This window comes from Lithobates pipiens, unplaced genomic scaffold, assembly GCF_037356315.1.
Source record: "Lithobates pipiens isolate NorthernLeopardFrog02 unplaced genomic scaffold, aLitPip1_a1.2 Scaffold_27, whole genome shotgun sequence".
Classification (NCBI taxonomy): Eukaryota; Metazoa; Chordata; class Amphibia; order Anura; family Ranidae; genus Lithobates; species Lithobates pipiens.
Window position 1 is genome coordinate 42,823,714 of NW_027507788.1, and position 63,909 is coordinate 42,887,622.

At 43.1% G+C, this 63,909-nt stretch overlaps 1 protein-coding gene, 1 long non-coding RNA gene and 1 other non-coding gene across 3 annotated transcripts; 2 read left to right on the forward strand and 1 right to left on the reverse strand.

The window, feature by feature from the left end:
* Positions 1–8,104: 8,104 nt before the first annotated feature.
* LOC143933829 (myelin protein zero-like protein 3) lies at positions 8,105–41,912 on the forward strand. Its single transcript, XM_077456892.1, has 6 exons — positions 8,105–8,355; positions 20,692–20,855; positions 36,319–36,529; positions 37,694–37,856; positions 38,796–38,904; positions 41,655–41,912. Exons 1-6 carry the CDS (start codon positions 8,301–8,303, stop codon positions 41,670–41,672), a joined length of 720 nt encoding a protein of 239 aa, XP_077313018.1. The 5' UTR covers positions 8,105–8,300; the 3' UTR covers positions 41,673–41,912.
* LOC143933830 (uncharacterized) lies at positions 26,023–26,985 on the reverse strand. The gene is made up of 2 exons (XR_013263153.1): positions 26,657–26,985; positions 26,023–26,325 (listed from the first exon to the last, which is right to left on the reverse strand). It is a non-coding gene; the product is annotated as an uncharacterized LOC143933830 (long non-coding RNA).
* Positions 39,521–39,627, forward strand: LOC143934703 (U6 spliceosomal RNA). Its single transcript, XR_013263344.1, has one exon. It is a non-coding gene; the product is annotated as a U6 spliceosomal RNA (small nuclear RNA).
* Positions 41,913–63,909: the final 21,997 nt, after the last annotated feature.

Consider the following 63,909-nt stretch of genomic DNA (forward strand, 5'->3'; position numbering starts at 1 on the left):
TTTATTAAAAATTCAAGGGAGAACAGGGTCCTGATCAATCTAACCTGGCGGTGTCCTAAGTTACAGACTAAGGCTGGATTCACACCTAGGTATTTTTTGTGCTTTTTTGCATTTTGCAGATTCGCACTACAGAACGTGTTCCATAGGAAACCATGTTAAATGGACTGTAGTGCAAATCTGCAAAATGCTAAAAGCACTAAAAATGCATAGGTGTTTATCCAGCCTTATTGGGTGGGAGTAATGCATATTTTGAATGCGGTATTTCAATTGCTATACCTTTTGACTCTAAACCTTGTATTTTGGGGAATTTAGATGATTTCAAGCTCACTGTCCAGATCAGAAAAGCTGTGGCTAGAGCTCTCTTTCTGGCCTAGAAAGTAGTACTTAGATACTAGAAGTCTACTCACTCTCCACCCCACAAGGAGTGGGTACATTGTATGGGTGAAACTCTTATGCTGCGTACACACGATCGCACATTCCAACAACAAAATCCATGGGATTTTTTCAGACGGATGTTGGCTCAAACTTGTCTTGCATACACACGGTCACACAATGTTGTCAGAAATTCTGAACATCAAGAACGCGTTGACATACGATGAGCCAAAAAAATTCAAGTTCAATAGCCAGTGCGGCTCTTCTGCTTGATTCCGAGCATGCGTGGAAATTTGCGCGTCGGAATTGTGTACACACGTTCGGAATTTCCAACAACAAGCTCCCATCGAACATTTTCCTTTGGAAAATCTGACGGTGTGTACAGGGCATTAGACTGGAAAAGTACATTTATCAGCCAGGGACGTGCAGTCAGGGGAGGCAGGAACATAACCATGAACATAAAAAAAATAAGAAATCGAGCTTCGAGGGTCACAGAGATCCCAAATTTAGAGTGTAGGTAGCCTAAGTCTTACCCCACCACTGGTATAAATGAGATAAGGGGCTCCTTGCGCAGCCTGTCAGAAGCTACATACAGAGCGGCCAGTTTAAATACAGCTTGGCACACTCTGTTTGCAGCAGACTGAGAGGATGAGCTCATAGTGCCTCTCCTCACTTCTTGTCAGAGGCACTGAGCTCAATGGATAGCTTGGAGTCTTGGACCAATTGTAAATTACCATTAGTCCCAGCTGCCCAATAAAAATGCCGCAGTGGAGGCACACCTCTCACTGCAGTGTCATAGAAGGGGCATGTGTCTAAAAGACAAAAGCTCCCTTCCAGCCCAACCATCTTAAAGCGGGAGTCCGCCGGGACTCCGCGTTTTTTTTTTTTTTTTTTAAAGCCAGCAGCTACAAATACTGCAGCTGCTGACTTTTAAAATAGTGACACTTACCTGTCCAGCGCGCCCGCGATGTCGGCACCCGAAGCCGATCTCTAGATCGTCTGTCGGGGGCTGCCACCGCCATCTTGGGTATGGGAATCAGGAAATGGAGCCTTTCGGCTTCATTTCCCGGTTCCCTACTGCGCATGCGCGAATCGCGCTGCGCAATAAGGACGGTCCCCGCTGCCTCTGGGATCTGTGTGTTTCCCAGCAGGCAGCGGGGCACTTGCGGAAAGGGGCGGGCACTTGCGGAAAGGGGCGTAATCTACGCCCCTTTCTGCAGAGAGCTATCCCGGAAGTGGGTGCAGAATACCTGTACTGTACAGGTATCTGCACCCCCCTCCCCCCTGAAAGGTGCCAATTGTGGCGCCGGAGGGGTGGAGGGTTCCGATGAGCGGAGGTCCACTTTAGGGTGGACCTCCGCTTTAACTAGAAGGAAAAAACATGTGTTTATGGGTATAAGATTTACCCACAAGCCCATGTTTTTCTCACACAGTTACTAAGGAGAATGAGAATCTGCTGCTGTTGAAAAGGTACTGTTATAATTCAGCTAATCATATATTATTATGTTATATGTTATAAGATAATAATTTATCTATTTAATGTGAAATTACTGGTTTGAAGTTATAACTTTAAACTTTATTAATTTGTCCGTTAAGCCACCTGTTTGAGTACAGTTTTTGAAAATATCGTAAATTACCTTGAAAACAATATATAATAATTATTTATATATTACTTATGGTAATTAACCCCTTGCCACCCAGGCAAATTCTGACACTTCTCTCCTACATGCAATAATCATAATTTTTTTGCTAAAAAAATACTCAGAACCCCCAAACATTTTATATATATTATTTTAGCAGACACCCTAGGGAATAAAATGGTGGCCATTGCAACTTTTTATGTTACACAGTATTTGCGCAGCAATTTTTCAAACGCATTTAAAATAAAAAAATGTTTCATGAATGTAAATTTTTTTTAAAAAACATTAACGATAACCCGATTTTTTTTTTTGTATAATGTGAAAGATGATGTTATGTCAAGTAAATAGATACATAACATGTCACACTTTAAAATTGCGCACACTAGTGGAATGGCGCCAAACTTCAGTACTTACAAATCTCCTAGGCAACGCTTTAATTTCTTTTTACAGATTACATGTTTAGAGTTATGCCCGCGTACACACGATCAGAAATTCAGCCAGCAAAAGACCGATGAGAGCTTTTGCTCAGCAAAAGATTGAGAGCAGTTTCTCTACTTTTCGGTCGGAAAAAGTTCCGATCAGAAATTCTTATTGTCTGTACAAATTCCAATGTGCAAAATTCCTACGCATGCTCAGAAACAATTAGACACATGTTCGGGAAGCATTGAACTTATTTTCGCAGCTCGTCGTAGTGTGGTACGTCGCTGCGTTCTTGACGGTCGAATGTTCAGAGAACTTTTGTGTGACCGTGTCTATGCAAGCCAAGCTTGAGCAGAATTCCGTCGGAAAAAACCATACAACATTTTTCGGATGGAAATTCCACTCGTGTGTACGGGGCATTACAGAGGAGGTCTAGTGCTAGAATTATTGCTCTCGCTCTAACGATCGCAACTTATGTAACCTGTGTGTATCTGCCAGTGCCTCACCAATCACTGACCTCCCCACACGTCCCTGTTATAAGCCCAGGGGATGCCCCCGCAAATTGGAAAACCTCTGGGGCCCTTGGCTGGATACCCCGGGCCTGAGTCCATTAGAATTGGTGATGGATAGGCTACTCCTGGGTTGAGTCATACCCCCTTGATAGGATCATTTCAATGTGCCTGTATTAGTAATGATGGAGTGGAATGTGGTCATTAACTCTGTCGTTGCTCATTCAGGACAAAACTGTATTGTCTTAAAGCGAAAGCGGTAAGCTAAGATTGTACTTCTGTTTATATTAAACAATGTATTTGCTGCTGTACTAGGAAGTTCAAGAAACTTGAAAGGCTGTCTTGGAAGTGCTGTGAACTTTTGTTCATTAACTTGTGTGCATATATTTTTTTTTTCAATAAAACTTTATCTGATTAAAAAAAAAAAAAATCAGGAAAGCACTAATGTACAGTATATGAATGGCCCAGATTTCTCTGTAAAGCACTGTACAGTATGCCACAGCTATAAAAATGAATATAATCTACTATAAGTTTTTTCTTCATAAAACAGAATATATAAATATATATATATATATATATATATATATATATATATATATATATATATAAAGGCCCCTGTTGTAAAAAGACATAATAGGAATGTTCCCATACAGAAGGTATTTTTGTGAAGTAATGAAACTATGCAAAAGGTAGCTACTAGATTAGGCTGCTACACACCTACTTTAAGCAAATAGAACTTGCAGATTCTTCCACAATCAGCAGAAGTCAGACTGCTCTCTGTAAATGAAGTCATATTATTATTTCGATGAGTGATAAAGGGGTATAAATGAGAGTTTTGGCTAGTTATATCACATCATCTGTATACATTGTACTGGTAGACAACGCATGAACACAAGTTTTCCTGTTACCTTGTTCATGTTTTCTCTTCATACATACCGTGAACTCTTTGTATGAATCTGTATTCATGGTAAGTCTAGCAATGGCTGAAAATTTATATTTTAGGCCTAATTTACATTTGCAGTCAGGCATGTACTGACCATCGGGACTACCGGGAGTTTCCCGGTGGGCCGATGGCTCAGTGGGCCACTCTGAAGTAAGGGGGCTGGTGATGGGCCACTCTGATGTAAGGGGGTGCTGATGGGACACTCTGATGTAAGGGGGTGCTGATAGGACACTGTGATGTAAGGGGGCTGCTCATGGGACACTCTGACGTAAGAGGGTGCTGATGGGATGCTCTGATGTAAGATTGCTGGTAATGGGACACTCTGATGTAAGCGGTGCTGGTGGGACACTCTGTTGTAAGGGGGCTGGTGATGGGAAACTTTGATGTATGGGAGTGCTGATGGGACACTCAAAATGTAAGTGGGCCGGTCTGGATGAAGTCCAGGGCCAAATTTCTGTCCCAGTCCAGCCCTGTTTGCAGTTGGGATTTGACTGAGGCCATGCCGCAATTGCCATGCAACATTGTGTAATGAATATAATGTGTATCTATCACAGGGTGGTCCTGTGGATACACTATGAAAGAAAAACCAAATGCCACGTCCTTTATATATCTTGAAAAAAGAGGAGGGAAAAAGGGAGGGAAAGAAACAAACCTCAACAAAAAATGTTGGTTGTGTTGGACTTTTTAGGCATAATTATATACTATATTTAAATACAACAAAGGGGGAAAAGAAAAAAAGTTTTTTAAATAAAAAGATTTTTATTTATAAAAAGGAAAAAAAGGGATGTGTATAAAACATACCAGGTCATATTGTTCCATATCCTATCTAGTCTAGTACATTTTAACAATATCTATATGTGTTCTCGTTGGACATATGAGCCCAAAAGAAAAAGAAACACATTAACACTTAATATAAAAATTGATTAAAATAGACAAGATATTAATTAAAGAATCGATTGGACGTATTCTGATGCTCTACATGTTTCGCGTTTTGACTACAACGCTTCCTCAGGAGCTTTAACAATTTTATTTCTTTGGGTAACCCAAAGCAAGAGAAGGAAATACAGGAGAAAAAAAGGAAATATTTTTCTACGCAGGTGGAGTAATTTATAATCTCGGCATCAGACTGTTGCACGTATAGAAGCCTGCGAGTAGGAGAAGGACTCCAAATATTTAAAGTATGAAACGGCAGAGGGAGATGGTATAGACCATAATCTCTTCTTGCTGCAATCAACAGATTCCCACATACGCCTCTTCAGCGGGATATAGGTAAATTTGTTCCAGCACTTTTGAAGCAAGAGGGGGACAGTTCAACCCCTCAGGTGCCTTTTTCCATCAAGGATTCGGACCGCTGTGCCAGCACAGTGGTCCGAATCCTTGATGGAAAAAGGCACCTGAGGGGTTGAACTGTCCCCCTCTTGCTTCAAAAGTACTGGAACAAATTTACCTATATGTAAAAATGTAGTTAAAACACAGAGACAGTTTTGACAATTCCTTTATAAAAAAAAAAACAATGTTCCCATGGTAGATCCATCTTTAGTCATGGTGCCTGATGCCTGCCTTCTCTGCCATCTGACAGTTCTTAAATAGCTCATGGGGGTGCCACCCGGCGATGTCACTTAGCAGCACTGAGCCTTGTGACATCACTGACCCAATATGCACTGATCGATGATTTCACAAGGGGCGCTGCCACCAGGTGACTGCGCCAGGTGGCCCCCACCCTTAGATATTTAAGAACTGTTAGACGGCAGAGCAGGCAGGCGGCGGGAGCCTTCAGAGCAAGCTTTCTTTTTTCTTTTATCAGGTCAGCGGGGCTGGCAGTCCTAGTGATTGACGATGGATCTACACCGCGGAAACTTTTATTCTTGTTTTTTTAAATAAAGGAATTGTCAAAAACTGTCTCTGTGTTGTTGTTTTTTTGACAATGTTTTTGGTGAATGAGTAGGGGTACAATGTACCCCATACTCATTCACATGGGAAGGGGGGAGTGGAATCTAAGGCTCCCCTTGTTAAAGAGGTTGTTAAAGAGGTAAACCTCCAAAAAAATATATAAGCCTGCAAGTTAAAGGCATAATGAGCTAGTATGCATCGCATACTAGCTCATTATGAAATACTTACCTTAGAACGATGCCCAGAATCGGCACTGGCACACCGCGTACATGGCCGACATTTTTCACTTGAGTTACTTCCAGGTTCGCAGGCTCCGGTGCTGTAATTGGCTGGAGCCACAATGACGGACCTGAAGAAACTGCACCAGCGGACCGTTTCTTCCGTGCGCATATGCCGATGACGTCGGAAAAAGGGTTTATAGTGAATATTTCCTAAATTGTGCAAGTTTAATAGATATTTACAGTACCTAGAGGTAAGCCTTGTTACAGGCTTACCTGTAGGTACAAGTGATGTAACAGACTTCACAACCACTTTAAAGGGAGCTTCCAGATTCCGATAAGCCCCCTGCCTGGCCTGCAGACCCCCACAACCTATCACTGGTCAGGGTTGTGGGGAAGAATTTTATACCTATTCCTTTTCTGACCTTGTTACATTGCTGCTAAAAAAACCTTGGGGGACTCTTCCCATATTATGAGTTGTGGGAAAGAGACCCTTTTCCCCATCAATATGGGGACAAGGTGCTTTGGGGTGGGGGGGGGGAGAGGAATGCCTCCTACCTCAGAGCACCTTCCCCATGTTGAGGGCATGAAGCCTGATATGGATCAGGGGGTCACTCTGGGATAATAGTCTGGTATAGATTTTGGAGTCCCCTACACCATTTTTTTAAGGGTTGGCATGGGGAGGTTCCCGAAAGGGCCTGGTATGGCTTGGGGGGGGGGGGGGGCTGTTTTTTTTCTGATTGAATTTGTGTTCAAAACTGATCAGATGTCCGATTCAGATGCGTTTCCATAGAAGGCAATGAGCCTGGAATTTGCATTTGAATCGCACTGCAGTGCTCAGAAAATGTACTTAAATTTGAATTGAATGTCATGCAAATCGGATGCAGTTCAAAACACATCCAATTCGCATATATGAACGGATTCGAAAGGTGATAAAGTGATCAAGTTTTTTTTTGACATTCTGAAGAGGACAAGCTTGTGCTTTGTCAAAACATTGAAATAAAACTTCATCACTTCCTTCATCACTATATGCAGCTTTATATTTCACATACTTGCCAACTTTTTGAGATGGGAATGAGGGACACCTATCAGCAAAAGTATGCAGGCATAGGGCACACCCCTTCCCACGCCCCTTTAACCAGTTCCCGACCAGCGCACACCGATGCACGTTGACAGAATGGCACGGGCAGGCATATTGGCGTACAGGTACGTCCATTTTAATATGCCGCACTGCCATCACGTGCACGCCGCCAGTGGTGCGCTCGCGTGCCGGTCCGGACCCCAGTGAGTCTGGTCACGGGTCCCGTAGACTCGATCGCCACGGGGATACCCGCGATCGTCTCACGGGGCGGCTGAATGGGGAGATGCCATTGTAAACAGCATCTCCCTGTTCTGCCTGGGAACAAGTGATGCTGATCTCTGCTTCATGTGATTGGAGCAGAGATCAGTGTTCACTAACACAAAGCCCAGCCCCCCACAGTTAGTAACAAGCCCCTAGGAACACTTAACCCCTACACTGCCACCCCCTGGTTAACCCCTTCACTGCCATTTACACAGGAATCTCTGCATTTGTATAGCACTGATCACTGTATAAATGATAATGGTCCCAAAAATGTGTCAAAAATGTCCGATGTGTCCGCCATAATGTCGCAGTCACAATAAAAATCGATGATCGCCGCCATTACTCGTAAAAAAAATAATTATTAATAAAAATGCCATAAAACTATCCCCTATTTTGTAAACGCTATAACTTTTGCACAAACCAATCAATAATCGCTTATTGCGATTTTTTTACCAAAAATATGTAGAATATTATATTATATTTAATACCTTATTATAATACTGTACTGCTTATTTTATCTTATGATAACCTACAAAAAATGTTCCGTTCACAAGTATTGCTTAGCGGGGGGAATCATTTTAGTTTTATTTTATGAAATTAGCTCTTAGGTTTCCTCCCTCCCTGTTGGTGTAATCTCGCAGGACACGTTTTTGATAAGATTAGGCTGCTGACATAGTGGGGAGGAGATCATTGTGTCATTATGTAACCTCACTGTGATGAATACAATACAAAGTCCTGTTGAGCAGGAGAAATGAGCAGTGCTCCCAGCTGGAGGTGGGAGATGAGTGTTCTATACTCTGGTTTCACATCATACGTCGTCACTCGTCAGTAGTAGTATTGGAGGCTGGACGTAGAAGACCGCCCCGCCTGTGAATCACCTGTACACCGAGAGATCCTACCTGTAATTCCAGCCATCACTTCCTGTTTACTCACCTGCTAGTCAGACTGGAGAGGCATAAACAAGGAATGGCTCCGTTGTGGGGGAATGTACTATGGAGGTCTCTTCTTGTCCTAATGATGGGTGAGTATTCATCACTTTACACTGCTCATCTTACTTCTCATATGTTACATGTTATACATGTGAAGGAGCTGCTGAAAGTTCCATTCTATCGTATTAAGCCGGCCATAAATGGATTGAAATTTGTCCGGTTCAGCAGGGATTGGCCGAGTTTTGATCCATCTATGAGCAGGCTGGTTGTACAGAAGTCGATCCATTAACCAACTTCTGAACAACCAGCCTGTTGGAAAATTTTTACTTGATCAGTGACCCCGACTATAGCTGGGGGTGCTGATGAGTATTCTAATGGCGGGGAAGCTTTCCTGCCGTCAGAATACAGAAGCTCTGCGGAAGGGATTCCCCCTTCACCTGGAATGTGTGGATGGGGGAATCAAGTCATTGTTCTTTCGTTCAACCTGCTGTTGGAATGAAAGAAAACAAATCATGTATGGCCTGCTGGTTTGTCTTTACACAAATTTTATTTTATAGGACGGTATATGGACCATTCACTTAAAGAATGTACAGTAAAACCTTGGTCTGCAAGCGTTTTGCAAGACGAGCAACATTTTTAAAATAACTGTTGATTTGATATACAAGCGATGTCTTGATATACAAGTAGCGTCATGTCACAACTGAGTATAAAAGAGAAGAGAGGCGCCTCTAAGTGTAGCAATATGATTACATTTATTGACGGTACAACATTTAGCAGGTCACATGGCTAATGATTAAGGCACATCTAATTATGCAGGCATCTGGGGTAAGGCTGTTCACATAGACCGTCCTCCCACACTGCCATCGATGCCATCCCTTCCATGAGGGCTTCAAGCCTTGCTTTCAAAGCTCTCTACTGCAGGGTAGTCTTCCTGGTCACGATTGCAGACTGACAGCGGTGAGAGTCAGTGGTATGGAGGACGTTCTATGTGGACAGCTCTACCACGGATGCCTTCATACTTCGACCTTTTTTAATATTCAACTATGTGAGTTGCTAAATGTTGTACCTTCATTAAATGTAACCATATTGCTACACTTAAAGGTGTACCTCTCTTCTCTTTTATACACTGTAGCTGCTGCTGCATTTTACTTCTAATCCCCTTTTGGAGGCTTCCATTTGTGGATGGACATTTAACCACTTCAGCCCCGGAAGAATTTACCCCCTTCCTGACCAGAGCATTTTTTTTGCGATTTGGTACTGCATTGTTTTAACTGACAATTGCGCGATTGTGTGACGTGGCTCCCAAACAAAATTGACGTTCTTTTTTTCCCCCCACAAATGGAGCTTTCTTTTGGTGGTATTTGATTACCCCTGCCGTTTTTATTCTTTGCGCTATAAACAAAAAATAGCGCCACTTTTTTTAAAAAAAATAGTATTATTTTTTACTTTTTGCTATAATATCCACCAAAAATATATAAAAAAACATTTTTTCTTCAGTTTAGGCCAAAACATATTCTTCATGGTTTTTGGTAAAAAAAGAAATCACAATAAGCGATTATTGATTGGTTTGCGCAAAAGTTATAGCGTTTACAAAATAGGCGATAGTTTTATGCCAATTTTATAATTTTTTTTTATTTATTTAAATGGCGGCAATCAGCGATTTTATTTATTTATTTTTGTTTGTTTTTATTGTGACTGCGTCATTATGGCGGACACATCAGACATTTTTGACACATTTTTGGGACTATTGTCATTTATACAGCAATCAGTGCTATACAAATGCACTGATTCCTGTATAAATGACACTGGCAGGGAAGGGGTTAAGTGTGTCCTAGGTGCGTGTTGCTAACTGTGGGGGACGTGGCTGTGTTTTACAGATCACTGATCTCTGCTCCAATCACAGGGAGCAGATAACAGTGTCACTGTTGCTAGGCAGAACAGGGAGATGCTTGTTTACTTTAGCATCTCCCCGTTCTTCCTCTCTGTGAGGCGATCGCGGGTATCCTGCAACTGGACCCACGGAGCTTCCCGCGAGCACGCCGCCTCTTAAAGGGCAACATACAGGTACGTGATTTTGCTTGTATGTGCCCTTCTGCTGACGTATATCGGCGTGAGGTGGTTGGGAAGTGGTTAATGGTTACACAAACTATCACATTGCTATGATCTTTTTAAACAGACTATAAACTGAAGGACTTATGAATAAATGGTGGTGGAACGAATCATCTGAGTTTCCATTATTTCTTATGGGGAAATTTGCAATCCAAAGTTTTACTGTATTTGTCACCTGCCAGAGTTGGTTATGAAGATGGACTACGGTGGGGTATTGTATCCTAAATGCTTTCCAATCAGGTCCATCTTTCTGTTTTTACAGGTGGATCTGATTGAAAGCTCCATGCAGCCCTATGGACAGGCAGTTGATAGAGATAAGGCAATGTAAAAATGTAGTTAAAACACAGAGACAGTTTTGACAATTCCTTTATAAAAAAAAAGGCTGTAATTCCTGCAAGCTGCCACCCAATCAAGTGCAGCCAGGACATTTCCCCACCCCGCAGCAACATGTACACAAAAGGGCAGGGATGCTGGTGACATTGCTGACTTGTCCTTGTCCTAAGATGGCCAATGTTGTTGACCTAATATGGCCATGTGGCCTTTGTACTAATATGACCAATGTCATTGATCTAATATGGCCACGTGGCACATTAGGTCAATGGTTTCATAAGCATCCCCACCCCTTTGTGTATGTGCAGCTGCGGGGATTCCCCGAAGTTTATTCGGTGGGAGTGATAGCTTCTTTATGGGTTTAGTCTGAAGCTAAGTTTGGACCAAACCCATGAACACCATGAACACCCAATCATGTACTCATGCCTTTCATGCAACTGGACAGTTGAATTGAATATTCAACAATTTTTTTTGTCTGTGAAAATTCTCAGTTTCTTCAGTAAATCAGTTTACCATGGTATCCTTTAGTGGAAAAATACAGTATACATTTTTTTTTTTTTTTTTTTTTTTTAATCATACCTGCGTAAAAATTTAAATAATGCAGCAAATTGCTGGCACCTTTATTAGCAACAGTAAAGAAAAGATTGTCTCTCTAGTTTAGTCTATAAGATACAAGCCAGTGTGGGGCTGGCTTTAAAATTAACAAGACTGAGAGCAAAGTTCAAAGATTAAACCACCACCAAATTAGTAAAACTAATATTTAAATGTTTACTTGAGCTGAGACAAACAGTTTTTGTCACAATAGAATGAACCTTTATTTTTCCAATAACGGGCAAAACCGTTTTAAGTTTATGCAATCATTTTCACCTTCTTGTCACATACCAATTTTACTGATATATCTGTGAATTAAGAATTTCCAGTAGTTCATTAGGAAATTCTACCAAAGGTACCTGTGTATGGGGTTATCTGCAGAAATTCCTTGTTAGATAAACCAGAAAGTTAGGCTTGGTTCACACCTACAGTAAGCAGTTTGCTTTTGAATCGTTTCTGCGGTGCATTTTGTGTTTTTGCACACGCGTTTTTTGAAGCGTTTTTCACACGTGTTTTGCATATCATATATTTTTTTTTTTTTTTACTATTTGTTGTTAGGCAAATAAAAAAACGTAAAATGAAAATCGCGGGAAAAACACACACTTTTCTGCAGCTTCTCCATTGAAGTCTATTGAACCTAAAATGCACCCTTTTGCTTTTAACCACTTGCTGCCGCCATATAGCAAAATGTTGTCCGCAAAGTGGTTTTGTTATCCTGACCGGACGTCATATCATGTCTTTCAGGATAACAAGCCAAGCCGTGCATGGCGGCGATCGTTTTTGCGGCATGTCAATCTGACACACCGTAACTCCGATCTAGGTAAAGAGTCTCGGACGGAGACACTTTACCAAGTGATAAGCTGTGTCCAATCATGGCTGATCACAGTGTAAATGGGAAAAGCTGCTTTTCCTCACTTGCGTCTGTCAGACGCGAGTAGAGGAGAGCCGATTGGCTGCTCTTCTTCTGATGGGGGGTCTGTGCTGATTATCAGCACAGCCCTCCCCCTGAGGATGCCCACACTGGACCACCAGGAACGCCACCAGGACCATCAGGGATGCCCACCACTAGTCACCGCCAGCAATGCCAATCAGTGCCAAATAATAATGCCTGCCAAACAGTGATGCCCATCAGTACCATCCATGCCTTTCAGTGGTGCCTTTTGGTGCAACCCCGGTGCCGTCAGTGCAGCCCCATCAGTGCCCATCAGTGAGAGAGAAAACGTACTTATTTACAAAGTTTTGTAACAGAAACAAAAAGTCTTTTTTTCTTTTTTTTTTTTTCAAAATTTTCAGGTTTTTTTTTTAAATTTGTTTAGCAGAAAATAAAAATCCCAGAGATTATCAAATATCACCAAAAGAAAGCTCGATTTATGGGAACAAAATGATAAAAATGTAGTTTGGGTACAGTGTAGCATGACCGCGCAATTGTCATTCAAAGTGCAACAGCGCTGAAAGCTGAAAATTGGTCTGGGCAGGAAGGTGTATAAGTGCCTGGTATTGAAGTGGTTAAATAAGGGCCCTGACCCTTTCCAAAAACACAGTGGCTGAAAAAAAAGCATTGAGGTGAATGTGTCCCATAGGAAACCATGTTAAATGGACAGTAGTGCGTTTCTGAAAAACGCATAGGCGTAAACTGAGCTTTAGGATGAATTCAGTTCTATTTCCCATTTCCTTACTACATACTATTAGCGCCTGTTATAATTTTTCATTGTATTGTTTTAAATAAAAAGTGGAAGGTGTTTTTCTCAAATAGATTTTAATTGACAAGCTCCACATGTATGTGTGATCTGTCAGATTTTTATTGCTGTGACTTTATTGGGGAGATTTCATCCTGTGACATCAGGACAAAAAATAAAAAATAAAAGCGGGGTCACCAGGACAGAAAGGGACAGTCTTCAGTAAAACCCTCAAAGGTTCCAACCCTTTTCCATTATTTAGATCTGAACTCCAGGTATGGCAATTTTACTTGGACCACTGAAAGTATGTGCCATAGCTGGAATTCACTGTAACAGACACCACTACTACAGTGGTTGTCCAGCTTTTGGGTCTTATGCCAAGCGTCTGCCCTGCTGCTTACTGAACACAAGGGGGTGCTTGTTCGACACAGGTGGCATTGAAAGAACAGTTTGCATTTGCCCACTAAATACAAAGTGTTTTCCGATGAGATGAGGTGGATATTGTGACATCACTGCTCAACCTCTGTCTTCTCCAATCATAGAACACTTTGCATTCATTGTTCTCTGAAAGGTGCCCAACTGCCCATGCTGAGCGAGTTACCTCCTGTGTTCAAAATGCAGCAGGGCAGCCGATTGGCATGGGACGAAGAAGCTACTGTCTATTACAGTGATTTCCAGCTTTCATGTGGATCCCATAGGTATGGCACATCCACACTTAAATTGGTCCAAGTTGGACTAATGTAACTATGTAAAATTTGCCATAGCTAAACTTCAGCTTTAAAAAACAAAAACAAAAAAAAAAGGTTTTTTTTGTCTCCTCATTTGAAAAATTTCCTGTCCATGTGATCCTCTACCACCAGAAGTAGGTTGAATTCTTACCAGTGTGGACTCAGACCACCCTTAATAGACTCTAAACCTTTCACACTCTTAATTAAAAAAAAAAGAAAAGAAAAGTTTAAGTCGGAGTTTCAAAGTAAGAAGAGAAGGGAATAATCCATATTGCTGAGCAGGCAGGCCGGGAACATTGAACCTTGTATGGCCGCCTTAAGCCAGCCATAGACGGTGTGACTTTCTTTTCTGCAACCCTTGAAAATCGCTCAATTCCACCATCCTCAGTCGGTGTTGATGGGGAGAATCCCTCCCGTGGAGCTATTGTGTTCTCCCGGTGGGTGGTGCGGAGAGCCATCCCAGCTGAGAGAACACACAGGGATTATTGCTAGCGGCTACAGCCACTGAAAATAATCGCATAAAAAAATCTGACAGGCTGGTTGTTACCAAGTTGATTGGTACAATCAGCCTACCCATACATGGTTAGAATCGTGGCCGGTCCCTCTAAACCAGCAGAGATTCCAACCATCTATGGCCGGCTTTAACACAACACATATCATACAAAATAGCACGGGAGGGATAATGTGCACATTGATGTAAAAGGGACCCTTATACCAACTCTATCTAATGTAAGCTTAACACAAAATAGACATGGTAGATGCAGAGTGCTTAAAGCAGAGTTCCAGGCAGGGCCGTTTTTAAGGCAGGGCAAAAAGGGCAGCTGCCCTGGGCCCTGTCATTGTTGTGGGGCCCAAAGCAGCTGCCTGATGCTTGCCAACTATCCTGGTTTAAATTCCCTCGTCCCTTGAGGTTTTAGTCCTGCGCTGTGTTCCAATATCTCAGTGTGAAGTGCTGCTACTAATGCTGCCCAGCTCTGCCCTATTGCTGTGTACAGATGACTCACTTTCAGACCCTCTGTTTACATGTAAATTACCGGCATTCATATGTAAATAGCGGTGGCATTCATATGTAAATAGCAGTGGCCAGCAGGATTGATATGTATAACATGCCCCCCTGAGGTCATATCCACAGTAATCTCTAGCAACCAATCAACAAGCAGAAATCATGTGCTGTAACCTCTAGCAACTAATCGGTGAGCCGCAATGTGTGCTGTAACCTCTAGCAACCAGTCAGTGAGCGGTAATGATACACTGTAACCTCTGGCAACCAATCACAATATCTGCCTGATCTGATTCAGTAAACTGATTTTGAGTCTAGCTGCTATTTATTGTATGTCTTAGAGCAGGTGGAGAGCGAAACTGCATGGGGGGCCCAAGAAATTTTTTTTCCCAGGGTCCAATCAATATTAAAGACGGCCCTGGCAATTTTTACATAGTTACATTTATCCAGCTTAGGCCAATATTAGTATGTGTGTGCTCTAGCTGTGGAAGCTGGAAATCACTGTAGTAGGTGCCGCCAATACAGTGATTGCTGCTGGGTTCTGGGCTCTGTGCTGAGTGGCTGCCCTGCTCTCAGCACGGGCGCCATTCAGAGAACACTTTCTATTATATCAAAGAATGCTAAGTATTCTCTGATTGGATGAGGTAGAGATTGTGATGTCACCACTCTGCCTCTCCACCTCGGCCGATCAGAAAACACGTTGTAGTCATTAAGAAAATGGAAAAGTGTTTCTTGAATGGCATCTGTGCTGAGTTACCACTGCATTGCCCACATAGGAGGTAGAGTAGCTGCTTGGCACAGGACCTGGGAAGTGAGCAAGTGGAGATCACTGTAGTAGCTCTGTCTGCTACAGTAATTTCCAGCTTCTATGTGGATCCCACAGGTATGGTGCACACATACAATGCCTTGAGAAAATTTTCATACCCCTCAAAATTTTCCACATTTTTGTCATGTTGCAACCAAAAAGGTAAATGTATTTTATGTGATAGACCAACACAAAGTGGCACATAATTGTGAAGTGGAAGGAAAATGATAAATGGTTTTCAACATTTTTTACAAATATGTGAAAAGTGTGGCATGCATTTGTATTGAGCCCCTTTCCTCTGATACCCCTAACTAAAATCTAGTGGCACCAATTGCCTTCAGAAGTTACCTAATTAGTAAATAGAGTCCACCTGTGTGTAATTTAATCTCAGTATAAATACAGCTGTTCTGTGAAGTCCTTAGAGGTTTGTTAGAGACCCTTGGTGAAAAAACAGCATCCTGAAGGCCAAGGAACACACCGGACAGGTCAGGGATACAATTGTGGAGAAGTTTAAAGCAGGGTTAGGGTATAAAAAAATAAAATAAATCCCAAGCTTTGAATATCTCATGAAGTACTGTTCAATCCATCATCCGAAAATGGAATGAGTATTGCCCAACTGCAAACCTACTAAGACATGGCTGTCCACCTGAACTGACAAGCCGGGCAAGGAGAGTATTAATCAGGGAAGCAGCCAAGAGGTCCATGGTAACTCTGGAGAAGCTGCAGAGATCCGCAGCTCAGGTGGGAGAATCTGTCCACAGGACAACTATTAGTCGTGCTCTCCACAAATCTGGCCTTTATGGAAGAGTGGCAAGAAGAAAGCCATAAAAAGTCCCATTTTCTGTTTGTGAGAAGCCATGTGGAAGAAGGTGCTCTGCTCAGATGAGACCAAAACTTTTACTTTTGGCCTAAAAGCAAAGCACTATGTGGAAAACTAACACTGCACATCCCTCTGAACACAGCATCATGTTGTGGGGATGGTTTTTCTTCAGCAGGGACAGGGAAGCTGGTCAGAGTTGATGGGAAGATAGATGGAGAGGAATACAGGGCAATCTCTAAAAGAAAACCTGTTAATCTCTTAGATTGTAAGCTCTTCTGAGCAGGGCCCTCTTAATCCTCTTGTATTTTATTGTATTGTAACTGTATTTTCTCCTTTTATATTGTAAAGCGCTGTGTAAACTGTTGGCGCTATATAAATCCTGAATAATAATCTGCAAAAGACTTGAGACTGGGACAGAGGTTCACCTTCCAGCAGGACAACGATCCTAAACATACATTGGAGCTACAATGGAATGGTCTAGATTAGTAGATCTCAACCTTTTTAGTGCCATGACCCCTTCCCAAGTTGTGGGGACCCCTAACAGTAAAATTATTTTCATAGCATGGGTTGTTAGCACCCAAGGCAAGACAAGTGATTTGCACCCTAACCCACAAGCATTTAGCGCTCCCTGAGTCCCTTCCACTCAACCCCTTAACTCTTTATGTTTGTTCTCCTCCTTTCTTTTCCTTTTATAGCTCTCTATCCTTCACGTGATTTTTTTTTAAACAGTTTTCCCCTCCACCCCCCATCCTCCCCCCAACGTCCCCCTCGCCGCCCCTCTCCCCCTTCCCTCCCATTTATCTACCCTCCCTTTCCCCCTGGCTACTCTATAGGGACTCCTTATTAACTTCCAGCCAATGTAATGTCCCATCTGTAGACTCAAAAATCTGTGCCCCCCTCCCGGGGTCATCACACGCAATCTTGCTGGATATAAAAGTGCGTAAGTTACTTTATATAGCTGCAGGGTGGCCTTAATTGCCCGAAATTCCGCTCTGCGTCTCTGCAATTCGGGAGAGTAATCTGGATAAAGTGAGATCCTTGAGCCTTTAAAGGAGATGTTCCCCATCTCCCTCGACTTGCGCATTAGTGTCACCTTATCCTTATAATTAAAGAGCTTCAACAACATAGGTCTAGGACGACCTCCGGGCGGCGGGGCTCTAAAGGGAAGCCGATGGGCTCTTTCTATCGCAAAAAACTGTGAAAAGCCTTCTCTTCCAAACATATCTACAAACCAGGTCTCCAGGAATTTTATGGCATCCAGGCCTTCACTTTTCTCAGGCAACCCCAACATCCTGATATTATCCCTGCGGGATCTATTTTCTAATTCATCCATTTTAGTAGCATAGCTGTCCAATTGCTTTTTCATAGTCTTAACTTCCAACTGTATTGGATAAATATCATCTTCTAGTTGACTTATTCTCGTTTCCACCACCGTTGTTCTTTCAACTACTTTTTGAATATCTTGACGTACTAGTGATATTTCCTCCTTCATTCCTGTTAACTGAACTGCCAGCTCTCCCAGGGACAATTTACATGCGTTTACCGCTTGCAAAACATCCTTCAAAGTTGGGGCCTCCTCCACCGGTGGGCCATTACTCACAACTGGCTCCATGTCGCCTTGAGTGTCCCCCTGGCTCTTATTACTTTTGCTCTTACATTCAGATACTGTCATGGCCAAAGATGCCGTTTGGCCTTGGCTTTTTCTATCAGTGGGACCCCCATGATGGATTTTAGTTTGTACCGTCTGTCCCCCCTTTGTTGGGGTTTGAACCGGGGTATGCACAAACCGCTCTAATTTTGCTGCAGCTGTCATTGCTGCCTGGTTACTTTTTTCCTTTTCTTTGGAAGAGCGGAGGTGTTGTGTCCCCGTGCCTTCCTGCTGCGACTGATCCTCTCCTCGTCGCCTTGACATTTTTTTAGCTTATGCAAGGAGGGGAGGGGAAAAAAAAGGGGGGTTCCCCCGTCTAGTTCCAGACTGGTGAAAGGGAAGGGAAGAAAAAAAAAGAACAAATGAAGGGAAACCAGAGACACAGATGCTATGTACAGTGGTTTCACCTCCCCGGGTGAAACCCAGAAGATGATCCTGGAGTTAAGTCCCTTCAAACATAGTTATAATTCCATGCTACATAAAGGGGGAGAGAAGGGGAAGAGGAAAAAAAAAAAAAAAGGCTCTCTTACAGGCTACTGTTTACGGGTACATACTACCAGAATATAACCTGGGTTTTTCTTTTTTTTTCCTTTAAAAAAAATGTTTAACTGTATCGTCCGTTACTACCTTTGTATCTCATTTGAATAAATATACAAAAAACGGAAGGGGGCGTTTAGGGAATGTCACTGGGATGTCATTAAACAATAGTAAGAGAGCTCTTGCGTTCCACAGAGAGTCCTCAGCAGATGGATAGCTGACAGATAACTATATAAGCGTATACACCATACAGTTCATTTCAGTACATATTATAGCTATAGCTCTTGGATCCTTCACTTCTGGGAGAAAAAATAAAAATAAATAAATAGCCAGGCAAAGAGGAGGTGACCTGTGTCCTACTGGCTTGTCTCTCATACATCAGATGAACAGCTTAACAATCTGCGGACCGAATACCTCAAATACAGCGGCCGTCTGCTTGTCCTCACCGCTGGAGGGCTCCTCCTAACCTATTTTCCCCCGTAGGGGGTACTCACGAATACCGCGATTAACATAGCAGCGTCTCCGCTCCTGCGCTTGTCCGAGATGTCCTCGGCCGGCTTCGGCTAGCGTCAATAGCTCTCGGCCGTTCCCGGCAGTCTTCGGGTACTCCGGCCCTTCCGCTCTACCTCGAGACTCTCCCTGTATGCTCTGACTCGGCTCCTCCCCCAGCTTCACGTCGACCTTACTCGGCCTGCGACTTACATCTCCGACGCGGGAGAGACAGCGTGGCGGCGTCGCACTCTTCTCGGCCCCACTACATTCTCACAACGCTCACTGCTCACCACGCACATCCGGTCACTCCCCCTCCTATAGCTCTCTATCCTAATGTATTTATTTATTTATTTTCCCCATCCCTCTCTCTCTAGCCATCTTTCTTGTTCTTTCTCTTATTCTTTTTCTCATTTTTTTCTTTGTTCCTCCCCCCTTTTCCTATTCCTTCCATGCATTCTCTATTTGTATTCCTTCTCTTACTCCTTGGTGGTGGAGGAAATGGGATGAGTGGCAGTGCTGGGGAGAGTTCTGATCAGACAACTTAGGTGCTCTTGATCAAGGTCATCTGCTGATCTGAGAACTGTAGTGGGGACTTTTAATGGCAACTATAATCACAGGTAGAGTTACTCACTGTGTCTTTGACTTTGTGGTGTCTCGTAGCAGTGACACCTATGCCGAAATCAGGAGATCGGGTCTCCTCCAGCCCCTCCCACTTCACATTCCTCACCAGTCAGCTGACCTCTAGTCTCTGCCCCCCAGCCATGCCTTGAATGAATGGGCGGCTGTGAAGAGGCTGAGTGGACGGCCGCGGGCTCCAGGAACAGCCCAGCTGGACGGCCACAGGCTCCAGGTCAGCCCTGCTGGGTGGCCGCAAATAGGCTGGGAGAGCGGTGCGGGCTTTAGGAACTGACCAGGATTTGGTGACCCCTGGCAAATCATCATTCAACCCCCAAGTTGAGAACCTCTGGTCTAGATCAAAGCATATTCATGTGTTAGAATGGTCCAGTCAAAGTCCAGACCTAAATCCAATTAAGAATCTGTGGCAAGACTTAAAAAAATGCTCTTCACAGATGCTCTCCATCCAATTTGACAGAGCTTCAGCTATTTTGCAAAGAAGAATGGGCAAAATGAAGAATGGGCAAAATGTCATTCTCTAGGTGTGCAAAGCTGGTAGAGACATCCCCAAATAGACTTGCAGCTGTAAATGCAGCAAAAGGTGGTTCTACAAAGTATTGACTACAGTTTTCACATATTTATTCGTAAAAAAATTTGAAAACCATTTACCATTTTCCTTCCACTGCACAATTATGTGCCACTTTGTATTGGTCTATCACATAAAATCCCAATAAAATACATTTATGTTTTTGGTTGTAACATGACAAAATGTAGGCAATCTCAAGGAGTATGAATACTTTTTCAAGGCACTGTAATTACATCGGTCCAAGATGGAATACTTGGAATGAATCTTTCACATTTCTTTTTCTATGAGTAAGCGCTAATAAATGTGATCCCCATCAGAGTTTGTTTTTAATGTACATCCTATGCAGTAGAATATGTCATAGATGTGTGTCTGGGTAGCCGTCCAGCTGCATAGATTTAAATTTTTTTTGTTTGGCGGACAAGTAGGAATGCTTTGCTACATTGATATATGCTGGCCATATTCTTAATTGTTTTATCTCTGTTTCTTACCAGGTATCCCAGGGGTTCTGCTCATAGACATCCGAATGGACTCAGCAGTATATGGCGTTGTAGGAGAGTCCATCAAGTTATGGTGTAGCTTCTACTCAACTATCCCTAATTCTAAATTTGCAGCTGTGGACTGGAGATACCGCCCGCCGCAAGGCCCTGCTATTACAGTGAGTTATAGAATTAAAAGGGTAACGTAAAAATAACAAACACTTTAAGTGCTGTGCTTACCTTTGTATAATGGCATCACTATGGCATCACTAGGGCTGGTGTCACCTGGTGCGGCAAAATATGGTGTCACCCCACATTCTGCAGGTAGCGCACGGTCACGGGGTGCACCCCCGAATGGCCTCTGTAAATGATGATAGTATAGGGTGATATAGGGCAGGTTGGGTGGTATAGTGCCAGGTTAGTACTCTATGTAGTGATGTGTACAGTGACTTACAGCATGCCCGGAGATGAAAACACTCGGACTGCTGTGTTATCACCTTTTTTCTCCTTCATCTGTGGGATCAGCCAGAGTGAAGGAGTCCCCGAGGGACAGCTTAAGATGGGGGAGTGGCAATTGTTGCACAAGCAATTTAGTACAGTATGTAGCAGTGGGTGATGGCCCGGTGTCACCCCTCTGGTGGGTGTCACCCGGTGCAGCCCGCTCACCCCTCCCAGCAACGCCACTGGTAGTCCCCAAATGACGCTTCAAGTTTGTTGTATTTTTACCAGCGAGTGTTGCTCCACATGGTTTGCAAAGGGTCTTGTTGTCCTTTTAAAGCCTTAGAACACATGTAAAATATGTAGCCAGGAGCTGGCTATTATGCCTGCAATTCAGAGACATTTGCAGTATTATTAATGTGGGGTTGGCTCCCTCATGTGTTGACTGGACTCTGTGTCATTTCCTTTTTCTTGTGACAAAACTCAGAGCAAAGCATTGTGGGATGTGTAATTCAGAAAGCTGACGTTTCCATTCCAGCGAGACTGGCTTGAACTACAACATCCAGATTTGCTCGACTAGAAAAACAGACTGCTAGGAGAGGATATAAAAGGGGCTGCCGTGGCCTGCATTGCTCTCTTGGGACTCCGGTGTGAATCTGCTAGCAGGGAGCTCTGTGTGATTGTGAGCTTCTGCTGATTCGTGGCCTACACAGCGGGGAGCCGTTCAGCTGCGCCCGGAAGGACCTCTGCAGACAGCATTGTTTTTCTTCCCAGCAGACCGGAGGCTGTTCCAGGTTATCCAGCGACGCCTGCACTTCAGATAAGGGTAGGCCGCAGCATGGTGTAGTGGACGCCAGATGCCATTTCCCAGAGCCAGGATACAGAGGGAGTTCCTGAAAGAGGCTCATCCAACACCTGCATTGCTTCAACAACTTCTTTATCCAGTGTGGTGAGCGGGCATAGCCAGGGCCGGTGCCATAGCTCCCAACTGTCCCTGATTTAGAGGGACTGTCCCTGATTTGGAGCAATGTCCATCTGTCCCTCATTCCACCTCATTTGTCCCTTATTTTGGCCTGATGTGTATATAAAATGCATGTTTTAGTTTTCAAAAAGTGTTTCCCAGTGCTAAACCTTTCATCCAATTTCTAACTTGCTGCATTTGTAAACTTTTAAAAGCTAATATAAAGGAATAGTAGTGGTAAAAAAAAAAGTCCTTGTGGATTTAATTAACCTTTTTTTTTGGTTAATTCTCCTTAAAGGGAGTGTGGCAGGGTGTGTGTCCTATGCCTACATACATTTGTTAGTAGGTGTTCCTCATTTGTTTACCTATGTGTCACACGTAGGTGCTAGACATGCTGTATTTTATCGCAGTGCAACGGGCCAGATCGCAGGGAATGTCGCACAGAGCAGCATGCCACCTGACATTGCAGTGAATCTGTCCATTTTTCACACTTCAAATAAAGCTTGTAAACGCATAAACCACACACTTTCAGATGCCACTGGAACAAGATAATAAATGTTATTCAGTTTACCTGTCAGTGATAATTGGAGGAGATTTACTAAAATTGGAGCACTCAGAACCTGGTGCAGCTGCATGGTAGCCAATGAGCTTTTAACTGCAGCTTGTTCAATTAAGCTTTGACAATAAAACCTGGAAGCTGATTGGTTTCTATGTAGTGCTGCACCAGATTTTGCACACTTCCATTTTAGTAAATCTCCCCCATTATCTTATGACTGGTCAGTGTAATGTGACACGTCGGAAACTTATTTATGGAGACTTGTAAAGAAAATGACAGGTCCACTTTATGTAGAATTCTAGTCACTCTAGTAAAAGTTTCAGATTTAAACCAGCCTTTTTAATACAAAGAGCTCACTGTAACACAAATTCGTCTGAAGCGTCATACAATACTTTGTACATTTCAGCGCAACTGCGTTCCCAACAATGGCCATCTCAATGATGCTTCTAAGGTTGCTACATTTCCTGGGGAAAAAATACCAGCCCTCTGATCTCTTCCCTATTAGTAACATTGGCAGCAAGCCCTAAGGCCAGGCCAGTGAATTACCAGCGTGACTCCAGGTACTTGTCGGCACATTACAGGGTAATCATTCATTAATATACTATGTGGTTGTACTTGTGTTATTTCCGGAGGATTTTAACTAAGGGTCCTTTCACACGGGGCGGATCAGTTCTGATCCGCCCCGTGGATGTCCGTTTGCTCAGCGGGGATCACTCCGCCGATCCCCGCTGAGCAGGGAGATGACAGGTCTGTCTCCGCACACTGTGCAGGGACGGACCTGTCACAGCGCCGCTCTCCCCTATGGGAGATCGGATGACGACGGACCGCAGTGCCCGTCGTCATCCGATCCGATCCGCAGACGGATGGAAAAATAGCTTTTTCCTCCGTCACACTTTTTCGGATCGGAGCGGGTCGGATGTCAGCGGACATGTCACCGCTGACATCCGACGCTCCATAGACCTCTATGGAGCACCCGTTCAGGTCCGCCTGAAAAACTGACAGGCGGGCCTGAACGGGACGTTAGTGTGAAAGGGGCCTTAGATGATACCAATAATGAAAAGTTAGGTTTATAACAAGAACTACCAAGAGGTGACAGACGAATCGCAGCAAAAACACACACTTGTGATAACTGGGAATGCAGTCTAGACAGGTTTAGCAAGTCTAATGGATGGTGCATAATTTAAAGTGTATTTTAAACCCAACACCATGGTGTAATATATTGCAGCTTACCAGTCCTTTAGATGTGTCAGCAGCATTCTTTTTTTTTTCATCAGGGTTTATTGTTACTTATTTATTATGTTAATTATAATAATGTTAATTATTTATTTATTTATTGTTACCTCTTTAGAGGAGCAGCATTGTCACCCTATTGCGTTTGGACTACAAAACTCGGGTTGCCACTTTTTTCTTCAAGCCAAGCCCAAACACTTTAGCGGCACAGGGAAGTTTTGTTTTTTCCCCATAGTATACACCTGGGATATGCAATTAGCGGACCTCCAGCTGTTGAAAAACTACAAGTCCCATCATGCCTCTGCCTCTGGGTGTCATGCTTGTGGCCATCAGTATCTTACTATGCCTCATGGGACTTGTAGTTCTGCAACAGCTGGAGGTCCACTAATTGCATATACCTGGTATACACTATAGGATTATAAAAGACCTGGGACATCTTTGGGTGCCCCAAGGAGAGTGGTAATGCAGCGCACCGTGGCAAACAGTGAATGGGGCCAAACTTCTCTTGCTGATATCATCGCCGCCCCCCCCCCCCCCCCCCAGTGCCCCATTCACTGATGCCAAACCTCCAGCTCCCGGATGGCAACAGATTTTTTTTGTGACTATCTCAGTTACTTGGAGAGAAACAGCCCAGTCTGAATAATGTGTCCGGGTTTCAGGCAGACTGAAGCTCAGACACATAATTTCAAACCTGGACTGTCCGGGTGAATCCAGGCATACCTATACAAAACACTTCTTCTCCCTCTCCTCATCTCCATAACATCAGGGAGAGAGGGACAAGGCTGATCACATTATTTGAAATTTAGTGTGGCTTAGGAAGTTAAAAGCTTGCCTGGTTTTCTGGCAGGATTAACAGGTATTTTTCTGTACTTGCAGTATTTTTAGAGCGACAATATGAGGAAATGTTCATATATTAGTTATTTAGATACACACATGTGGCAACTAGGAATGTATTTTAGAGAGGGTCCATCAATAAGATGGATTGTGGGTGATTCAAAGTGTATCTAAATCCAACATCATAGTGTGTTAAAACTACAGAACATCACTGTATCTCCTCTTCTCCATAACGTAGGGGGAGCCGTGTCATAGTCCACCAAAGTTAACTGGACAAGGCTGAGCACTTTTTTTTTTTTTTTTTTTTTATTCAGTGTAGCAAAGGCAGAGAGCTTGGGCAGTTGCAAGTTCTTTTGATTTCTGTCAGGATCAACAGGTATGATCAACAGTTATTTTTCTCTACCTCCAGCATGTAAAAATTTGTATTTTTTTTTGTTTTTGTTTTTGCTAGAAAATCTTAGAACCCCAAAACATTAGATTTTTTAGGCCCCAGAAAATAAAATGGTGGGTGTTGCATTTTTTTTTTTTATGTCAAACAGTATTTACGCATCAGTTTTTCTTGGAGGGGAAAAGTTCACTTTGATAAATCAAATGCACAAAAAGACAATATAAAAGCACACTGTGACCAGAGCAACATAATGTTACCTTAGTAACATTGTACTGCTATGGGGAAGTGATCAGGGTGTTTTTTTTACACATTATGTTTGCATATAGCAATGCATTACATTGCTATGAGCAAGCGTTTCCCTGAATGAAACTGATTCATTCAGTCTGTTTTTTTGTTTTGCTGTGATTGGCCAGAGCTAATCACATGGTACAGATGGGCTGTGATTAGCCCTGTCTGTACCATGTGATCACACTGACTAATCACAGCGAGCAACACAGTTATATTCAATGAATGGCATGAAAAGAAGCCATCTATTGTTTACCACTGTCATGCAGTCAGGGGCGGATTGACAACTCATGGGGCCCCCGGGCAATAGGAGATTATGGGGCCCCCAGGCAATAAGAGATTATGGGGCCACACAGTATACAATCACACAGTATACACATACATGTACACATAGTATACACAGACACGTTTCTATTGGCTGAGAAGGTACTGGAGAGGATTTTGACATACTGTCCCTGGTTTTACTGAGCCTGGCAACCCTGATGGGGCCCCCTAGTGGCCTGGGGCCCTCGGGCAGTGCCCGAGTTGCTCAATGGTCAGTCCGCCCCTGCATGCAGTGTTAATTTTGTCGACTAAAATTTACAACAAAAATAGATAGGGACTTTGGGATTTTAAAGGCACCAGTATAGGTTCAAAAAATAAAAAAATAATAAGTTAATATTCTTTATATATAAATTTATTCAAAAATAGAAAAACATACATGATAGAAAGGGTTAAAAAGAGTTTTTGACACAAAGAATATGTCCACATATATGAAGATCTACATCAGATACACATCGCAAACCAGAAAATACAAAGGTTCAAGATCTATACAGGAGAACTAGTCACCCAACAAAGAACATATAAATTGATGTATATGGGTGCTATGGTGAAGAGCTGATGTAGAATCCACAGAACTTGCCAGACATGTTTCGCGTTGTTAGGGAAACGCTTCTTCTGGGGTGTGAGTAAAAAACACTTCAAAGTTCAAAAGAAGAAACAGAATACATGAATACATCTTGCAAATAGATTACAAGGCCTTAAGTAAAACATATATCTTGCTGCATGCATATTGTTCAGAAACATATATACACCAAAAATATATATAAAAATGAAAAACCGGTACTTGTCAGAAAGGGACCACGTGGAATTAGGGGCCATGTGTGCCGGACATATATAGGGCACTGTGGGGGCATATACGTTAAATATGAATATTAAATATTAATTAAAGATGAATTAATTAAAAGGAGTAATGCATGAAAATGTGTATAGGTAATCCAAAAATTAGATGTCCTACCCCAAAACTTACTGTAGATGGCGCTGATAGTACACAATAGAGATGGTGTTATTTATATAGTGTAGTAGCTTGATTCATGTAGGTAGAGCTGGAAATAGACATGTCATCAGTATGGACAGAGAATTTCCATAGATGCATATGCAAATACAAAATGCAGTTATACAGGCACTCACCGCGCTCGACAGGTACAGTCTATGCCAGCCAGAAAGATAGGGAGTATGCTGATGTCCTTTTTTATTATTTATTTGTGCAGTAGGGTAGAGCTGCACAAGCCAAGTCTATAAGGATACAATATAAATGCTAATGGTGAGTCTGTCCCAAAATGAGAGGGAGGGAGAGGAGGGAGAGGAGGGAGAGGAGGGGGAGGGGGGGGGCGAGAAGGGAAGGGAGCCGAAGATATATGAACTCAAAAATAGGTTATCATGTACTAAGGGAAAAAGGAAGTGCTTACCTAGTATGTGTACTGGCGTGAGACGTCTGCCATACACGTGTAAAGCTTGGCAGAGTGAGAAGGCATCTAAGGGAGACGCTGGTAATTGCGTCTCCCTATGTACGTGCATACCCTGCCCACCACTGTCTGACTGGCGGGAACGCCAGTCCGTAAAATGTAGTGGGCCGGCCGATGCCTCGGGGCGTGCAACACCCCCTCAAACGGCCCAAACCCCCCCGCGCGCGACTGCGTCATGCCCAGGCGCGAAGGGGGCGGGACGCAGGGATAGGCAACGCCCGGGGACGGAGTCAGGAACATAGGGTCATGTGATGTAGATTCGGCCCACGTCCTGACTCCTAATGCGCCAGAGAACAGAGAATGCCAACGGCGCTTACCGGCTGCACAGTGTCCGAACGGCCGGCACAGCGCCCCCTACCGCAAACTCCCTGAATGACAAGACTGTAATAAACCTAGAAAAACCATATTATAAATTTACCAAGGAGATAAACTTAGTGTAAATAGATACAGATATATGATCCCAATGGACAGAGAGAAGAACAAGTAACGCGAGCATAAACAAATAATATATTGAAAACAAAAGAAAGAAAGGAAGATAAATTAAAATACAGAAGGGGAAGGAGAGATATGTGGAAAGTCTCATAGAATAAGGTCACTGTATAGAATGTATTGAAGGGAGAGATGTGTGCTGAAGGGATTAGTTATACAATCGTCAATTTTGAAGGAGCAAAAAGCATTATAATGAGAGAAACAAGGTAAAAAATTGTTTATAGAAAGGGTTTGTAAGAATGCGATTTGTTTATTCCAGGGGGAAAAGTCGCATTGAGTTTTTCTATCCACAAAGTCTCCCTTCTCAAAATAGATTTATCCCAATCTCCACCGCGGGGACTGGGTGGTATCACATCCAATGCGATAAACAATATCACTGATGTGTTGAACTTATGGTAAAGATCCAGGTGTCTACTGATGGATGTCACCATTTTGCCCCCTGATGAGAAGTAGACATGGTCCTTTAATCGTTTTGCCTATGTAAAAAGCTGAACATTCACACATCATCAGATAGATGACGCCTCGTGTATCGCAAAGAATTTTGGGATAAAAGTTTTTCCGTTTGGCAGAACAAAGGATTGGCCAGTTCTGATCAGGGGGCAAAATGGACATTTTCCACATCTAAAAATACCATGAGATGGGCGGCTCCGGGGATTCAGATTGAAGTGACTTGTAGTGAGAATATCACGTAGGGATCTAGCTCTGCGGAAAGTAATTTTAGGTTTCTTTTCTATATATTTAGCTACAATAGGGTCCTCTGTAAGGAGGGGCCAGAAGGTATCCAGAGTATCACGTAGTGTTGAATGATGATTGGAAAATTTTGTTATGAAATGTACCCTATTTATCTGCTTCGACTTGTCTTGTGATTTGTATAAGAGGGTAGCACGAGACTGGCGTTTGGCCCTATTATATGCTTTACGCAATGTTGATTTACTGTAACCCCTGGCTTTTAGATGTTTTTGAAGTAATTTGGCTTGAATCTCAAAGTCAGAGGTATATGTGCAATTGCGTCGTAGCCGAATATATTGAGCATAAGGAATGCTCCACAGCAAGGGGTCTGGGTGTGCACTGGTAGCGTGCAAGAGGGTATTGCCCGCCGTCTCTTTGCGATAGAGACTGGAGGCAATGTAACCACTCTCATCTTTTTTAATGGTGAGGTCAAGGAAGGTAATTTGAGATGAATGACTTGAAAAGGTAAATTTCTAATTAAAATTATTTAAATTTAATTGTGCAACAAAGGATATGAGCTCACTGACAATGACTAAAACATTTTAGTCGACTAATGAATATTATTTTAGTCGACTAAAATATGACTAACTAAAACAACTGAGATGACTAAAATACGACTAAAACTATAAATGTCTTTTCGCTAAAATGGGACTAAATCTAAAATGCCATTTTAGTGAAAAGACTAAAACTAAATAGAAATTTGACTTCAAAATGAACACTGGTCTGTAGTGCATGTTCATACCTCCAATAAATAACCGATTTTTCACTCCAGCAGTATATAATGAGTTTGGAAATTGCATATAAATGTTTACTAATGCATACACACATTAGGTTTTAGATGACTAAAATTCATTTTAGTCGACTAAAACGTACTGGAGATTTAGTCGACTAAATGCAACTAAAACTAAAACAACTGCAGAAGAATAAAATGGGACTAAAACTAAAATGCCATTTTAGTCCTAAGACTTCGACTAAAACTAAATTGAAATTTTCTGCTAAAATTAACACTGCTGTCATACGCCATGGCAATCACATGGTACCGGCAGCAAGCCAGTACTCGGATCGATCATTGGCTGTGTCACATGGTACCGGCAGCAAGCCAGTACTCGGAACGATCATTAGCTATGTGATCGATCAATTCTGACAGGACGTCATATGACGCCCAGTTAGGATAACTGAACTACCCCTCGGCCATCAATTTTGCTATTGACCGTGCGGAAAGGTGTTAAATGTCACTGCCTGCCTGAGTATTGTTGCTGACCATGTCCATCCCTTTATGACTACAGTGTACCTGTCTTCTGATGACTACTTCCAGCAGGATAATGCACCATGTCACTAAGATCAAATCCTCTTACCACTTCTTGAACATTATACTGCACTCTAATGGCCTCCACAGTCACCACATCTCAATCCAATAGAGCACCTTTGAGATGTGGAGGAACGGGAGATTCATATTGTGGATGTGCAGCCAACAAATCTGCAGCAACTGCGTGATGTTATGTCAATATGGACCAAAATCTTTGAAATTGTTTCAAACACCTTGTTGAATCTATGCTACGAAGAAAAAGCAAAAGGGGTCCAACCCGGTACTAGGAAGGTGCACCTAACAAAAAAGTGGTGGTGAGTGTAGATAGATAACTTGGCATCATAGTTTCTCAGATGGTAATGTGGATACCAAATATTGTTACTGTAAAAAAAGGATGAAAGTGACCAAAGGACAGAAAAAAAAGGGGGAAATAATAAGAGCACAAAAGTGACAGACCTAGCAAAGTCCACATGTAACTGGGTCTAAGCCCTTGTACACACGGTTGGACATTCCGATGGAAAATGTCAGATTGGACCACGTTGTCGGATAATCAGACCGTGTGTGGGCTCCATCAGACTTTTTCCGTCGGAATGTCCGACCAACAAAGTTTGAGAGCTGGATATAAAATTTTCCGACAACCTGATCCGATCGGACTTTGTCCAATCGTTTGTAGAGACTTCCGATCGGACAAAGTGACAAGCATGCTCAGATCAAATTACGAGACCAAAGCTATTGGCTACTAGCCTGAACGTAATCCTGTCGTAACGAACGAACGCCATCACATTCCGAATGATCGGATTTTCCGACAACTTTGTCCAACCGTGTGTATGCAACACCAGTTTCGGACAAAATCCGTCGGATTTGTCCGACCGTGTGTACAAGGGCTAAAAGGTTTGAGGAGCTAGTTGGACTTGTGTATATTAGGCCCATGCATCCCAAGTCTGTTTTAAATAGTTTTTAGCATCATTGATTATACTAGCCATCTTTCCGTGTCGGTGTCATAATCCCTGAAATCTTTTGCTTGGCCCATGCTAAGGATTTTTGCCCAAGCCCCAGTTATAATGACTTTGGCCGGCAGAAAAACAAAAAAATATTATTCTTTGAGAGTAACGAGGTTTACTCCTAACTGGCTCATTAAGTAAAGCAAACTGGGGCTGTTTTTTTGTATTTGTAGCCCTATAACGCATGGAAGCAAGGCAAAAAAAAAAAACCTTGAATCTAGGGCATTGATACTATATGTGGTACATAGTGCCTTGGAAAGCACAACAGGGAAAAGCTTGAATACAGGCACCCCCCTTGTTACAAATGGGGGGAGACAACAGGAAGTGAGAAAAAATCTCCCCCTAGGAAGGGAAATTCATTCCTGGAAGAGTTCTGGGAAAAATATGTCTACACTGATTCTTTATCACCAAGGCTTAGTTCCACAACAACCCAAAATCCAATTATCATTGGGACAGAAAGTGAGGTGAAATCTTCTGAACACGGGTACAGACAGCAAAACAAACATTACAGGGGTGATAACCCTTCCCTATGCTATTCAAAAAGCTGAAAAATTGTTTTTTGGGCTGGAGCTACACTTAGAAAATGTACCTTTATCCACTGTGTAGATATTTATTTCAAGCATAACTTTTGTTATTTAATTGTTAGTAAACCCCCCGTGTCATGTCAAAGGTGCATGTTATGTACCTGCATTTACTTTTAGTTCTTGGCTATGATTTGCCATGGGCCCTACAATCTAAATCTCAACCAGCTGCTGTGCCCAAAGTCTTGAGCAATTCCCCATCATACCCCTTGTCAATGAGGGCATCCATTATAGTGATGGGTGTAGAAAGAGGGTAGGTGCCAACCACAACATTTGCCTAATAGATTGCCCTTCATTTTGGGGTTTTTGGAGGGCTGTAGAAAATAGTTAAAAGGGACCATAGTTGCCATTCTAACAAGTTTAAAGGCTTGCTTTTTGTAGCTCACAGCAAATATATGTATTTTAAATCCCCTATTTTGACATATCTTACAATAATACAAGCGCCAGCCACATAGGTTTTATTTTCTGCATTTTTATTTGTTGCCTATGTGAATACATTGTGAAATGCATTACATAGGGTTGTATTGAAACAAGCCTATTGCATTTGTGTTTTATCACTTTCTGTCTCCTTGAAACGAGCTTTTCTTAAAATGGGCTTTGTACAATGTACATTTTTTTTTATTTTTCCATATTTTGCCTTAAGGCATATACTCTATATTATCCTCTCTTGTACATAGATATGAATTGTATTTGTTTTCTACATATTTTTCCCAAAGGGGCCTTACACACGGGGTGGGCTCCATCAGTCAGCCTGCCCAACAGGGAATCTGTCCGCTGATCAGGAAAAAAGCTGGTCTATGTCTGCTCTGCTTATGCAGAGACACTGATGTACACAGACTGCCTGTCCATTGACACCCGACTGCCACCCTATCCGATCCGCCAGATGGAGGGGGTTGGGTGATCCCAAGCCTTCTGTTTTTAGTGGACAGGATCAGATCAGATGTCCGTTGACACGCACCGCTCCATAGAGGAGACTGGAGGGTCCGCCTGAAGAACTGACAGGCAGACCTGATCTGTCCGCCCCTGTGAAAGGGCCCTAAGACATATACTTTAAAGTATGCCTCTTGAACACAGATGTAATCATTTACTGGTGTTTATACACAGCTCCTGTCAGAAAGATACTGCGTAAAAATTGCAAAGTATGTTCCATTAAAGCAGTGCGTATTCATGCATACAGGAGCATAAATGTGCATACGCTTAGAAATGGTATACATTATTTATTTTATTTTTTTATTTATTCTCTTCTAGCTGCCAACGTGTGTACATAAAAATTACTGCATTCAGATTTTCAATTTTTTAAATTTTTTTATGGTTCTAAATGCATTATTGCATTACAGATTCTTGCGCAGTTGTGTGTATTGTCCCATAGACAACAATGTGTTCAGATCTGTAAAAAAAAATTATGCGACACGGCTACAAATGCTGTATTTTGCACCCTTGCGCAAGAGGTCTTATACACATTATTATTATTCAGGATTTATATAGCGCCAACAGTTTGCGCAGCGCTTTACAATATGAGGGCAGACAGTACACTTATAATACAAATCAATACAGGAGGGATCAGAGGGCCCTGCTCGTTGGAGCTTACATCAAGATAACAGAGAAACTGGAAAACTATTGTTAATCTGATATAATTCAGTCTGGTAAAGGGTTCCATATCTTTTAATGTCCAACTCTAACCAAAACGTTTTTATTTTTTATTTTTATTTTTTTATTTTTTTGTGGACAAATGAAAGGCACTTAGTTTAGCCAGTGTTTTGTTATTTTATCCAACACCTTTCTCACTGAAACCCCAGTTCTTCCTCAGGAATACATCATAAGAGAATAAACGGCTGCTTTATAACCAAAAGGCTACATTCACATGGTGTTTTTCTAGCACAAACACTCATGCTTAACTGATGGGTGCTGATCAGGCAGCACTAATGGGCACTGATGATTTGGCACTTATGGGCACTGATTAGGTGGCACGAATATGCTGCACTTGGGTGGCACTGATAGGCAGCACTGGTGGGCACAGATAGACATTGATGGGCAGCAGTGATGGGCAGTGGTGGGCATTGACGGGGAGCAGTGATAGCCAGCACTGACTGGCATCACTAATGGCCACTGATTGCTGGCAATTGTGGCCACTGATTGCTGGCACTTGTGGGCACTGGTTGGAACTGAGTGCTGGCAGTGGTGGGCACTCATTGCTGGCACTGGTGGCACTTAATGGTAATCGGGGCACTGATCAGTGCCCTGATTACATACCTAGATGTCCCCCTGTGAGGAGATGCCGCTGATCGGCTCTCCTCTCCTCACACTCTGTGTGAGGCGAGGAGCGCCGATTGCTGTCATCTCCGTGTTTACATGTGACCGGCTGTGATTGGACACAGCTGATAACATAGTTAAAGAGCCATGGCTGTAGCTCTTTACAGAGATCTGGGTCACGCCGTGTACTAGCCACACGGTGTGGCCGCCGCAATGCGCGCCCCCCTAGAGCGGTTGTTCTGGGAAGTCATCATATGAAATCCACCCAGAACGAGAGCCACACCGCCCAGCCGTCATTTGACGGTGGGCGGGTGGCAAGTGATTAAAATGTTTGTAAATGTTTTTTTTTTACAGCCTTGTGAATGAGGCCTAATACAATTCATACTATTTTAGATCTTTTTGCTACAATTAAGTATGTTACCGCATAAATTAACATGGGTTTCCTCCCACACTGTAAAGACATGGTAGTAAGTTAATTGGCTCCTGTCTAAACTGGTCTTCTATGTGTGTTCATGTATGTAAGATGGGGACCTCAGACTGTAAGCTCCTTGAGGGCAAGATCCGATAGGAATGTACAGTATGTAACTTATTGGTTCTATATAAATACCAGTCATAAATACGTTTACAAAATGAAAATGAATAACTCATTTCATACCGCGTTCAAATGCATATACATAAAAATAATCAAATAGTGTTCAGTGTAAATAAATTTGTTCAATAGTAAAGTCCATGAATCACCCCCAACGATTCTTCAATCCTGTGCACAGTGATGTATTAAAATGCAGTGACAGGACAAGGTGTTATCTTCCATCGGTTTGGGAAAACACCCTACTTACCACAACGATCAGACACCCATGACAGATGTCAGATAAGCAGAGATGTGTATGAAGATGTATCCACCAAAATATCACAGCCTCTCACCGATGATGCAGCCAGGTGGGGATGGGAATCAAATGATCAGACACCCATGACAGATGTCCAATGAGCAGAGATGTGTGTAACAATGCGTCCACCAAATGCAGACGTCTCTTGCCAGTGATGCAGCCAGACGAAGATGGTAATCATATATTTAAAGGAAGAAAAGATAGCTTCTCATAGTGCAGCTTGTAGCAATCGGCGAGAGGCGGTGGTATTTTGGCGGATGCATCTTCTTCATACACATCTCTGCTTATCTGTCATGGGTGTCTTCTCACGCTTTTTTGTCAATAAACTTGTTTTCCAATAAAATGGCTAGGAAAGTTCAGTTCATTATCGTGCATCAGGGTCCTGCTTTAGGGTAGTCCCAAACTCAATTAAATTATTACATCTGGTGAGTATGGTCCTGCTTGCAAGTCACCTGTCTTCAGGGGGGTATTTAAAGAGACCTTGTTACCTTTTGCCTTCAATGTGTTATCTCTGCATTGTCATAGATTTAAACAGCTTCTTCCCACTTTTAACAATCGGTGACAAATAATTAATTTAATATAAGAAACACATAAATATTGACACTTGCCTCATAGGGCCAGTTCACACAGGGGGCGATGCGAGGCGACACCGACTTGCCTCGCCGCGACCTGCCGCGACCTCAGCGGCGACTTGCAAATGACTTCTGTATAGAAGTCAATGCAAGTCGCCCCGAGGTCGCCCAAAAGTAGTACAGGAACCTTTTTTCTGAGTCGGAGCGACTCGAGTCGCTCCTCTCAGAACGGTTCCATTGTACAGAACGGGGGCGACTTGTCAGGTCGCGGCGAGGCAAGTCGTGTCGCCTCGCATCGCCCCCAGTGTGAACCGGCCCAATTGTTTATGTTCCCAAGTTCCACTCAACCCAAGTAAGGAAAGGCCGTGCCACCATTTTAAAAATTGATGTCCTCGTTGGCCGACTTATTCTACCTATTTCTGAATCAGCGCATTGAGGATGATCGTGACAGATCTCAAACCTTTTTTTTTTTTTGGGAAGAAAAGTATTTCCTGAAATCTCATGAGATTTCACAAAAACTTGTAAAATCCTGTTAGTTTACGAGAGCTCCCTGGAAGGGACTGGTAATGTACCCTTCTCAGGGGGCACAGGCTGTGTCACTAGTGCCTTGGGAGTAGTGGCAGTGACAATCAAGTAATACGTTTACATAAATTTTGTATTATAAATGTAATGTGTTTACTGCTGAGTATGCAGATCTGCATGCAAATGTGCTTTCAATATTTAGAGGGTAAAGTTCCACTTTAACAGAGCATCAGACTGGTGCTAATATAAAATAAAATTGTTCTGTTGTAAGTACATTGATTTGTATTAGCAGTACCATTAAACCAATCATTTTGGCGCAAGTTCCTCTATCACTACCATTTTGTCTGCCTGTCTAGTCCCAACCATTTGGTTAAGGAAGTAAGCTTGTACCACCTCATTGTTAATAGTGGGGGTGTGACGCAAAACAATTATTAAGCAGTTTGTGCAATTCTATTCAATTATACCCTCGATGCTTCAGCGCCAACACAGATCATCTTTAGGCTTACTTTTAGATCACATCTCTCATAGGGAGGCACGTCACAACCTTTTCTATTTACTCTATCTCTTCAAAAGCATAGCTGTAAACATTAACAAGCATGTAAACAATCATGATTCAGTAGCAACAATTAAATCCTAATGTTCCTCAAGCACTAAGACCTCAGGCTTTCTTGTCTTGCACCGCAGGTTTGTGGTATGTTTGAATATACAAGTGACAGTTACAGATTGGTTTGTGGTCTAATTTATTTTATTTTTTTGGTGGAGCTGTGTTCTAGGATATATTGATACATTTTCTGATTCCACTAACAGGTTCTGTTACTACTTCCATTTCTAGATTCTACATTATCAGTCAAAACCATACCCAGTTTTAGATGGACCCTTCAAGGATCGTGTGATTTGGGAGGGGGATATTGGAGGAGGAGATGCCTCCATTCGGTTGAATGACCTGAGGCTTACAGATAATGGCACCCTGACTTGTGTGGTGAAAAACCCCCCAGATGTCCATGGGAAAGTGCCTGAGATGAAGCTAACGGTCACTCTGAAAAGTAAGTTTATTATCCTAAAAGGAAAAGAGTTTGGAACTCGCATTAAAACATAAAAAGTAAACCAAAAACGAAGTAACCCAAAGTGTCACCATATAGTAAATAAACAATAAAAAAATAATTTCTTTTTGACAGTTGCACGCACAAAATGTCCACATAAACATTATACATAATAATAATGAAAAACATGTCCCACTATCAATATAAAGTGCATAAATTCAATCAAGAAATTCATATATATCAAAAACTGTAAATAAGAATATCTTAAATATTCTTAAATAATGTAGAAAAGTCCAGCAGAAAGAGAAGAGCTCTTGTGCAAAAATTAAATTTATACTTAATCAACAAAAATCCATATTTCTGTGGTCACAGCAAAATCTTCACATCCAAAAGTGTACACCCAACTCTCAAGCTGCTCAATGCCATCCAAAAAACTATTTCTAAAGTTCTACTCGTTCTTGGCCCACCTAAACGGCAAAGGCAGTAGACGGACGGGGGGGGGGGGGGGTGGGTGGGTGTGGGAGTGTTCACATGCCATAGTGCCAATGCACCTGTGCCAAAAACTAACATCCCTGTTGGTATTAGTAGGCAACAAGCCCAACAACCACGACTGATTCAAGCAAATGGGGAGGTGCCTCAACCGTCCGGCAACCACATACAATGAGGCATGTCTTAAACCCAATGATGCATGTGTAAACCCTCATGGTTTTTCACGTTAATGCATTCTATGTACTATGCATTAGCGCCGGGGGAGGAGGTTGGGGGGGTGGAGTCCTGCATTCTGTGTGAATGGACACAGATGCGGGACTCTGGAGTGCACTCACACAGGTATCCACCAAGGAGAGCACTTCTCCAATGTGGACACTCTATGCGGGGAGGAGCCACCAGCGCCGCTGAGGGACCCCAGAACAGGAGGCCCGAGGCCACTCTGTGCAAAGCGAACTGCACAGTGGAGGTAAGTATGACATGTTTGTTTTTTTTAAAAGAGGGTCTACAACCCCTTTAGCTTGGCATAATTTAATACTTAAATAGGCACACGTCTGACAATATATAAGAATGCATATAGAAATGTTAGTATTGCAGTTTGTAAATAAAATGAGCAAGCTATAACATTACAAATGTTGCCCATTGCAAACTTTGATTGTGTACCACTTCTATTTTCTTCAGGTCTTTCCTTTAAATTTAATACAGTCATCTTGCTGTCTGCACTGGTGTTTATACCCTCCATTTTGGTCTCCATAATATTACTGGTAAGAATGAAAAGGGCGATTCGGAGAGAGAGAGCCAGGAACAAGAAGCTGAAAAAGTCTCCTATTGAAGCGTCACGAGAGTAAGTGTCACCACAAAGGACTATGTTTAAATTTTGTAAATTTACCATAATTGTTTTTAGGTCTAAAATAAGTCATAGTATAATTAAAACTATTTTGGATAGAGTAAGAGAGGGTTATAACCAGTCAGGTTTTTTTATTTTTTTTATTTTCTGTGTCCCATTGGGAAGAAGTAGTCAGGGTAAATTCATCCTAAGTAGGGGAATTCCTAGTGGTCACCAGAACTTGTGTTCCCAATGGAAGATTTCCCCTGTGTCCTGTTCTGGCTACTTACATTTTCAAATTGAAGGATGTTGGGCAGTAGGGAGCTGACAGGGTCACCCACGTAGCAAAGTTCCTGATTAAACTTGCCAAAATACGTGTATTGTATATGTAACTTAAAGGGGTTGTAAAGGTAAATATTTTTTCACCTTAATGCATTCTTCGCCGCTCAGCCTGGCCAGTGAACGGCTGGAGTGGATGGATTGAAAGCAGCGCACCCATTGGCTCGCGTTGCTGTCAATCACATCCAATGATGCGGCGCGCCGGGGGGCGGGCCCTGTGATACGCTGGCTGTATTACCGGAGTGTGCCCGCAGGTGCTTCTCACCATGCAAGAGAGCTCACATGAATGTGAGAAGTATTTGCGGGAGGAAGCAGAGACAGCCACCGAGGGACCCCAGAAGACCAGGTTCGTGGCAACTCTGTGCAAAACGATCTGCACAGTGGAGGTAAGTATAACATGTTTGTTATTTAAAAAAAATAAAAAATAACTTTACAACCCCTTTAAGTCTCCAGTAGCATTGTATATAATGAATATTATATGTGGCCCTTTGATCATTATTAGATCGATTGCCTGCATTTGAGACTCCTATACCCCATAAGCTAGCAATCATCAATTTAAAATGTATATTTAACTTCTGTATAAAAAAGAATAAAAATATGATATTGATATTTTCACAGCTGTGTCTATGATGAAAGCGATACAGCTCCTCTTCACCACACATCTCCGTCATCGGAAAAACCACCAGGCTGTCTAATGAAGCTTTGTTTACGATGTGCAGATGCTGATGTAAGCTTAACCCCTTCACATATTTCATCTCTATTTTACCATTTTGCAATGTTTGGATTCAAATGATAACTTTTCAACTGCTTTGTATATTAATGCAAATATTACATTAGTTATCTGGATTTGGCTCCTGGTTTGATAGCCTGCATTAAATATAATTTTATATTTACTAATCAGTTGTAATAAACCTGCTGGAAATTTTTTTTAACAAAAACATAAAAAAAAAAACAGTAAGTACAGAATAAACTAACTAAGAACCAATGACAACATAATAATGGCCTGATGCTGCCAACACCTAAAACTTTGCAATGTCACACATTGGTGGTAAAAAATAAAATCTCAAACTGTGCGCTATTACAACATTTCATAAACACCAATCAGTCAAAACTTTATGATCATAGACAGGTTAAGTGAATAGTAGTTGTGCACCAAAATGAAAATTCTGGTGCTGAAACTGAAAATTCGGGATGTACTTAGCCGAAAACGGAAAAAAAATGCTTTACATTTAATTCAATTGCATTAAAGTCCAATGGGATACAGCATGCCATTATCGGTACTTTTTTTTTTCCTTCCCTTTCGGAAGAACGCTGATAACCCTATTTTCAACCAATAATTTTTGGCGGCCAATATATCGGTGCATTCCTAAAAATTGGAATGATACAGAGAAGATTAGCATGGCCCCTGCACAAGGATGATACGCACATTTGTGAAGAATTCCATATACTCTGTACTGTGTATGTAAGCAATTCAAAACTTCTTCAATAAACAGTAATTTAACTAAAACATTGATTATCTTGTTACAATGGCATCTGAAAGTTGGTGGGATATATTTGGCATCAAGTGAACAAGTTTACATCTGAAGTTGTGTTGAAAACAGAAAAAATGGTCATCACAGTTTCTTGTCGTTTTTTTTTTTTTTTTTTTTTTTTTTCTACGTAAGCGCAGACTGGTCAGGGTTCCCATGCTGACCCATGTCCATGGTCAAAAGTGCCTACAATGGGCACGTGAGTATCAGAACTGCACCACGGAGCAATAGAAGAAGGTGGCCTGGTCTGATAAATCATATTTTCTTTTACATCATGTGGATGGCTGGGTGTGTGTTGTTTTAACATGGGGAAGAGATGGCACCAGGATACAGTCTGGAAAGAAGGCAAGCAAGTGTGATGCTTTGGGCAATGTTCTGCTGGGAAACCTTGGGTCCTGTCATTCATGTGGATGTTACTTGACATGTCCCAGTACATCCTCACATGGAAACGGTATTCCCTGATGGCGGTGGCCTCTTTTCAGCAGGATAATGCACCCTGCCACGCTACAAAAATGGTTCAAGAATAGTTTAGGAATACAACAATGAGTTTGAGGTGCTGACTTTGCCTCCAAATTCTCCAGATCTCAATCCAATCGACCATCTGTGAGATATGCTGGAAAAACAAGTTTGATCTATGGAGGCCCCAGCTCTCAATTACAGGACTTAAAGTGGTTCTAAAGCCTTAAGGTTTTTTCCTAAATGCATTCAGGTAAAAAAAAAAACTCTGTGCCTGAAGGATCTCCCTTATATTTAGCTGAGCCAGATCTCAATCCAGAACTGTGCACGAGAGCAGCAGCTCTCTGTGACATGGAAGCTGGGGACAGGGCCTGAGCTGCATTGTCTGTGTCTATAGATGCAGACAGGGTGGCTCGGGAGCGAGAGTCCGTACAAGTGCCCTTATAATACCTTTCTATGGTGGGCACTCACTGAAGAGGAGGAGCAAGGAGCACTGGCAGGCAACCTGAGAAGAGTAGGATCGGAGCTGCTCTGTGCAATGCCAGTGCACAGAGCAGTTAAGTATAAGATGTTTATTATTTTATTTAAAGAAAACAAAATGTAATTTACTATTAAAGGGTTTATTACTGACGGCTTGGTGCCAGATACCTCACAATACAAACAAATGGCCACTGCCCCCACCTACTGTATAACTGGCCTTCATAGCAAGTAGCACATGGAAGGGCAACAAATCTAAGAAAATGTCCAGCTCAACTTGCCAGCCTGCAACTAACTGAATTATCCTGTCTACAAGTTTTGTTTAAAAACAGGGGCTTTATTTGCACACATTTGCAAATATGTGTGTATGCTGCAGGGGCTGCAACAAGGCACCCCAGTATTATCTGCAGTCCTAACTTTATGTATCTGTGCCAAATACCACAGCATACCTTCAGAGGTCTAGTAGAGTCCATGGCTGGGTGAAGGCTGCTTTGGTGGCAAAGGGGGAACTCAAGATTAGGTAGGTGACCATAGAATTATGGCTGAGTGCTGTATATCCAAACATTGTGTGACATTGCATGGTTTTATAGGGACATAAATGCTGCATTTTTTTTAACAGAAATAAAATGTATATATGCCCTTCCTTCTGTGCTGTTTTCAGATTTATTCCAAACGTGTTGCTGTTTTAGTGAATTGATTTTTATACACTTTTTTTTTTTTTATTTTTTTTATTTTTTTATTTTGTATCATACCTCAAAATATGTTCAAATATTGTGCATGTGAAAGATTAATCTGACTACTGTTTTCCAATTCATCGAAGAACTTTATCACTCCTTTTTTTTTTTTTTTTTTAAACCAGTAAAAAAATAAAAAAAAAAATAAAAATGCATAGAAATGTAAATATCACATTTGTTATCCCTTTTAGAGAACTAAGGTTTATATATGTCTTGCCTTGTGTTTTTTGTTTTCAGGTTTATTCCATACACTAACATAGTTGTTCTTTTTTTTTTTTAAGGATTCATATGAATACTGAACTATATATGGATTGTGACTGGAAATATATGGATTATGATGGTGTTGTACAAAACAATGTGGAGAAATACTTCAACTATACAGACTTCGTCGGACTGACGTGATGAATATTTTTTTTTCTTCTGTTCATGTCAAATATAACACAGAGAAACCGCGCTTTGGTTTTGGACTTAAGATACAGGAGAACGTGAAATAAATTAAAGCATATTTTTATATATTTTAATAAAATGTTTAATATTTAGGTAGTTTTTGTCTCTTGTACAGCTATAAATAATAATTGTAATATACCAGTTGTGTGACTGCAACCACCCCTCTTATTTTGTTTTGTTACTGTCGTGTGACTTTTTACCTGGGGAAAATGTTTTTTTTTTGACAATTCAATTTATATACTTTCATCCGAATTGAACAGAGCAACTACAAATAAATAATAAAAATGAAAAGGATAACCAAACCCAAGAATGAAATGTAATCTATTGCAGTTTACCAGTAGTAGATGTGGTGATTGCATTCTTCTTCTTTTTTTTTTTTTTTTTTTTTCGGGTAAAAATACTTTCAACAAGTTCAGAAAATACCCGTTGATTTTGCCAGAATGTTTTTGTCATTTCCTGTGATCTGAAAAGAAAGGAAAACATATCTTGACTTTGTTCTGTAAACTACAAATCCCATCAACGACCACTTAATAAATGGTAGACAAAGGCGTGTTTGAAGTCCAGCCTGGGTGACAACCATGGCTGCCCGGTAGTTGAAGAGTGAACCATGCAGGGATGGGAAGTGTGTTATTTGCAGGATTACATTACTGTTTATGTGAAGATGTCAATAGGCCCTTAAACCTAATAAAAAAAACAAAAAGATTTCTCCATCCACAAACGAGGTAGATGAGAAATGTACCCCCACCGCCCGGGGCATTGTATTTAAACAGTGGGACCCAACGCTGCCAGAATACATCGATCAGGGGCTGCAGCTTAATGCTTTCGTTAATGACACAGGAAGTTTAGGTAATTCCCCAGATTGTATTTTCTGAAGTCTTTGTTAATCCCCTAAAATGTATCTATTTTTGTTCTTATTTTAATAAATACAGACTCTGATCTGTTACATTGATCAGTGCTGAAAAAGGTTCTGATCCTTAATCTGATATAACGATCAGCAGCTGTACAGCAGGGGAATGACTCCAGAATGTTTGAGGTCATATGAGATACAGTATAAATCAGGTCCGTATCTGGTTAAAAGAAGATTTTTTTTTTTATTTTTTTAAATATCAGGGCTAAGCTATGCTGATAATTTTAACCCTTTCCTGTCCCTTTCCCTCCATAGTTGTCACATGATCAGAAGCCCATCCTGGCCCCTCCCGATCATGGGGAAAAAAGGATAATGGTAGCACATCAGTGTAGTCAAAATCTTGAAGGTTCTTTATCGTTGCCGAGCCAGACGGATACACAGGAACATGGTTGACGTACTTCACCCAAATAACTTGTGCTTGCTCATATCGTTCTAATAAGCAGGACTCATTTGTGTGAAACATGTCAACCATGTTCCTGTGTATCTGTCTGGCTTGCCAACAATATAGAACCATCAAGATTTTGACTACACTGTGGTGTGCTACCAATATCCTCTTTTCTTTTGCTTTCTTTGGTGAGCATCTGCAGCAATCAATTACCTACTGATTGCCTGATCGATGTATAATTTGTGGTTAGATTGTTGGCCCTCCATCATAAACATAGACTGAGAGGTGTTTGTAACAGCTTGGTCACTGTGGTGGGAGAACCTTGGCCACCATGGATACAAGCGTGGCGTTTGGGCATCAAGGTCCATGCATCCTGCAGCTGCACATAAAGCATTACGTGATTGCCAACACGTTAATCTAATGTTGCTAAAGGCTCCAGCCACACTTGTATGACTTATGTGACTTTGGACACATAAATTAGCATGACAAGTCGCAGCCTATTGTTTTGAATGGCACCCAATCAGATCGGTGCAACTTAAAGTTGCAGCGACTTTGAAAAGGTGCCTGCGCTACTTTGGTGCAACTTTAGTGCCAGAGTGTAAATTTGGATCAAAGTAGCACTTAAAATGATACTGGAAATTATGCAACTTTGGAGTGACGCAAGTGTGAATGGAGCCAAAAGATTTAATAGGCAGCAACCTCATTAGGCTAGAGCTATACAGGAGATTTTTAGTAACAGTAGTTCTACTCACCTCACTAGCAATTAGTCATTAAAGGTAGAAAATTATTGCTAATCAAATGGAACAAATGAATCCCCATGGTGTAGGCTACACACATAGCATTTTGTGGTGAGCAGTTGCACATGATAGGACTGTTGTACAGTCTTGACAGATTGATTGCTAATACTATACATGCATACTGGATGCTAAAATCAACTGCCCCAGATGCCTTGCAAAAAAACACTTGACGTTTGTAAACGCGTATACCCTTGCCAAGCCCTTGTTTTTTGTTTTGTTTTTCATTTCATAATAATGTATTCTGGTTATTGAAATGAAAAAATGCGCAAGTGCTAAACGCTCATAGCGTTAACATGTGTTTACAAGCATTTTTGCTGCATTTGTAATTTTTCTGCCAAAAACACTCCCCTTCTTCTGCATTCAGGAGAGGAGCGTTTTACTGCCTCTAAACTCTGCTGCTCTTAAACTCTGATAGAAGCCTATGTGTGCATGAACACACAGGCTTTTATTGAGTTGAGTTCAGGGGCTTTGACAAAAAATGCCAAAAACCTGAATTTAGGAGCAGCAGTATGCATGAGGCATAGCTCCATAGCAAGCCCTTGTTCCTTCTGTCTAGTGATTAATTGCTACTCCTAGTAGCTAATCACTAGTGATTTTAGTAGCAAGATTGAGCCACGTAAGATCTTCTTTGTAGCACTAGCCAAATATAGTAACTGCCCTTTAAAGCTGAACTCCAGGAATTAACCTTTTTTTAAACTTAAAGTGGAATTCCAGGCGTTTCTGTGTTTATTAAACGTCAGCAGATACAAAAAGTGTATCTGCTGACTTTAATAAACACACACTTAGCTGTCCCATAATCCAGCGATGGGGCTGCCCGAAGCCTTGGTTCTCTCCCCCACATTGGCATCACTAGTGTGGGCACCCAGCTGTGACAGCCTGCACTGTGCTGCATGTCCTGAATGGCGAGGCAATCGTTTGGGACCTGTGACATGTCCCAGAAGATTGCAGAGAGGGAGAGAGGAGAACTTCCGCTTGAGTCGCCAAGGCATAGGGAGCTGGGTACCTGTCAAAACTAGGTACCCGTTTCTCCCCCCCCCCCCCCAAAAAAAATGTGGACACAATGAGAAAATCGGATGAAAAATATGTCTTTCGAAGCGATCGTATGATAATCTGATTGCTAGTAGACAGCTTTTGAGAGCCAATCGCGACAGTTCATCCAAAAATACAAAAACTTTTCTTGAACAATACCGGAACAAACTATTTTTGTTTAAGCAGTACAGTATTTGTCCAAAAAAATCAGAAAAGAGCAAGACCATTCATGCTCAGAAATGAGAGTACTGCACTGCAATACTATACATCACTTACAAAAGTTGTATGATGTTGTAGGAGAATTTTAAGTAACCTCTTAATTTTCAACGAGACTAACGTGCAAAAAAAAACAGCAATGAAAGATCATTCGTCTGATATTCTCATCATGTGTATGAGGCTTTACATTGGTCCAGTTTGGTTACACAATCAGAAGGCCACTGGGAATGTGGAAAATCACTGTAGTAGTCACATTCAACTGGACTTGTTCTGTAATTCTGAAGATGTTTTGCAGCTTACCAAGCCACTTCTTTAGTGCCTTGTGTGTCAGGAAGATACCCCAGCATTTATAATCACACGTTGGGATATGTGACATTAAATGACATCCTTATTTTCCAAAAAGCATTCATTCACATCCACTACTTAATGACCCTGTAATGTTATTTTTATGAAATTGTTTCTGTTTCCACGTAACATTCATCGTGAGCTCTTGAAGCTCGAATTTACCCCCTCGCTTCATTTGTTTGAAACCAGCAGTGCATGTCTGTTGCGTATCCCATAGTTCATCTCGGGAGCAAGAGAGGGTGCCTACATCCCTACATACATTGGGGCCATAAAAAAAACAACAAAGTTTTATCACAACAGAAAAAAATTGAATTAGGAGACTTGGAGGAAGTTGAGAGCAATAGGATGCACTTTTTTCCCCAATCGTCTTTCAGGACAGCCACCTTAGAGAGACACCGGCTCCTCCCCTCTGAGGAAACACCGCCTTCATTTTCATGATTTAAGCCTCCTCCTCCCTTCGTTCCTCAGTTCTGGTGTTTCCTCCGGCGGGGAGACACCGCCAAGGAACCTTAGGCTGAATTCGGTTGGTGAAACTGAAGCTATCCGAGCGGAGCCCCGGCCCCGTTCGGCTATCCGACCGTTTATCGGTCGTTCCGGGACAGTCCTATCAGCGGGGAGCTGAAGTGTTCGTACTGTCCATATACCCTAAACTTCGCTTGGGGAAAGCAGGAAGTTTATGGGGTCGTCCGTTCGTTCACCCGCGGGTGTTTCAACGGAACAAACAGTCCGGTCGGCTGGGGAAGCTGAACACTCGACTGACCTTTACACGCACTCCAATCTTCGCTTGGGGAAAGCAGGAAGTCTTTGGGGAGGTTCATCCCTGCGTTTCACCCAGTGGGGCGCTGAACGAAGGCGTCCAGGGCCCCCCTGTGTATGCAGCCGGCTGGGAGCTGGAAGCCGGACCGGTAGGCGGGCGACGTCAGTTCCGGTGGGGGCAGACCCCTTCGTTCGATCCGCGTCTTCCGGTTCCGGACGCGGTACGTGAAGGGGAACCTAGCGTTCGGCTGGTGCAGCCTCTCTTTCTACAGTTGCACAGGTAGCTGTTGGAGGCACGTTCGTACCACGCTTCCTCAACGGGAGAATGTCCGAAGCAGAGGCTTCAAGAACTCCTGGAGATAACAGCACCAGCCACTCAAAGGTAATAGCCCTGGAGAGGGGTTCCCTTACCTTATAACCAGTAGCTCCACTGGTGTGTTTTCCCCCTAGGTGGTCGGGGGGAAGGGCAGTGCGTCTGGGATCCAGGTGGAGATTGATCCTAGGAGGGGGCACTCCCGGTGGTCCTCTTAAGTAGTGCTGGTGTTTCTTTTCTTTTCTTTTCTTTTTAAAGTTTATGCTGCTCTCTCTCTTTTGCTTCAGTATCTCAGAAAGACTTAAGCAGGTCCCCCCTTGGCTCTTGGAGGAAGTGTCCTTCATGTAGAGCCTCTTTGGGGAATTCCTGGTTCAAGGCACTTTGTAAGGAGTGTTTTAAAGGCCTGGATAGCTCAGTCCGTAGCTCTGTTTGGGTGCCATTAGAAAGCAGGCAGCAGAACAGGGTGCAGATCTGGCGGCTTCTGTAAAGGTTTCAATGCCCTCAGCTCCAGAGCACTCTTTTCACCAGCACAGCAGAGTGTTCCACCTAACCCAATGGTTGTTCCTCCCACAGGTTAGGGAGAATCCAGAGGGTTCCAGAGGGAAGTTGAGGAAGAAGTTGACAGGGCCGTCTCAGACTCCCAAAGGGAGACTGAGGGTGAGGACTTCGATGGGGAACCCAAAAGAACCTCACGGTATAAACTTCCCCTGGATGAGATGGAAAGGCTCTTGAGAGCTGTCCAAATCACTTAGGAGGCACTGTCACCCCACGATCAGATGTACTAGGGCCTAGGGGGAGCGGGTGTTCCCGGGTCATGACGTCTTGATCGATGCCATCAAGGATGGCAGGATCCCGAAAGAAAACTTTTCTTTTCTGGTGCATTAAAGCAAAGGTTTCCTTGGGCGGAAGAGGAGGCTCTCATCTGGAATAAAATCCCCCAGGTTAGATGCGGCCTTTTCTCAGATGTCCAGGCATACTGACCTGTCCTTGGGGACATGGGGGTACTTTTAGACCCTATGGTTTGAAGATGCCTGGGTTTTACCATAAGGAAATCTCTAAGCCTGCCATAGCAGCCACAGTGGTGGCTCGTAGTACAAAGTATTGGCTTATCCAGATGAAGCAATGACGGCAGAGGAGTCTTTTCTATCCTCCTTTTCCCGTGCTGCTTTAGGCGTTGGCATACTCTGCGGATGCTTCGGCTTAATTCATTCGATTGTATGCAAGGTCCTCGGCTCTGACCAACTCAGCCTGGAGGGCCTTAAGGCTGTAGACATGGCAGAGGGACAGGGCGTCCAGATCAAAGCTCGGTGGAATTCCTCTTTAGAGGAGACCTGCTGTTTGGGCCAGGTCTTGAAGCAGTGCTATCGCACGGCTTATAAGAAAGAGGCCTTTCCCCTTAAGAAAAAATAGGGGGAGCGGTTAAAAAGGGTCCTTCCTCCCCCAGTGGGAGATGATCACCTCCAATCAGTTTGTGTTGGGGATCATCAAAAGAGGTTACCGTGTGGAGTTTTCAGAGCTTCCCCCTTTTGAGACTCCTTGTCACTGAGCTGACAAAATGTGCCTTTCTTTCCTCTGCAGGAGTTAGAGGAATAGGAAGTGGTAACAAAGGTCCCAGCAGATTAAACAGGCAAGGCTTCTATTCTCTCATTTGTGGTTCGCAAGCCTTTGGAAAAGTTCAGGCTCATCCTGAACCTGAATCGTCTGGGTGTCTTGGTCACCTACAGAAGTTTTTGGTTGGTTTTAGTCACGGGGTGAGGGCACCTCTTCCACCAAAACTGTTTCAGGGCATCGATAGTAAGGATGCATACCTGCATATTTCCAACGCAGAGAGCCACCAGCGTTTCCTCATGCTGGCAGTGATAACCTCTGTAGGGGTGCTACACCTTCAGTTTAAAGCACTCTCCTTTGGGCTATCCCCTTCTCCCTCGTATCTTCACCAAAGCGATGGTAGAGGTCCTGTCCTTCCTGCGTCTCAGGGTAGTCTCTGTGATCGTGTATCTTAACGATCTTCTCCTGTTTGTCCCTTCTCTGGCGCAGTTGAACGGGGATCCACAGCTTACAAGGGACCTATTAGTGAGCTTGGGTTGGCCTCTGAACCTAGGGAAACTCATCTTAAACTTCTTCCCAAGGGGTCACCTTCCTGGGTGAAGAGGGTCAGGTTGAGCTTACTGACATCCACGCTCCTAGCTGTTCAGTGGACGGGGTTACGTTACTGTCGTCTGCAAACTATTCATCTTGAAGGTTTGGGGCCACAGTAGAGGGCCTTAGGACTCTTTGTTTTCGGTTCTAACTCAGGTAAAGAAGCCAGGAGCGGTGGCGTGTGACAATGCGCGCCGTCTCCCAAAGGCGCAGTCTGCGGTTGGATTGCGTATGTCTGAGTTCTAGTCCACCCTGTGTCAAATCACGAGGGTGTCTGTTGCTAGCTTTAGCACGGTGGCTCATGACTGATCACCGAATGGCAAAGGTCACAGCTGACAGTCCTGTGCTGGCAAGGTAGCAGTGAGTAGCCGACTTAGAGCATTGAGATAATACTACATAGCCCGTATTTTAAAGTCCCTTTGGTGGGATAGGGGAGCATGTTTGTCACAAGGCCTAGAGTGGATTTGGCCAATATCCAAGGAGGAAGGAGTCAAAGAGACCCTCAAAATTGGAGGGAGTTGAGAGCAGTAGATCTGGTTCTCAGGACCCCGTAGAGAGTGCTCTGGGGACATTAGGTAGGAGTCATGGAGACAATCCCTTGGCAGTGGCTTACGTCAATAAGACGGGGGCTTCTGGAGCAGAGCCTTAAGGGCCTTAGCGAAAAGCCACCCTCAGATGGGCCAAATGTTAAATTCCTGTCCTTCCAGTGATCCGGTGGAAAGGAGAGCAAATTCAGGTATTAGATGCCTCAGCAGGAGAACGCGGGGAGAGAGCAACCAGGTTCTCAAACAGGACGTTTTCGAAATGATCACCCGGTGGAGGGGGATGCCTTCGATAGACTTCTTTTGCCCCAAGGGAAAACGCGAAAGAAGCCATCTCCTGTTCTATGAGCAGGGGAGATGGGATGTCGGAAGCAGACGCACTAAGCACAGACTTAGGGTTTCTCTAGGTGCTATGCTTTCCCCCTTCCCGTCCTGATTCCTGCAGAGTTGAGGAAGTTCAGGTGGAGATTACCATCTCTTTCTAATCGCACCTCATTGGCCCAGGAGGCCGTGGTTCTCCATTCTTAAGGGCCTGTCGGTGAAACTCCCCTGGGTTTTTTCCCGGTGTCCAATCTGCTGCCCCCAGGTGGAACCTTGCAGCTTGGCTACTGAGGAATTACCGAACGGCAAAGGGGTCTCAGACTGTTAGTAGCCACTCTTTTGAATTGCAGGTAAATGGAAGCTCAGACCATTTTCCTGAAGGTATAGAGGCGGTTCAATAGCTGGTGCTCAGAGAACTCCTTCAATGAGCACAGCTCGGGGGCCGTTCTAGAGGTCCGGCAGTCAGGGGCAGATAAAAGGTTAGCCCCGAAACATTGGACAGTCAGGTATCCGATTCAAGCGTATTTCTGGATAGATCTAATGTCAGACCTTGGGATAGTAAGGTTCTTCAGAGCCTTAAGTAGGTGAAGACCAAGCCTTTGGTCGCCCCCTTCCCAGTCGGGATCTTGCTTTAGTTTTACAGGTTCTCACAGGGGAACCTTTTGAGCCGTTAGAACCTTGCTCGTTAAGATTGATCACTCTCAAAACTGTATTTTTGGTGGCAATCACTACAGCAGGGAGAGTAAGTGAACTCGAAGCCCTTTCTATTAGGGCACCTTTTTTTTACCTAAGGTAGCCTCTAGTTTCCATAAGAATACAGGAGATTGTGCTACCTACTTTCTGTTCGAATCCAGTAAGAGAACAGGAACACATGTTTCACAGATTAGATGCTAAAAGATGTGTTCTTCATTATTTGGATTGCACAAGGTCAGTTCAAGAAATCTGATTCACTTTTTGTGTTGTTTTCTGGGGCTAGGAAGGGTTCCAAAGCCTCTAAACGTACGATAGCTAGATGGTTAAGGTTAGCCATTGGACAGGCTTACGTGACAGGGGGGTTAGATCCTCCAGTTGGGGTTAGAGCACACTCAGCCGGGGCGGTAGTATCTTCTCAGGCAGAGTGGGCTAGGGCATCTCCTGCACAGATCTGTAGTGCTGCAACGTGGTCCAGTGTTTCTACGTTTGTGAAACATTATAGACTGGATCTTCTGTCAGCCAAAGACCAAGCCTTTGGCCGTATAGTACTGCAGGCAGTGGTCCCACCCTAAGGTAATATACTCGCTTATCCTCTCTAAGGTGGCTGTCCTGAAAGACGATTGGGGAAAAATGGAATTACGTACCGGTAATGTCCTTTTCCAGGAGTCTTTCAGGACAGCACCGGTTCCCACCCAAATTGTTTGCAGATCATCGGGAACTCATTACATGAGGCCGTCAGGTAAGACTTAAAAAGTTTATTTGTTTGACGTGTTCTTGTGTCTCCCCAGTTGGCCGGAGGTACTCTGGAAGAACTGAGGAACGAAGGGAGGAGGAGGCTTAAATCATGAAAATGAAGGCGGTGTTTCCTCAGAGGGGAGGAGCCGGTGTCTCTCTAAGGTGGCTGTCCTGAAAGACTCCTGGAAAAGGACATTACCGGTACGTAATTCCATTTTTTGTGTTAAGAATACATACCGTAGTTGAATAGATTTTCAATTTTTTAAATGAGGGCCCTGCTCAAGTGATTTGTCATCTGTATACTGAACAAAGGGGGTTACCCATCTGGAACCTCCACTGTTTTATCACATTTTTATCTTTCAATGAATACAAGGTGATTTTTCATTGGAAGATGTAATGATCGTGAGGTCATCCTCTCTGTCTTGCCCAATCAGAGAATGGCTTGTATTGAATGAAAAAAATACATGACATTCTCTGAATGGCATAGGTGTTGGGAGATCAACCCTCTGTGTTCAGTATAAGGATGGCAGCACTCAGAAGAAACCAACACTGACTGTATGTAGCACTGGCTACTACAATGAATTTCTGCATCCCCAGTGCCAATACGCTCTGGGGTGCTGCCGCCACCATTACTTCAGGTAAGGGAAACCAGCAGTGAAGCCGGATCTCTACTGCGCATGTGCTTCCGGCAGGGGAAGGAGGAGGAGGGCCGAACTTCCGGCTGAGATCGCCGCAGCAAACTCGCCCGGAAGTGGAAGCAGATACCTGTCAAAACCAGGTACCTGCAGGCAAGCGGACCTTCCTCTTTTGGGTGGAGGTCTACTTTAACCTTACTGTTCTGTTGTCTGTTTTGACTAGATGCTTCAGCATAATTCTGTACATAAAACAAGCTATCTGTTCATCGTTGGCTGTATGCCCTTTTTGCTGCACTGATAAATGTTCTCTAAATTAAACTGTTTAAACAGTATTACTTTAAATATTTGTTCATAATTATTTTTAAGCATGTCTAAATAAAAAAGGAAACAAATAGTATTGTGTTTGATACATATATTAGATAATAGAATAAAGCATGTATGAATAAATTATAAAAAAAAAATAATAATTATCCATTTCAGTAGGATATACAAACAGGGTCTCCCGCCATGCAGATTCTGCTCTGTTCACCAGGACCGCTTTCTCTTCACTGGAACACTACTGGCTTTGATGCCAGGCTGGCTAATCCCAAAACCTTGAAAAAAAAAAAGAATGATATATCTGGGCTTCTTATTTTAAATATTCCTGACCAAGGGTCTCAAATAACACAGCTTGCAATAATATAGCAATCCCGCCTTACTATAATCTTTACTCTTAAAATACATATTCATGTTTTTCCTATACTTCATTTTATTAACCAACAATGCAGAAAAGATCTACCTGCAGGTTATACTGTAGGAGATTTTATATATATATATATATATATATATATATATATATATATATATATATATATATATATATATATATATATATATATATACACACACACATATATATATACACATACACACACACTATAGAATAAAATGAGGTAAAACAGTAAAGATCAGAAAAAGAACAGTGAACAAAAGTAGCAAAACACAGAATGTACATCATAAGTTATCATACAGAAAAATGTCAAAAGAATAAGCCGACAAGGGTATATCCAGACATAAAAACACAGATTTACATAGCAGCATGTCACCTGTGTCAGTATGGTTTACACACAAACAAAAGAATAGTGCACATGCTCTGGTGCAAAACCTTTTATTTATGATAAAAACTAGATAAAAATGCACTTGCAAGAAAATTAATCAGAGCTTGTTAATTACATCTCCCCGCCATAATACCATGCATCAAAATCCTCTCACCATCCTTGATAGGATCTCCAGCTGACAGTGTGGATAGGGCAGCAGTCCTGGATGGAATGCAGTGCTTGATCTCATGCATGCTTACAGTTCACATGCACAGGAAAACTTTCTTGGGGTCAAGTCATGGAAGCAGCTGGCTGCTGATGGGGTAAGGCAGGGCAAAAGGGGCAGCTGCCCTGGGCCCTGTCATTGTTGTGGGGCCCAAAGCAGCTGCCTCATACTTGACAACTATCCTGGTTTAAATTCCCTTGTCCATTGAAGTTTTAGTCCTGTGCTGTGTCCCAATATCTCAGTGTAAAGTGCTGCTACTAATGCTGCCCAGCTCTGCCTTATTCTGTATGGGTGACTCACCTGCAAACCGTGTGTTTACATGTAAATAACTGGCGTTCATATGTAAATAGCAGCAGCCAGTGGCATTGATATATAAATAAAGGCAGCATTCATATGTATATTATGCCCCCCGAGGTCATATCCACCATCACCTATACTGAATGCTGACCATTGGGGGGTAAAGGGGCATGCTTGACAGTCCTGCCTGCAACTGTAGTCATTAAGCCTAACATCCGGCTGTTCTACAAAGGTAAGCAAATTGTTTGGGGGGGGGGGGGGGGTAGTGCAGAGGTAGGCAGAGAAGGAATTACACTTTGGGGTGCACAAGTGAGCAAGGAGGGGATGTATAGAGGTAAGGAAGGCTGGTGCAAAGATGAGCAGAGGAGGCAGGTAGAGTTAAAGGGAGGGTTGGAGGGTTGGAGTGGATGGGTGAGGTTTGGGGTGAAGAGGTTAGCAGGGGTTTTAGTATGCAAAGGTGTACTGACAGGGTGGATAAACATGTAGGTAGCGTTTAGGGCAGCCCAATTATTTCAATGGGATGCTCTAAGTGCTAGAAATGCTGAAGAAAGTCCCAAACCCTTTTTCAAAATCACACAGTTGCGAGGAAGTTGTCAGCAGATGCGTGAGGGTGTCAGTAACAATTAATGGCACTGCTGTGTATCTGCTAAAGGGCAGCACATTTCTGTGGTGTCAAGAAAGGGATTTTGCATGCGTTCCCAACAGACAAATGTGTACGCAGGCTAAATGTCTCAGTTACATTGGGGGTCAGTGTAAATCTTCTCATTACATTGGGGCTTGGTGTAGAATCCTTTCATTCACACTAGTGGCCAGTGTGAATGTTCCCCTTACATCGGTGGTCAGCGTAAATCCCTCCTTACATTGGTGGTGGTTACTGTGATTGCTGCTATTACTGAGACCGGTTTCTATTTTTGATCATCTTATTCCATGTCCTTGTATTGTCAACGTTTGTTATTATTATTTATGGATGTTGCTTGGTCCTGAGATTTGCTACGTTGCATTCACTGTGTATGCATTTATGAGATGTTTTATTCTACTGTATTTTGTGATTTCAGCATACAAAAGAGTCACACCATCAATCTCCTGAGAAAACTCTAACGAGTGAAACATGTCGAGAGTGGTATTGCCTTGTATACACACGTTTGATTAATTTATCCTCTGTTTTGGATGTATTATTGTGGATTTTCTCTCATGTTTTTACTATTTTGTAATAAAATTCTTATATTTTGTACCCATGGTGGTTAGACTTTTACATTTGACACCTGAAAAGTCCAGAGGTTTGTTACCTCTTAGCCCTGTTTGTTTCTGAAACTCTTTATACTGGGGATGTGGTGTCCTATAATTTGATCTCTTCATCTTGCTTTGCATTGAAGCTTCTATTACATTAGTGGTCAGTGTAAACCCCTTTTACATTGGTGGCCAGTGTTGAAACTCCTCTTTATAATGGTAGTCAGTAAAAACATCAGCATTGCTATTGATCACACCCTCCCAGGACTGCCACTGATCCCAGAAGTTCTAGGATCCCTAGGAGTTTTTGGTCTATTGATGGGTCTGCTCACCTCCCCAGTCCATGGTGTGCAGGCAGTGGGTAGAAGTGCTGTAACCTCTAGGAACTAATCAGTGAGCCTTAATGTGTGCTTTATTTATACAGTGGTAAAGATTAATTAGTTTTTTCCAGAAATTATTATGGCTAGAGTCAGCATGCATCCATTGGGGTAACACAATTTTCCTTACATAATATAATGGGTGGACATAATGGACTTACATAATATAAAAAGTGCTTCTGTGTGGCGCTAATGTCTTCAGAATCCCCCAATATGCGTCACTTAGGGTTGTAAATATTGGGAAGGTCAAAAGAGGAGGCAATAAAGGTAGTAAGTAAGTAAGGAGACCAGAAAGGTCTAATTCTATTGCAACTCAAAATCACGTGCAAATTTTTTTTTTCCATTTATGACTAGGTGTGTCCTTTTTATGCATTGAAAGGGTTGCGGGGGGGGGGGGCGTGGGCGTGTTCTAGCTATGGAGTAGTGAAGGCGTGCATCGCTTCAGCTCCGTACCACCACCGCACACAGCATAGCTCCAGAGGAGGATCCTTATCACCAACGACTGCTTCAATGTCCCAGCGACGGAGGCCTTCCTCCCAGCCATCACGGACCAATCGCTCACTCAGGTCAGGGACAGCTGGAATCTTACTTCCCAGGACCCACGGACAAGGCCGTGAGGCTTCCAAGATGGTGCCGACCAGGAAGGCCCAGAAGGCCACAAAATCCTCCCAGCTCGCTGCAGCTCAGCCTCAGAAGAATGCAGCTTACCCGGTCCACTCCCTAGGGTTGGTGAGTGAATCAGCCCCTCCTGCTTCCCCTGCTTCTCCAGATAGAAGCCCTGAAGTCCCTGACTTCCTTGGGGATGAGGACATCAGACGCCATATTTTGTCCCTCCCCACCAGAGAGGACCTGGAGCGCTTCACTAACAGGGTAAAGAAAGCATTTACAGAGAACATTGCACAGCTCAAGGCTGACACCTCAAACCTGGGGGCCAGAGTAGAATCCTTTGAGGAGAGAATCGAGAAAGCTCTCCCTGTCATTGATATGCTACAGTCTAAATGCCTCATGCAGGATCAGCAGATTGATACCTTACTATGTCAATTGGACCATGTGGAAAATCGCAGTCAGAGGGCGAATATCAGGATCCAGGGCCTGCCAGAAGCCACAGCTTCCAGGGACATTATCCCCCATACTGGTGCACATCTTTAGGGAAATACTGGAACTAGCAGTCTCTGCTCCCATTGAGATAGATCACGCACATAGAGCACTCAGACCCCATCTCAAGATGTGGACAATCCCAGAGATATAATTTGTAAGCTTTATAAGTTCACGCTTAAAGACCGCATCATGCAAAAAATGCGCGGCAAGCCCTTTTTTGATTTTGATGGATCTATTTTTCTATCAGGATATCTCCAGATGCAACCTCATGCAGCGCAGAGCACTCTGCCCACTCTTGACTGCGATCCAGGAAGCAGGACTGAGATACTATCTGGGTTTTCCCTTCTTCTTACAGGTAACTAAAGATGGCAAGCAGGTCACCGTACGCACTAAAGATGACCTCCCACACTTCCTATCTACTCTCGGGTTAGATGCTGTGGAGTTCCCAGACTGGAGAGGACCTTCTGACGCACCTGTGATAAAGCTTTCCCAACCATAGCTGCCAACTAAACGCAGAAGTCGCAAGAGAGACAGACAGCATTTGGCTCCTGATCCCTCGTTGGGCCCCACCACTTCCAGAGACTGACAGAGAAGGCTCTCCTGGACTCCACTGTGATATCCGAGATCTTTTGCTATTGCTGTGGGGTGACCCTACTCCCCTACACAGTCCCACTTTATCTTACATCACTTCACCACTGCCAAGACTGCTCCAGATAGAGCCTGCGTCTACCCAAGACACATGCGACCCTTTTCATGGTTTATTATCTGATATACATTGTTGATATTGCCCATGTCATAGTTTGGTATACCTTGGCCTTGCTACCATGGACTTCCTTAGCAGCCTGCAGGCACTTAATATGGATAAAGTATTCCACCCCATCCAATCTTGGCACCTTGCAAGACGCGGTGGACTTCCTACCCCCCCCATGTTGGCACATGTTCCCCATGTCTGCCAACCTTTTCGGGTATAGATCCCTTTTGGGACTCTGGGTTGCAGTTTGAGGCCTTCACCCCTAGTGAGGAGGGCCCCGAACCTGACCTACAGATGTTTGGTTTATTAATATGGTTTAGTGCACCAGACTTAACTGGTAACTTTCTGTGTTTGTTCTTTCTCCTCTCTTCCCCCTTTCTCTCTTCTCTCCCCTCTATTCCACCTTTCTCTCTTCTCTCCCTTCTCCTTTCTCCTCCTATTCTCCCAGGAGCATTCCCCCGCTTCACCGTCTGCAATGGGCGAGCTGGTACATCTGGCAAACCACCCGTTCTCCAGATCTCCCATGACTACACTTAAGGTAACATCTTATAATGTACACGGCCTCTGCTCCGCAGGCAAATGTAGCAAACTATGGTGAGAACTTAAGAAGTCAGGGCACAGGAGGTTATCCTGCAGGAAACCCATTTTACTTCCCATTCAATGCCTAAGCTGCCCACCCATCTCTACAACCAGTGGTTCCATAGTACCTCCCCAATCTCCAAATCCTGGGGTACAACGGTTACGATTAATAAATCCTGCCCCTTCCCGCCCATGGGAAACAAAATAGATCCTCAAGTTCGCTATGTATTTCTGAAAGGTACTATAGCAGAAATTGTATATGTTTGCCATTATCTATGACACCAATACCAACCGACTTACCTTCGTAGACATGGCCCTAGAACTATTGGCGTAATTTAAGGAGGGTTTCCTAGTCCTTGGTGGCGACTTCAATGTCAGCCCTGACCCCTTACTTAACATGTCCCATACCCGACCGTCATGATCTTATGCCTTCCTTAAGCACTTTCGCAAGACCCGTCAGTCACACCTTCGTTGCGGGCGACCCCATTCCTTGTAAATAAACTTATCAAAATAAGTCAGTTACGGGAACACCTTAGGTGAACGTGCTGGCTTGCGGGACCCAAAAGGGACCGGTACATCAGCAGAGGGATCCGCTGGCTCCTGAATCTTCAGGGTATCACGCACAGCTGTGATAAGTGCTCCAACTAGCGCTTTGTCGCGCACGGACCTGAACGGGGACTCATCCTCACTGTCCGAACGGTCCTGGTCAGCGTCATCTGAATGGCCTAGGGTGGTGAGTCCAGCGGGTTAGAGCCCCTCAGCCAGCGGCAGCAGGAGGGTGGGACTGTCACTGTCCTAAGTCCCCTTCGGGTGGCAGACAGGGTAGGGTCAGCATGGCTTCAGAAACTGGTGTTTCTTCCCCCGAAATCCAGGCAATTGCAACTGGGTTACCTGCGGACTGCGCGGTCCCTATGGACACCCTTACGGCGGTCCTCAATTCATTCGTTGCCAAGATAGAGGCTGTACATGGGAAGAAAGGTGCTAAAAAGCAGCCCCTGCCTCCCCCCCCACCCCCGTCCTCTGGGGAGAGCTCTGACGCAGACTCGGGTCCTGCTGAAGCCAGCGACCCCTGTTTGTACACAAAAGTGAGTACAAATCTCCCATTTTTGTTAATATTTCGTTATATCTTTTCATGTGACAACACTGAAGAAATTACACTTTGCTACAATGTAAAGTAGTGAGTGTACAGCTTGTATAACAGTGTAAATTTGCTGTCCCCTCAAAATAACTCAATACACAGCCATTAATGTCTAAACCGCTGGCAACAAAAATGAGTATACCCCAAAGTGAAAACTTCCAAATTGGACCCAATTAACCATTTTTCCTCCCCCGGTGCCATGTGACTCGTTAGTGTTACAAGGTCTCAGGTGTGTTAAATTTGATGTTATGCCGCATAAGCACGGTCAGAATTTGGGCCAGAAAAAGATTGATGAGAGCTTTTCATCAGAAAATGCGACCGTGTGTATGCTCCATCAGAATTTTGCTGGCTGAATTTCCGCCAGCAAAAGATGAGAGCAGGTTCTCAATTTTTTCAGACGGAAAAAGTTTCAACTACGAGAGGGAAGCTATTGGCTACTGGCTATTGAACTTCCTTTTTCTAGTCCCGTCGTATGTGTTGTACATCAGCGCGTTCTTGACGGTCGGAATTTGGTGTGACCGTGTGTATGCAAGACAGCTTGAGCGAAATCCCATCGGGGAAAAACCATCGGAGCTTTTTCTGACCAAAATTCCGATCGTGTGTACGCGGTATTACTCTCTCATACTGGTCACTGGAAGTTCAACATGGCCCCTCATGGCAAAGAACTCTTGGAGAATCTGAAAAAAAGAATTGTTGCTCTACATAAAGATGGCCTAGGCCGGTGATGGCTAACCTTGGCAGAGATTGTGAGTCCCTTCGAGCTGAGAACCACATCTGTCATCTCCTATAGTCAGTCACATCCCTAACAGTTAGAACACACACATAGGGAACACAGCTAGTTAACGCAGTCCGTGCAGGGCTAGTCTGCAGGCGCTTAGCATGTTTCCATACCCAGTAATGGAAGGGAGTAATTCTTCTATGACCAGCACTTGGTTTTGCACTTTAAAGTCCATTCCTGTATAATTTCAATAAAGGCTTTTATGTAATGTGAATCACAAGCCGTGGCTGATTCCTCCCTTTTTTGCTTTCTTGGGTCTATCTTGTCCCTACTTTCTGTTTTTTAAAGAGGGCCGGTTTAAAAAAATAAAAATAAAAAGTAAAAGTCAGCAGCTGCAAACACTGTAGCTGCTGACTTAATAAGCACACTTACCTGTCCAGGGCGCCCGTGATGTCGGCCGACCCATCCCTCGGCTCTCGGGTCCCGGCGCCGCCATTCTATCTAAGGGAAACAGGCAGTGGAGCCTTGCGGCTTCACTGCCCGTTTCCTACTGCGCATACGCGAGTCACGCAGCGCTTTGTGAATGGGGTGCGCTGTGTTCTGGGACACACAGTTCCCAGAACACAGCGCGACCAATTACCCAGAAGACGCCGCAAGGAGGAGAGAAGAAAGAAGATCTCCGTGGAGGAGGAAGAGGCAGATGATGAAGAGGCAGATTAGGATGATGTGCCTAGCAACAGGCATTTCGGGTAAGTTAAAAAAAAAAGGATTCTAGGACTTATTCTTAACCCCTTCCCTGCCAGTGTCATTTATTCAGTAATTTTTATAGCACTGTATAATTGTCAATCGACCCAAAAATGTGTCAGAAGTGTCCGATGTGTCCGCCGTAATGTCGCAATCTTGATAAAAATCGCAGATCGCTGCCATTACTAGTAAAAAAAAAAAAATAATAATAAAAATGCCATAAATCTATCCCCTATATTGTAGACACTAAAACTTTTGCGCAAACCAATGAATATACGCTTTTTGCTATTTTTATTACCAAAAATATGTACAAGAATACATATAGGCCTAAACTGAGGAAAACATTTGCTTTTTTTTAAAAAAAATTGGGGCTATTTAATACAGCACAAAAAAAATTGTCGCTCTCTTTTTGTTTATAGCGCAAAAAATAAAAAACGGCAGACATTATCAAATACCACCAAAAGAAAGCTCTATTTGTGGGGAAAAAAAAGGACCGTGCAATTGTCAGTTAAAGCGACGCAGTGCCGTATCTCAAAAAATGGCCTGGTCATTGATGTCATCGCAGAGGAGTGGAAGAGGACTCCAGTGGCAACCTGTGAAGCTTTGATGAACTCCATGCCTAAGAGGGTTAAAGAGTAAGTTCACCTTTGTACACTTTTTTTTTTTTCCTAAATTCCAGCTCCCCTATGCACCAATATAGCATTCATGTGCTTTTTTTCCCAAAATATCAAAGCTTTCCATTAAATCTACAGACATTTACTTTTCTTGTCCTAATCCACGTTTCCATTTGTCTTTCTTCCTTAGGCCCCTTTCACATTGGGGCGGTGCGGGCGTCGGCGGTAAAGCGCCGCTATCTTTAGTGGCGCTTTACCGCCGTTTTAGCAGCTTTCACACTAGAGTGAAAGGCGACGTTTTTTTCCAGGTGCTACACAGGCGCCCCAGTGTGAAAGGGACCTTACAGACTGTAGGTCAAGACACAGGAAGGAGTTAACCAGCTGACCTTATTAACACACCCTGCATCATCCACCCTCCCATTCCCAGGTGCACGTATTTTTAATGAAATGCAACCAGTGATCACCCTTCTCACTAAATATACAATCAGATAATTTATAGTGTATGGCCATGTTTATACACCTAAAATTACTAGTTGCACTTTCAGTGCCATTAATTGTTAACAATAACAGCATACCAAAGACATTTTGCCATGTGAAAAAACGAGGGGCAAATGCTGCAAAACACACACTAAGAAAAAAACATGCAACCCACAAAATGCCAAAATGTCCCATTAACCACATGTAGTGCAGCCAGTTAAGATCAATGGGCTGCCCAATGCGTGTCACAGAAAAAACGAGACACAAAATGTGCGCTCCCACTAGGCTAGATGTGAATGGGGCCTGAAAGTGAAATTGGTGCAGTAACACAAGAACAATGAGGCTCCATTTACTACATCTGTGTGTTTCCTTGCATATCAGAAAAGCGCTGCACCAAAAAAAAAAAAACCGCAGTAAAAAAAACACATGAAGCATCACTCAAAAAAAAAAAAAAAAGTTCTGAAGCTTCCTTGGGACGATTGCTATGTGTAGGGAAGCCCAATCAGGTGGATGAGCTACCCTATGTGCAACGAGTGAAAATGCTCCAAAAACAAGTTCCCACTACACAGAGTTGTGAGTGTTTGTCCACTACCTCCTATGTACTTGTATAAAGATGGCCATACACTATGCAATTTGATTGTGTATTTAGTGAGAAGGGTGATCACTAATTGATTGCATTTCATTTAAAAAAACATGCACCTGGGAATACGTGTGTGCTAATGACATCGGCTGGTCAAATCCTTCCCGTGGCATGACCTACATTCTGTAAGGAAGAAAGACATTATTAATGTAAATGTCTGGAAACATGGATTAGGACAAGAAAAGTAAGTGACTGGAGATTTAACCACTTACCACTGGGCACTTAAACCCTCTTCCTAACCAGATAAATTTTTAGCTTTCGGTGCTCTCACATTTTGAATCACAATTAGTCATGCAACACTGTACCCATTTGAAATTCTTGTCTTTTTTTTTTTTACACACAAATCGAGCTTTCTTTTGGTGGTATTTAATCACTGCTGGGTTTTTTTTTTTTGCGCTATTAAAAGAAAAAAAGAAGACAGAAAATTCTATATATATATAAAAAAAAATATATATATATATATATATATATATACATTTTTTTTCTTAGTTTGTTACAACATTTTGTAAATTAGTAATTTTTCTTCATAAATTTTGGAAAAAAAATGTATACTGCTACATATCTTTAGTAAAAATAACCCAAATCGGTATATATTTGCTCTGTGTTAAAGTTAAAGTTAGGCCCCTTTCACACTGAGGCGTTTTTCAGGCACTACAGCGCTAAAAATAGCACCTGTGTAGCGCCTGTAAAAAAAAAACTGGCCCCTTTCACTCCAGTGTGAAAGCCGGAGGGCTTTCACACTGGAGCGGTGTGCTGGCAGGATGGTGAAAAAATTCCTGCTAGCAGCATCTTTGGAGCGGTGTATTCACCGCTCCTACCCATTGAAATCAATTGGGCAGCGTGGCCATACCACCGGCAAAGCGCCGCAGCAGGCGCTTTGAACCCTTTTTCAGCCGCTAGCGGGGGTTAAAACCGTCCCGCTAGCGGTCGCATACCACCGACGCCCACACCGCCCCAGTGTAAAAGGGGCCTTAGAGTCCAAAAGCTATAGTGCCAATCTCTGAAAATTGATCACACCTGAAGTACTGGTGGCCCATCTCATTTCTTGATCCTAGCATACCAGGAAAGTACAAACCCCCCTTTAAAAGACTTAAAATTAGTAAGAGTTTTTTGCAAAAATTCTTTGCAAAATCAAGATTTTTTTTTTCCCCACAAAAGTCATATTAGCGGGTTTTTTTCTCACACGTAGCATATGCATACCATAAATTACACCCCAAAACACATTCTACTACTCCTCATGAGTATGGCGACACCACAAGTGGGAGACTTTTCTACAGCCTAGCCACATACAGAGGCCCACCATCAGGCATTCTAGGAGCATAAATTACACATATAATTGCTTGACTACCTCTTGCACTTTTGAAGACCCTGGAGCACCAGGACAAGGAAAAGCCCCAGAAATTACCCCATTTTGGAAAGAAAACACCCCAATGCATAATCTATGAGGTATAATAAGTCTTTTGAACATGTCTTTTTTTTTTCCCTAGTTTTCCTAGGCGACACCACAAGTGGGAGAATCTTCTACAGCCTAGCCACATATAGAGGCCCAACATGCAGGGAGCACCATCAGGTGTTCTAAGGGCCTAAAATGAGTATGGATGAGATGGCTGAGTACGGTTGGGTATGGCTTGGGGGTGGATGGGATGGCTGAGGGAATGGAAAAATAGAACACTGGATAGTCGCACTCCAAAAAAGTTTACCTTTATTAACCAGTTAACAACTGGCCCATAGCTGAATGGCGGCTACAAGGCAGTTGCTTAACCCCGGTAGGGCGTACAGTGACATCCTCCCAGAATTCTGCTCTCGCGCGCACTCGAGAACATCCGTGACCGCCGGGTCCTGTGGATTACAGATCACGGTAAACGGCTGCTCATCGCGGCTGTTTACCACGTGATCGCTCCGTCAATTGACGGAACAATCACTTGTAAACAAACCTCGGTACAGTGGAGGGGGAGAGATCGGTGGCAGCAGCGCTGTGGTCTAGATCTGTACTGCCCAAAGAGCTGCTCACTGACAATTAACTCTGCCAATACTCTGCCATACTCGGTGATACCCAGCGATACCCTACGCCCGCTCATGTGATACCCAGAATTCCGCTCTCACGCGCCCCCTGGGACGCATCACGGTAAACAGCTTCTCTTCTGCACCCGCTCTCGGTGATACCCAGAATTCCACTCTTGGGACGCGCACTCGAGAACATCCGTGACCGCATCACGGATCAAATGACGGAGCAATCACTTGTAAACAAACTGGTTCCTTCCTCCCCTCTCTGTAGCGCTCGGTACAGTGGAGAGGGAGAGATCGGTGGCAGCAG

Coding starts and splice junctions, on each gene's coding strand:
- LOC143933829 (XM_077456892.1), top strand. CDS start 8,301: ATGGCTCCGTTGTGGGGGAATGTACTATGGAGGTCTCTTCTTGTCCTA. Junction 8,356..20,691: donor TCTTCTTGTCCTAATGATGG/GTGAGTATTCAT, acceptor GTTTCTTACCAG/GTATCCCAGGGGTTCTGCTC. Junction 36,530..37,693: donor GCTAACGGTCACTCTGAAAA/GTAAGTTTATTA, acceptor TATTTTCTTCAG/GTCTTTCCTTTAAATTTAAT.